The sequence below is a fragment of the Lissotriton helveticus genome, chromosome 4_1 (assembly GCF_964261635.1).
Source record: "Lissotriton helveticus chromosome 4_1, aLisHel1.1, whole genome shotgun sequence".
NCBI lineage: Eukaryota > Metazoa > Chordata > Amphibia > Caudata > Salamandridae > Lissotriton > Lissotriton helveticus.
In genome coordinates, this window is record NC_136063.1 from 369,307,370 (window position 1) to 369,379,458 (window position 72,089).

Sequence of the window (72,089 nt, forward strand, 5' to 3'; positions counted from 1 at the left end):
TGGCGTCCAGGTGCTGTCATCTTCTTCCTCCTCTTCTGAATCTTCAGGGGTCCCCACAGACCCACCACCCTCCTGGTGTGGGGCCCAGACCCTTTCCTCCCTGCGCTCACGATCCCAGTGACCATCGTGCCATCTGACCAGGCGGTCCCTAAGGTCGTACCAGTTTGACTCACCCCTCCCTAGGTCTCTCTCCTCACAGAACCTTACCAGCTCCCACGTACTGTAGGTATCTAGATCACTGAAATCAAAAACAAGATCCATTCTGGCAGACGTTCTAGAGAAGAGATCACACAGGGAACCTAGGGGTCTGAGCTAACACAGGAGTCTACAATTCACAAAGGTATCAGCAAGCTCTCTACCCCAGAGAACTCACACTCACTTGCCTAGTGCCACACACCATTCATCCACACACAACCCTCCCCTCGGACTGGTAAGGCAGTTTCTACCACCCCTGATTCCTCAACCTGACCACAAGTGACACAGGTACCGACTCTGGGCGCAGGGAGGGGGACAAATGTACTGGACACAATTGCACAATGATACCTTCAGGAGAAGAAAATATGAAACTTTCAAAAACAACAATCCCCTAAAATGTGGTCATCTAAAATGCAGAGTTTTGTGGTGCAGCCAGCTGCTACCAAGGTACAACGCAAACACAAATCCTTATCCCGCCGCTTGCCGCCAATGTTGGAAATGGGATCCCTGGCTGGCCAGGGCTTTCGCCAAAGTCAGTCAGAGACCACCACACCCAAGTCAGGGCAAGGGAGTTACACGCCAAGATAACCCCTACTCACCCTCTAGGTAACGTGGCGCGAGCAGCAAGGCTAAACTTGGAGGCGATGTAGGCTAAGTATTTGCGCACGCACCCCAGCAACAACAACCAAAGGCCCACCACAAAGGAAACTCCACACAAGGTTATATAAAAATAGCCTTTGTATTACACCAAAACACATTAGATAAAACACACACTTTACAATGTGCCAGAGGCACGGGCAGAATTTACAAGGGGATATTTACAAGACAGGGCCACCTGGACCACTGTCAGGAATCAGAAGTAGCACTTTCAGAAATAGCACTTAGAAGGTAAAATATAAATGTACTTTAGCACAAAATAGCACACAACCAGTAACTACTGGTAACAGGACCTCACTAGCACCACCTGTACTAGGGAGAAAACAACCACCTATGTATCACAATACCTGTAGGGGTGTAAGAACAAAACACATGATGCAATGCATAACATTCATTCAGAGGTGTAAGGGAGGAAAACACATGATGCATCAACAATACATTCAGAGGTGCATAACAATAACAATGGCGCCAAACTCACAAGTCACCACCTGTGACTGTCCATAGGCAGGAACACCAGAACTGTCCCAATGTCAGGGGGCCTAAACGTGGCAGTTGCCCACAAAGTGCTGGGCAACTGGTGCAATGCTGGTGGGGACAACGTTGGAGCCTCTCAGGCTCTGGACAAAGCACTTGTGTCCCCCAAGAGCCTCGTGGCTCTAAACAAACAGAATGGCCCCCTGAGCCTCTCTAGGTTCGAAATCAATAATGGCCGCCATTGGAGTCCCCCTCCTGTGGACTCGAAGCAAAATTGGGGCACCTAGAGCCTCTCTGGGGCTCTTAAAATAATAGTGGGCACTTTGGAGCCTCTCGGGCTCAACTAACAAATTATGCCCCCGGAGCCTCGGGGCTCGAACACACGATATGCCCCCTGAGCCTCTCGGGCTCACATACAGTAAATGCCCCCGCCTTTACGAGCCTCTCTGGGCTCTAAATCACAAAGCGCGAGGTCGCGCTACGGGGGAGGGGCGGACACCGACAATGTGTCCCGACGCCCCTCTCCCTTTCCAGGCACTCACCGGCTGTCTCGTGCGGCGGGCGGCTGCTCCACGAGAGCTCCCGCTCCTCGGGGCTCTCTGGACACTTCTCCCTGGGCTCTCCCTCGCTTAGGCAGCCCGGGGGGGAAAGGGAAGACGCCGGCTTCTCTCTTCTGCTGCAGGAGCGCGGGGTGGACTCCCGTCCGCTTCCTGTTGTCCCGCAGCAGCTTGCCTGACTTCCGGGTCAGACCTCGGGGGCCGCCAATGGCAGCGCGGCCCTGGAGGTGTGGAGGCGGGACTTCCGGGTCACACTTGGCAGCGGCCCGGCAACGTTTTCAAAACACTCCGGGCTGCGGCGGTGACCCTCTAATTTAAATATAAGACGAGGTGGGCTCTCGCTAACGGCGGCAATGTCCCTGGCAGGGTGGGCACCTGCCAGAGGACTTTAAAATCGGCACGGAGCGGGGCAAAACGCCGGGTGGGCTCCGGCTTCCACAAGGAAAGCGCTCCTAGCGCTGAAAGGCAATTTAGAGCGCTCCCTGCGCTAAATGCAAAATAAAGCGCTCTCAAGCGCTAGAAGGGGAAAGAAAAGCGCTCCCAGCGCTATCAATCTAATGCAGCACCCCCAGGCGCTATAGGACAACAAAGTCCAGCAAAAGTCCTTCCAGGGGGGGGCAAGGCTGGGCCCAGAGCCAGCACACTGGGTCTCTAGGCAGGGAGACACTCCAAGTGGCGGTCCTCTGGCCCAGCAGCAGCAGCAACAGCCCCCTCAGGATCCTAGAAGAGAACAACTTCTGTGGGGACACAGCCCCATTTTTATACAGTGTATTCCTTTGTTCAAGGGTGCAGAGTGGGGGCGGAACCAGTCGCAGCTGGTTCTTGAGTACTCTGTTTACCTCAACCACCCTCTCTATTCACTGGCAGGGCTTGGGTCATTAGACTCTCCACAGGGGGGCGGAGCCAGCATTGTGTGGGGAAAACCCAGCCCATCCAGGACACAGGTACACTCCTCCCACACATTACTCATGCAGATCTCCCACTCACCACCGGGCAGACCCAGCCAGACTTCCTGGAGCCTGGCATGCCAGCCAGCTCCAGCCAATCACACGCCAGCACCCTCACAGCACACGTACAGCCATGTCTAGAAATGGCGCTTCTCTACTAGACACATACATGCTGCATACACCGTTGCGCAGCATTCACTCACACGAGTTCACACATACCAGACTCAAGCCTGTACACCCCACGCATCAGGAACTACCAGGGACACATACATTCCCCATGCATTCCTATGGGCGGGCAGGCCTAGCTCAGCACATGCACTCAGAGTGCGGACGCACTTTCCACTGGGACCCAGTGAAAGTGCGCAGAATCCCAAAAATCACCATTGCCAGGTCACCATTTCAAGCAAAAAGTCTAGGGGTGAACCTGCCCTAAGGGCCCAAGTCCAACACTATGTCAGGCCCTGCCCCCTCCCTGCACCACTGTGCAAACGCACCCATTGGCGCGTTGTAAATTGGGGGATTAATTCCCCTTGAGTCCTGAGAGTCCCTGGGAGTCAACTAGCCCTCCAGGTACCTCCAGTAAGCGCCACAGAGCTGCGTTGCAGAGAGGTGTAAAAAGGGGAGTGGCCTCTGAACACCTCTCTGCAATGCAGCTCCCTGGTGCATACTGGAGGGACCTGGTGGGCTAGTTGGCCCCCAGGGACCCTCAGTATTCAAGGGGAATTCATTCCCCAACTTCCAACTCGCCAGGGGGCACATTTACTGATTGCTGCACGGAGGGCGCAGGTCCAAGCCATGATGCCAACTTTTTTCTATTTTACAAGGGGGGCTGTGTGGCCCACCTTCTTTTACATTAATTGGGGCCCTGGGTACTCCATCCCCCAGGGACTGCTGTGGCAAATTTTGGCCCTGGGACCCCTTACCCGGGGCATGGTCACATATATATATATATATATATTTTGATTTATATTTTAAGGAGGGGAGCTGCATGCCCCCCCCCCCCCTCCTGAGGCCTCTATTGGTCCCAGGGGACCCCAACCCCAGGGCAGTGCCTATTTCATCTTTTTATTGAGACACGGGGCCGAATGGCCCCCCTCCCTGGCCACTTCTAGCCCTGGGAACCCCATCCCCTGGGGCATGGCACTCCTTTGGGGACCGTGGTGTGAGAAGTTGGCCTGCTGTCCACTATCCTAGTGGGCAACTTACGCTAGTCAAAACAAACCTTATTGATGGTAGGTTAAAGACAAGCTTTATAGAAAGCTATCCTAGTGGTAGCTGTGGAGAGCAGCCTTCAGGCTAAGTCTTGGAGGAATGGAAAGCAGCTTGTTTTACAAGTCTATAATCTTGTGAATGACCAATGTTTGCACACTTGTCACATCAGGCTTCACCTCCTCCCTGCACCATTGTGCAAACGCACCTCCTAGTGTGTTGTAAATTGGGGGATTAAGTCCCCTTAAGTCCTGAGGGTCCCTGGGGGCCAATTAGCCTACCAGCTACCTCCTGTAAGCACCACAGAGCTGTGTTACAGAGAGGTGTAAAAAGGGACGTGGCCTCTGAACACCCCTCTGCAACGTAGCTCCCTGGCACATACTGAAGTTATCTGGTGGGATAGTTCACCACTAGGGACCCTCAGGATTCAAGGGAACTCCATCCCCCAATTTACAATGTGCCAGGGGGTGCGTTTGCACACTTGCTATGTCAGGCCCGCCCCCTCCCTGCACCACTGTGCAAACGCACTCATTGGCGCGTTGTACATTGGGGGATTAATTCCCCTTGAGTCCTGAGAGTCCCTGGGAGTCAACTAGCCCTCCAGGTACCTCCAGTAAGCGCCACAGAGCTGCGTTGCAGAGAGGTGTAAAAAGGGGCATGGCCTCTGAACACCTCTCTGCAACGCAGCTCCCTGGTGCATACTGGAGGGGCCTGGTGGGCTAGTTGGCCCCCAGGGACCCTCAGTATTCAAGGGGAATTAATTCCCCAACTTACAACTCGCCAGGGGGCACATTTACTGAGTGCTGCACGGAGGGCGCAGGTCCAAGCCATGATGCCAGCTTTTTTTTATTTTACAAGGGGGGCTGTGTGGCCCACCTTCTTTTACATTAATTGGGGCCCTGGGTACTCCATCCCCCAGGGACTGCTGTGGCAAATTTCGGCCCGGGGACCCCATACCCGGGGCATGGTCACATATATATATATATATTTTTTGATTTATATTTTAAGGAGGGGAGCTGCATGCCCCCCCCTCCTGAGGCCTCTATTGGTCCCAGGGGACCCCATCCCCCGGGCAGTGCCTATTTCATTTTTTTATTGAGAGAGGGGGCTGAATGGCCCCCCTCCCAGGCCACTTCTAGCCCTGGGAACCCCATCCCCTGGGGCATGGCACTCCGTTGGGGACCGTGGTGTGAGAAGTTGGCCTGCTGTCCACTATCCTAGTGGGCAACTTACGCTAGTCAAAACAAACCTTATTGATGGTAGGTTAAAGACAACCTTTATAGAAAGCTATCCTAGTGGTAGCTGTGGAGAGCAGACTTCAGGCTAAGTCTTGGAGGAATGTAAAGCAGCTTGTTTTACCAGTCTATAATCTTGTGAATGACCAAATGAAAGGAGAACCACATCAGGTGCATATATAAAATATATGTATTTATTCTAAACACATCCCATTAGTCTCTTTATGAGGCTTGAAGCAAAAGTACATTCAGTAAACTTAATAACACACAGTAAATTAGCATAATATACGTTGAGCCCTAGGGGCATACCAAACCATATATTAAGTAAGTAGTATAAGATACACGACTTGCATAGATACAAGACCTACAGCCTGTAGAACCACTGCGGACACCAAGAACCACCTAAGGTAGTGACACAGGGGCCCGGCGGGGGATGCGTGCAGTATCTAAACACAGCTGCGAATCACCATTAACTTCTACTGGAAAAGTCATGGTTGGATATTTAAAGATTAAGGACACTTAGAGGAGGACTATGAGGAAACCCCTTTAGACTTAAGGGGTTCTAGAGTCAACACCCACGGTAGCACCGGAGTACTCAAGTTACCTTACCCATGGAAGCCCGGTGCATAGGTGTCTTTTGGTGTTGGGTTTGGTCATCGATTTCAATGGCGATCTGCTTTAAAGTGTTGCTGCCGACGAAGTGGAAAGTGTCCGGGGTGATCCAAGCCTGGATCGAAAATGTGAAGAACATGAAAGCAGAGGGGACAGAGTAAGGGTTGCTAGCCAGTGACCAGGGACACGATACTTGAATGCCCACAGATGTCGGGTGATTTCAGATGAAAGAGGTGAAGCTTGACTCTTCAGCCACGAGGTCCAGGAGGCGTCGATGATAACCAGGTGCTGGATTCGAGCTTACCCACAAAGGATGTCGAGTGCTGCAGTGTTGGTGCCCAGATTGGACCCAACAAGCCTTGGCAACAGCAACCCATGCAGGAATCAAAGAAATGCTTCAGTGCAGACCTGCAAAGTCTGAGGGACTCACCACTCAGTGCGTAGTCAGGGCACGTCTGGAGCAACCGGGAAGCTCAAGGAAAATCAGAGTTGCCTTCACAGGGACCCACTAGTCAACAGACCAGGGATCGCAAAGGAGCCTCAAGCAGAAATGCAAGAAGCAGGCCCACGGAACACTCTTGGAGTGTAGGCCCACAATCTTCGGTGCAGATGGTGCTCGGGGCTTGGGCTACAAGTATCCCAAAGCACAACTTCAGGAGACATAGAAAATGTGATGCACTAGCAAATGTGCCCGGTGTCCAGGAGTTCCGGTTCCATGTCACTCACGAGGGCTGCGGGTCTTAGCGTTGTTGTGGACTCGGGTCGGCCTCTGAGAAGTCTGGAAATCCTCTTTCTGTGTCACAAATACTTCAGAGTCTGGCGGGAGCTTCGGAAATGCAGAGTGGCAAGATGCTTCTTTGGTGCCTGCTTGAGCAGGGGAGTCACTCCTTGACCTCAAGGGAGATTATTCTGGCCTATAGTGTTTAGTAGTACGTCAAAGTTTCAGGATTCTGTTTCAGAGTTTTGTCCAGGTGTAATCTAAACTCCTGTTGCCAGGTGTCCCTTACTTATACTAAGAAAAGGGGTTGGACATACTCTGGGCACCCTCCTGCTTCAACACCCTCCGCATGCTCCGCAAGATCTACAGATGGATACTGACAGATACAAGAAAGACAGTCACCCAAGCCCTCATCAGCAGCAGCAGACTCGACTTCGGAAACGCCCTCTATGCGGGAGACCCGACCAAGCTCATCAAACGACTACAACGCATCCAAAACGCCTCGGCATGACTGATTCTCAACGTACCATTCCACAGCCACATCACCCCCACCTGAGAAACCTGCACTGGCTCCCTGTCAACAAGAGGATATCCTTCAAGCTCCTCACCCACACACACAAGGCTCTCCACAAGACCGGCCCAGCTTACCTCAACAGACGTCTCTCCTTCTACATCCTCAACCGCCAGCTACGCTCCAGCAACCTCTCATTAGCCACAGTCCTGCGCATCCGAAGAACAACCACCGATGGGAGATCCTTCTCCCACCTCGCCTCCAAGACATGGAACACCCTCCCACTGAGCCTACGACAGACCCAATTCAATTCAAAAATGCTTTATTCGGTATGTATAAATACAACCATATAGCAACAATCAAAATAAAAACAATACATCTGGTTTATATCAACTCTAATTTGCTAAGTAACATCAGTGCTATGTATATTAGACTTTAAATAACACGTGTGCAAATAAGCATTTCTTAAAGTGCATCCTGACACAGTCGCTTACTCATACATGTGCAAACTAGCAATAAAGTGCGAAAAGTGCTAAAGATTCTCGTTTTCTTGTGCGTGCAAATTAGCAAAGTTAAAATGCATATATGTACACACTGACATTATTCATATACAAACTAACAGTGATAAAGTGCGTAGGAGTCAGGGTTAAGTATTGAGTTCATATAGTGATTGATTTACGTATAAAAATACATTTTAAAATATAAGTAGCCACATAAAAACATATATCTGGGCTCTCTAAATTAAACATCAGTTGCATCGCTTTCTTGGTGCTGCAAATGTTATATTTTAAAAAGATGGGTTTCAAATAAAATGTTCTATAAAAAGACAGACCCAAGTCCTGCTGACCTTCAGGAGGATACTTAAGACCTGGCTGTTTGATCAGTAGCGCCACCACCTCCCAGCACCTTGAGACCCTCCCGGGTATGTAGTGCGCTTTACAAATGATTGATTGATTGACCTATGGGAGGGTCTGGAAAGAGGGGTGGCTAGACCCATTTCCTTTGCCAGAGCATGGACTGGGAGCCCTTGCAACCGGTTTGAACTGGGCTATGCATAGGGACATCAAATGTGCCCCCAGTGCAGACTTCAAAACACTTTCAGACTGCACCCACCTAGCCCAAATACACTAACGCCTGTGTGTGAGGTGGTTACACCTCCCTGTAACAGGAAACCTATTGTCCAGGCTGTCCCTGCTGGAGTTTCGTCCAGCAGCAGGAGGTCAGACTTGTGTTTGTGGCTGCAGCATCCATTTTGTGATGCCAGGGCTCTTTTAAACTGGTTTTGGTTAAAAAAATGTTTTGGTGCGGCCATTCCAAAGTTAGTATTTACTACAAGGTTATAATGCACTTAAGAGTATATGGTCTGGCTGCATCACAGAACAGCCTCGGAGAATAGGCTCCGAAAGCTGCAGAGTGGTCCAGCTCATGCATGGGGACCCTCTCACACAAAAGCAAGCACTCAGCCTTCAGGATTGATCAGGTTTGCCATAGGAGTGATGGTTTATATGTGTCAGTGATTAAAGGTAGATGTAGGTAACCTATATCTTAGCAAGGGTTGCACCTTACCCAGGCTGCAGTAGCAGTCCTGTGATGTCATTTTGGAAGGCTTCCCAGGGGAGGCATAATACATGCTTCAGCCCCTGGTAGGCCGCTGGGGTACCTATGCCTTGAGTACCTGTGTACCATATACTAGGGACTCACAAGGTTACCCCAGTAACTAAACTGGAGTGTACCTATAGTACATGGACTCAATTTAGAGAGGAAGCAGGTAAGCTGGGGTCCTGGATAGCAGGGCCCCAGCCAGACTAAAGTCAAAAAACTGTGAAACACCAGCAAAAAGTGGATGTAACCATAGTAAGCAGATCCTACTCTCCTACACATGGGGGAAGCCCCAATTCTCCCACTGTCCCACCGGCTCCCCGCCTCCTGCGGGAACAGGCATTGCTATTCCACACGGGGGGCTGCTGACATGCAGCTCTCCTTATAGAAAAGCAATCTGCTTTAGATTTTGGCAGCGAGAGCAGGAAATCTGCTTTCGCTTCCAAAATCCAAAGCAGAGTTTGCTATGACAGTGCGGAAGCCACACCGCTCCCACCCTGTAATAGCAAACAGAAGTGTTCCGGGTTGGGCACCCCAGGACACTGCAGGAAGCGGCCCTGGGGGGTGGCTGTCCCTGGGGCCATTCTGGGCCCTTATTAAGTGCCCTGGGGAGGTGGTGGTCCCCGGGCAGTGCGTGGGGCTTGAGCCCCACAATACTAATTATTTCTCTAGCCTGGGGAGGTGGTGGCTCCTGCCAATTTTCTTAATTGCTCCGGGGAGGTGGCGGTCCCCAGAGCAGCGCGGGCAGTTGGGACCCCCGCGTATTTCTTTAGGAAGCCCTAGGGAGGTAGCGGTCCCTGGGGCAATAGTGGGTGGCATGCCCCCCACATTTTATTTAATAAGCCCCGGGGCTGCGGGGCCCTTACTGTCCCCCCCAACATAATTTACAAGTGCCCCCGGGACCTGGCCCACCCGAGGGCTTTTTGAATATGAATCGTGGGCTTTGTTTATTGTTTTATTCGGTCCGGATTCGCGCTCCCAGCGCGAATTCGGCGATTACAAAAAATGCTTTTATTTGGCCTGGGGGTCCTTGTGGGACCCCCTGAGCATGCCTAGGGGGTCAGGGTGTTTTACCCTGCCCCCTTTTCCTGTTTTTCATGCTTAATTCTCTGTTTTCTTATGACTCGGTACTACCAAGTCACAAGATGGCTGCTAACACTTCCTGGTTTGTAGTGTTGACATCCAATTAGAATAAAGCTCGTGGTCTGGAGGGTTTGCGAATCCACTGTGGTCACAGATATCAAAACTTTTATTTTTTTCAGTTTCACCAGCTACCGAACGGATTTACACCATTTAAAAAAAAGGTTGCTTTCTGAACCAAGCACTACCTTTTGCCAAATTTGGAGTAACTTAGTTCAGCAGTTCAGGCTGTAGCCTTGCCTAAAGTTTCCTAGGGGAAATTGATTTTTTTTACTCTTATTTTTTGAATTTCTCAGCAACTACGGAACTAATTTTCACCATTTTAAAAAAAGGTCGCTTTCTGAACCAAGCACTACCTTTTTTGCCAAATTAGGGGTAATTCCGTTCAGCAGTTCGGGCTGTAGCCTGTCTCAAAATTTCCTATGGACCCCCTTTTTGGACGATTCGTCAAACCATGCTAAAGTTATTAGCAAATCAAAAAATGCTTTTCCGATGGAAACTAGGTTCTAACTATAACTAGTGATGTCATCAGTGATGTCATTTGAGATGTCATCAGTGATGTCATCAGTGATGTCACTGACCATGTCATGGGTTGGCCAACTCCACTCCGCCCTGGAGTGTGCGGAGATTTGCCTATTCCGCGTTCTGTACAGAACACAGAGTAGGCAAATCTCTACACACTCCGTGGGCGGAGCGGAGTTTTCTGCCCACTGTTAATGGACAATAGGAGCCTCTACCAATGAGGCTCTAACGGACACTGGTGTGGTGTTGGGTTCAAATCAGGCCTACATACTCTACTGAACTCTCGAACGCCTTAGCATAGAAGTTGGCACGGACACTGGAAAAGGTAAAAGACAAGTTTATTAAGACCCCATGGGGTGGTGATACATTCCTACAGCACCCTTCGGCAATGTAAGAAGTAGCACACCGAACATTGGTGCGCGACCTCTTTTATACAGTTTAATAGTAATAAAAAGATAGGCGGTTACAAGTTACACATTTTAGGTACATATAAGGTCATTTTTGGAACACAGCCAACATGTGGGAGGAGTTTCAACAGCACTGGTCAGTTAGCATGAACATTCCTGAAGAGTGACCAATTGGTGCGTAATGCGCATGTGCGCTTGACCAGTACTAAAAATAGCCTGTTGCCGAGCAGACTAGTGACCATGAGTATCGAGAAAGGACGAAAGGGCACACTGACCACGAGGCAGCGTGTTCATAGGAAACGGAAGTCAGAGGGATTCAAAATGGCCCCCGTTCGTTTTGGTCAAGTTAACAGAAAAGACCGTGTAGCTGTGCTAAACGCTAACTCAGGAGCTGCCAAAACACGACAGACGGCCCTTTTAGCGTTTAGCAAAAGCTACCTCATAGTGGACATAGTCAGAATGTTCATCCTCAATGTTAATCGCCATTATTTTCAATACTTCATCATTGATCAATTTCTCTTGTTTAACAATAGCTCGTTTGGACGGAATACAGGCTGTGATACATACAGAACATAATGTAGGGCCACATTGAATACATAGACAAAGAAAAAATAGTACTCCAATAAAAACACAGAGAATCGTTAATAATTTCCAACCCCAAGTACTAAGCAGGGTCCAGAACCAACCAGAAAAGGTCCATGTTCCATTTTCTGGGTGGATCTCAGCAGCTATCTTATGTAATTTTGTAATTGAATCATATACAGAAGGTGAGTTATCTGGTACGTACACGCAACAACTACTTCCGATGACGCGGCATGCTCCACCCCTATCAGCTAGTATCACATCTAGAACCATTCGATTCTGGAGTGCTACAATTCTGGTAATTTGTAATTCTTCAGTAATATTCCCTAAAGCAGAGGCAGTTTCATTGGCGACGGCTTCCACCACACGTGTAAGCCGCCTTATCTTCCTGCTATTCAGTGCAGCTCCTACAAATGAAAATAACCCCAAATTAAAATCTACATATTGTTGTAAAGTGGTATCAGTCTGGTCTATTTCATCAAGATCTATTGTTCGTTTCACTCTATTCAATATGAAATCATGGTACAAAACATAATCATTGTGATACATGGGAGGAGCAATAAACACAGGTGGTAATACAAACGCTATATAACACGTTCCCAACCATCCCAATGGTAGACGATGGTATCCCTTATTTCCACAAATGAAATATGTGTTATGTGAAGCTACAAATGCAATTCCAGTCGGTGTATCAAAGGTAAGCGTAATATTACATTCACTGCGGCCTACAGGGATTGTACCTTTATTTCTAATACACAAATCTGCTTTTGTATCGATAACGGTTATTATATGCATGCTCGTCACATTTATAAGTCTTTGATTCGTATATACACGAGGTGTAGAAACATTGTCCGGACGATATTCTTCCCATTCGAATTTAGTTCCTTCAGCGTGTGGATAGCCATCTTTATCGTTATAGCATATTTTATTCAATCGAAAAAGTAGTCCACCTTTCGTTGGCCATCGTAGAGTAAAAAGAAGAGTGTACCAAGCATGACAAGAACCATTATGAGAAAACGGGAGAGGAATGAGTGGTGTTCCTCCTTTCTTCTGATGTCCGGGCAACATTCCACACACCCAACAATTGGACGTATTGGTCATATTATGAGTATGATGCAAAATCTTAATAAAGCTGTTGTTCAAATAAGTCTGCCTATGTCTTTCTTCGTGAAAAGGCAGAGTGAAATGAAAATGTTCAGACGGGCTTGGAGTGGTGGGCAGTAAATGTTCTCGTACAGGAAACAACAGTTCTATAGTCCAAGCTAATACTGCGATCACCACTACAGTCAAAACAAACAAAACAGCACCAAGAATTCTCCTCTTTCGTGTCGAAGGAGAGGCCATAGTTCATAAAACAATACTTCTTCAAAAACAACACTACGCGGGAAAAAATAAAACGATGGTTCTGAACCGAGGCTGCCGTTGATTTGTTCTCCGGGATTCAAGACGGGTGTCGCTACACTGGGCAGAACTGATCCCCCCCCCTTGATATTCCCGGCTTCCGTTTCACAAACCTCAGAGCGGTCACCAACCAGTTTCAAAAAGAGCACAAGAGAAATCTTATTTCCTGGGGCGTAGATTATATTTCACTTTATCAGAAACAACGTGGTCCGGGAAGGCTCCCTCCAAATCATCAGGCGTGACAGCTGGGCTCTTTTCTGTATCCAAAATCTTTCTGTAGTCAGATAGCACCACAGGGCTCACCAGATCCGGAGAGACACGTCGGCAGTGCGTTGAATGTATCCACCGTTTCTTATTGGTGACTCTCACGGCAGTTCGCGTAGCCAGCAGCACTTGCTCAGGGCCATGCCATCTCGGTTCCAAACTGCTGGATCGCTCAAAGACTTTGACCATCACGTGGTCCCCAGGGCGGAGATCGTGAGCCTCACCAGCAGATTTATCAGGGAGCGCCTCTCGAACCTGTTGATGAATAGAAAGCAAATCATTTGTTAATCGTGCCAGATAATCGTTCATCATTATACAAGGCATATCATGTATCAAACGAGGTTTTGGAACTCCCCAGATATTCATAGGCCTTCCAAACACCACTTCATAGGGTGTGAGGCCAGACCGAGAATGGGGCACTGATCGAATGGACAGCAATGCCAGAGGCAAAGCATCCGGCCATTTCAGAGATGTCGATGCCACTATCTTTGCTAGCTTCAGCTTCAGAGTTGCATTGTATCGTTCTACTAAACCTGCTGATTGCGGATGAAAGACAGCATGGAATCGTTGTTTGATTCCCAATCCTTTCAGGACATATTCCACTACTTTTCCAATGAAATGAGGGCCATTATCACTCCACATAAGTTTACAAACACCGTAGCGCGGGAAGTACTCCTTGAGTAGCACCTTAGCTGTTGTCAATGCTGTATTGTCTTTCGTAGGGTAAGCCTCAATCCATTTGCTGAAGGCACACACCACTACTAGGACATACTTGAGATTATTACAGCGTTCCAGCTGGATGTAATCCATTTGTAGTACTTCGAATGGTGCAGTAGGTGGAACAAACCCACCTTTAGGAGTATGAGTCCCTTGTCCAGGATTGTGCTGCAAACATATCAGACAGGTCTGTACTACTCTCTTAGCAGTGCTAGCAATGTCAGCATTTTCCCAAACTCGTGTAAGCAATTTAGTAATTGCAAGAGCTCCAATGTGTGCCAGTCCATGTGTCATTTGCACCATTGTTTGTAAATAGGCCATGGGTAGTTTCCATCTCTCCATATCTTTACTACGCCAGCAACCCTCATCATCCAGTACTCCCTCGGTGGCCCATTTCACAAGTTCTGCCTCTGATGCTGACTTCTGTATATCGAGTATTTCTTCTCTAGCATCATGCCACCGCTCAGCTTGTGACTTCACCACATACATGGGGAAATTATTGTGCAGCATAGCGGTCTCTCTCGCAATGCGGTCTGCAAAAGCATTGCCCTGTCCTATTTTGTCCGTCACCTTTTTATGTGCACTGCACTTGATTATTGCAACTTTCTTTGGGCATAACAGTGCATTCAGGAGATCGCGTACCAATTCTCCATGCATGATGTGTACTCCGTGTGAAGTCAGGAATCCTCGTTCCTTCCAAAGTAGGCCAAAATCATGCACTACTCCAAAAGCGTAACGACTATCCGTGTAAATGTTCACACATAGTCCAGCACTTAACTCACATGCCTTCGTTAAGGCTATTAACTCAGCCGCTTGAGCTGATTTTTGGGGTATCCGTGCTGCTTCTACCACAGTCTTAAGTGTCGTGATCGCATAAGCTGCGGAAGTCGTACCATCTGGTAACCTCACACATGACCCATCAACCCACAGTTCCCCATCTACATCTGGAAATGGCGTATCCTGTAAATCGATACGACCCTTTGTCTGTTCCTCAGTCAGAAAAACACAATCATGTTGTTCTTCCTTCTGGGTCTCAGCAACAGGATCCGGCAATAAAGTAGCAGGATTTAGTGTTGCACATCGTTTTAGTGTGATGTGCGGCGCCAACAACGTTAGCTCATATCCTGTCAGACGGGCACTAGTTAGATGCTGTGTTTTCGTTTGATTCAGTAACGCATCTACCGCATGGGGGACTAGCACCAACAATTTGTGTGACAAAACTATTCCCTCACTTTGTCGTATCGCTACTGCTGTTGCTGCAACTGCTCGAAAACATCCAGGCAATCCTCGGGCCACAGGGTCGAGTACCGCCGAGAAGTATGCACAAGGCCTTTGTTTGTCTCCGTGTGTCTGCACTAACATTGACAATGCGCACCCATCCTTCTCGTGTACATATAATGTAAAGATCTTCGTGTAATCAGGTGTACCCAACACTGGTGCAGAACAAAGAGCTTGTCTCAATTGCTCAAAAGCATTCTGACATTCATCCGTCCATTCAATGGAAATCAGTGTATCTTTAGACAACAATGCCAACAATGGTTTAACAATATGCGAAAAACCCAATATCCATTGCCTACAAAAAGACGTCAAACCTATAAAAGCGCGAACATCTTTCTGAGTGCGAGGGACTGGGGTATCTAATATTGCTTGAATTCGATCTGGTGTCAATGCACGGCCCTCCTTAGACAAAAGATGACCGAGGTAGGTCACCTTTGGTCTACAATATTGTAGCTTTTTCTTCGAAACTTTATGATTATGTTTGGCCAGGAAGGAAAGCAAGGAAAAGGTAGTCTTTTCACATTGTTCTGGCGTGTCTGCAGCAAGTAAGATATCGTCCACATATTGAATGAGAACCACTCCCTCTTGTAAGTCAAAGGAATCAAGCTGTCTTTTTAATGCTTGACTATAAATGCTAGGACTTTCAGTATAGCCTTGAGGAACTCGACAGAATCTGTACGATTTATTATTTAATGTAAAGCCGAATAGATATCGACTGTCAGGATGTACAGGGATCGAAAAGAAGGCATTCTTCAAATCAATGACTGTAAAAGTAGTTGCCGTCGGTGGAACCAACGTAAGCAATGTGGTGATGTCAGACACCACCGGGTACTGAGGCACTACTATCTTGTTTATTTCCCTCAAATCAATAATGAAACGGTAAACCTTAGCATCTGTATCTCTCTTAAGGATCGGTAAAATTGGACTATTGCAAACATTGTAAGGAACTTCCTCGACTACTCCTGCCAAAATCAAATCATTTACAATGTGTATTAAAGCAAGTTCACCTTCTCTAGAAATCTTATATTGCGGGACACGTGGCAGAGATACTCCCTCCTTTACAGTAATACGCACTGGAGGAATTATCATTCGCCCTACATCCGTGTCAGAAGTGGCCCACAACGTTTTTGGTAAGGAGGCCAATACTTCAGATTCATGGAGAAAACACACTCGCTCAAAGTCTGGGTAATTCTCATTCAACACAACTCGCACTCCTTCTGGGGCACAGCGAATAGTAGCTCGAAAGTGTTTTAACATATCGAGTCCAATAATATTATCTGGTGTAGTTGGAGACAACAAAAAGGGACAAGGGGCAGCAAATTTATCGACATGAAATGCAACTGGTTGAGACAATGGGCTAGAAGTAGGTGTTCCATCGAACCCTATTGCTGTAATTACCTCGCCAGACAGGGGAGCCCTTGGAACCAAGTATTTGGACAAAGCGCTACGAGTAGCTCCTGTATCGACCAGAAATTGATCAGTGGAACCCAGAACATGTGCTTCTATGTATGGACCCCTCTGATCAACTGGTACCTCAACCGATTCCACACCCCATCCTACGCAATCCTATGCGTAATGCTCATCCCGTAGTTCAGCAGGACCACCCTCATTTATCTGATATTGATTGCGATTATCAAACGTATTATAATCTGACTGACCACGACCCCTCGCTCCATATCCCCCACGATCATTCGTGCCATAACCTCCTCTTGACCCTCCATAATAACTTCTAGACCTTCCACTTCCTCGCCCCCTCAAATTACGCTGCTCTCGAAACACCGGACAGTCTGCAATCCAATGCCCAAACTGTTTGCAGTATGCACATTGATTCACAGAAATGTCAGAACGAGGGGGAGGAGCATTACTGTACGATCCTCGTCCCCCTCTAGTGTTCCCTCTCGTAGCCTGAACCTGAGCTAACATTACCTTCGTTTTCAATTCCTTCGCCTTCTTTTCACTACTTTCTTTCGCCTCCAATTCCTGTCTTTCATAATATTGAGCCATAGTCAATAAAGAAACTGGGGTCGCTGTGGTCCATGAACTTTCACTCGTTTTCAATCGTTTCGCAATCTCCGGTAGGAGATTAGCCACATACTTATCAACAAATAAATGCCTGCCAGTATCTTCTGTCAATAATTGACCACTGTAATCATGGAACGCTTCCTCGAAGCGAGAGAAAAAATCGGAAACTGATTCATCCGCTTTCTGCTTACAAGAGGCTAATATAGTCCAATCAATCTTTTTAGCGGGAGCAAGAGTCTTTAGTTTTGTTAGTATGGCCCCTGGAAGGTCTAATATTAATTGACACGGCTTACATGCTGGTTCTCTATCTAAATCAGCCTGAACAAGATCTTTCCAAGTGGCCCCGAGAGTCGTGAGGTCATCAAACCTACGAATCGCTCTCCACATGTCAGGGGGCAATATCAACCCGAAAAATAGATCAATATCAACTAACGTCATGATACACGAAGAAATTGCACTTTCAACATTTTCATAGAAAGCCGCAGGATTTTTACGGGGATCAGGTAACGCATTCTTCAGTGCCATAACATCTGCTCTATTCCAAGGCGTATAAACCCAGTTATATACAAAATACCCTTTCGCGTCTTTTGATCTCTTATCATCATCTGTGCCATCCCCTTTATGAGGGACATATAAAGGCGCAGCTTCTCGCATAGGTCTAACATTAATCGCAGCGATCTTATCTGTTTCAAAGATAGGGCATTCTTTGGATATCCCCGTCGCTCCGGACGTAGACGAATTCTTCGACTTTTCCAACTCCCGTAGTTGTGTCGCCTCATTACGCAGTTCAATCAAACGTTTGAAGAAGTCGTCCGCATCTGAAAGAACAAAAAGACCTTTACGAAAATTCTCACGACCCTTGGATATCTCCTTTGGTTCTAACTCGAGAGAATATTTTCTATACCGCTCAACAACTTCATCTCCAAAATGATCTAAAAAATACAGTCGTTCTTTATCAGGCCACTGTTCCATTTGTTCAGTAACGTCAGAAACAGTAACAGCATTAGTATTTAATTTTCGTGCAAATGAACGTAATTCCGCAGCTCGTTCCGCATGTAACCTGGTACGCTGTGTTCGATCACTATCCTCGTCCGAGTCCTCGTTCGGAGCCGTAGGTACGACATACGGAGGCGGACACCGATCTAGTAATGAAAAATCATCCGTTTCATTAGTAAGGACTGGATAAAAAGGACGCCTGATAGGGAATTGACCATTAACCTGTAAATTTCGTTCTCGTCTCTCCCTCTCTTTCTTTTCCTGTAATTCCTTCTCCTGTAGCTGTAAAGCTTTGTCACGTGCAGCCTTCCGCTGCACTTTCTCCGCCAAGGCTTCCTCACGCTTCGCTCGTTCACGCACCTCTTTCTCCCACATACGCACACAATCAAACATATCTTGTCTAGACCTTCGCTGAAACAAACACTGTTCTACATACTGTACCTTTCGAAGGTCAAACGACCCATATAGTGGCCACTGTAATTCACGATCAGTTTTAGTATACTTATGCCATAATGTACTATACATTATTGGTGGAATACCGAATTTTACATACATGTCACGATTTGGAGTCCCCTCTGGGGGAGCCGGCTGTTTTGCACTTAATCGATAATTGGTACCATTTTCAGAACAGCACATCCTACGGAGTGTGCTAAAAACAGGCATGTTTCAAAAAGTACCACAAAGCGTGATACTACAAAATGTCACCTAACACGGTGCACTGTTCAAATCAAATAAATCAGAGAAATATCCCTACATGCCTGCCTATGTGAGGTGCACTTCACATATTCAAATTCAAATTCAAAGATTCAAAACGTTAGCTAACAAATTCAAATTCAAAGTTTCAAAAAGCCACAGTAAGTGTATAAGGCCCACCACTTAAAAGCTTACCAAATATTTTCAAACGTCCAAAGTCCAACTGCCAAGTTCTGTGGTCAAATCAGCCAAAACGGCACATCACGACAATCCAAGATCAGAATCTCAGTCGAGGACCGGCGCCACCTGGAAGGTCAGATCGGAAGGAAGGGAAAACACACCGTGGGTGCCGAGACTCGGGTCACTCAATGGCAGCGATCGCGTCCATGGCGAGTTTCCTAACCTTCGTCACGACCTCTCCTTCGGGCATCCGAGTCGCCGATGAGTCCCTTCGTGGTCGCCAATTGTGGTGTTGGGTTCAAATCAGGCCTACATACTCTACTGAACTCTCGAACGCCTTAGCATAGAAGTTGGCACGGACACTGGAAAAGGTAAAAGACAAGTTTATTAAGACCCCATGGGGTGGTGATACATTCCTACAGCACCCTTCGGCAATGTAAGAAGTAGCACACCGAACATTGGTGCGCGACCTCTTTTATACAGTTTAATAGTAATAAAAAGATAGGCGGTTACAAGTAAGCATGAGCGCAAAATCCGCTCCGATCGCGGATTTTGCGGATTTTCGGTAAATCCGCGATCCGCGAACTCTCGCGGATTTACCGAGAATCCGCAATCCGCGATCGGAGCGGATTTTGCGGTCAAAAGTTCAAGCCTGCATAATTTACGATGGCGCCGGCAAGCTGCCAGCGCCATCCTCAAATGGTTACTTAATTAGCTTCGACAGGAAGCTCTAACAGATAAGATAAAGCAGGGGCTCGAGCGCCTGCTTTATTTTATCAGTTGGAGCTTCCTGGTGAAGCTAATTAAGTACCTTTTGCAGGATGGCGCTGGCAGCTTGCCGGCGCCATCGTAAATTATTTACATGGTGTCTGAAGGGCAGGGTTCATTCTGGCACGACGCATGTGCCCTAGTTGCAGCTTAAATTCAGTGACTCATTCATCAGCCAAAAAATAATCGTGAGCGTTGTGGAGGCTGGGCAGGTGTGCCTTGTGCGCTCGCATGGAATCCCCATCCGTTTGGCCCCGCCCACACACTCGAGGTGTGCACCGTCTTCCCGCCATTTACCCACTATGATGGACATTTCAATCAAGGGACCCCTGCGCACTTCGGCGCGATTGCATAGCAACACACACTTGGTCGCTGGAACTAGTTGAAGCGCAAATGCAGTGACTCATTCATCAGGTCAAAAAAAATCGTGATGCTGGCCAGAGGCATTTGCATCTTTGACTTTCACGAGCGCAATCCCCGTGCCTTTCCTGTGACCAGGGGCTTCTGTCTCTTAATCTGCTGCTCTGATCGGTCTCTGACCTTTTGTATACACAAGAGGCATGCGCGCTCGCATGGAAGCCCCGTCCGTTTGGCCCCGCCCACACACTCGAGGAAGCCCCGCCCCCAAATCCGCCGATCCGCAAAATCCGCGGATTTTGCGGATCCACGATCCGTGAATCCGCAAATTCGTGAATCGTGGATCCGCAAAATCCGCCCATACTTAGTTACAAGTTACACATTTTAGGTACATATAAGGTCATTTTTGGAACACAGCCAACATGTGGGAGGAGTTTCAACAGCACTGGTCAGTTAGCATGAACATTCCTGAAGAGTGACCAATTGGTGCGTAATGCGCATGTGCGCTTGACCAGTACTAAAAATAGCCTGTTGCCGAGCAGACTAGTGACCATGAGTATCGAGAAAGGACGAAAGGGCACACTGACCACGAGGCAGCGTGTTCATAGGAAACGGAAGTCAGAGGGATTCAAAATGGCCCCCGTTCGTTTTGGTCAAGTTAACAGAAAAGACCGTGTAGCTGTGCTAAACGCTAACTCAGGAGCTGCCAAAACACGACACTGGGAACTTGTATAATCCCCTTGCTGGCATTTTCTTCCCCATGGTTTCACTATTGGTTATGCACCTCTTTGGCAGAATGGTTGCTGACAAAGAGCAGCCAGTGATTTCCCTTGTTCCTATACGTATATTTTGGTCTGTTAAGAAAAAGATAGTATGCATTATTTTTGTGATTATGCTGCTAATAATTCTGGGTGGGGTGTCCTGGTTCTTGGAATGTGATCAGGATACACAGACATGTACTAAGAATAAGGTTGCTTCACAGGTCCGCACGAAAAGGACAGCTCTGAGTAATGTATTTCTAGACACACATAAAAATTTCTTTGGAGAAGGTATTGCCTGCTACCCTACTGAGGCTGTTACTAGTTTGTGGACAGCATATCTATTGTCAATTGTTAATTACATTTATACTCAACCTCCTGATTTTGTAGAAGTACAAGGAGTGTTTGGGTTTGGTTTTCAAGGTCCTTGTCTACATTACAGAGAGCCACAAGGCACGGGTTATCCAAGGTGTAACAACAGCACTTACTGTGACAGTTTTTACATGGAAAAACAGAATGTAAAATTGGTGGATTGGCATTACAAGGAGATGACAATTCCCTGAGAGGCTGGGTATTATCCTGCATGTTGGCCAATTGACAATTTTACTCACCTTATGTTATTTGTCAATTGTTCAGGTATAATATTGTCAAAGGGTACATATTCTATAGTAGATCCAAAGGACTCCAGAACAGTTGAGTAGAATTCTAGGTATGCTGCTGTAGATTACAATAGGCTTATTTATGCACACCCTGTTTTTTTTCTTTCTATCTAACGGGACTTATTCTCATATGCATAATAGTACACATGGCATGGCCATTGGGATGGTGTTATCTTTAGATGTGCCTTGTAAAAATGCGAAGCTCAAGGTAAAATGGATTAAAAGAATGCTGACGAAGGAACTCTGCGAATGAGTGACAGACCTCGAAGTCAATAATCACAGTAATGGTATCACTTTTGGGTATATTCTCTCCTCCAGAAAATGTTAAAGGAATGGAGAGGGAGAACTGGAGTTGGACACTTTTTGGTAGTTGGTGTTGAATCCTGAGAAGCTGATTTATTTTGTTATGATTTTAGTTTCCTGTTGTGTTCTGGTCCTGTGCCTCCTCTTTTGTTGCTTTTATTGCACCACTCGTCTTGGTCCTAAGAAAATATCAACTCATGGTAGTTATGCAACAATTATGATACAGAAAGAGGTGGCTGACCTCATGCACATAGATGAGGGTATTTTCAAGACTTCTTCCCTCCTTACTGTTTCCGTTCCTGAAGCTGAAGACATGGAGTGCTCTTAAAATGGGTTCATTTATGATTTTCAACACTTTATGTATTCTGCAATTATATGAAAATGTTTAGCTCATGCTAAAAGGGTCTGTTAAAATAGAAAAATATGATTTTGCATTGTTTATGAACAGTTAGCATTCGCTGCACCATTTTATGTATAGCTGCAATTTTAAATCGTAGTCGAAACTAATCCTTTGCAGATTCCGAGAAACAGCCTTCCCTAGGTTATGTTGTTTTGGAGCTGAGTTCTGCTACACTAATTTTTAGAGCATACCTTTCCTGGTAGATGTAGGCCTTCTCCCACTTGTCTAGAAGAGGGCACAAGCAGAATGACCTTGAAAAGCAGATAATGTGTGCCCGGCCCAAGTATCGAAACATACTCCTTTGTAATTTCCTGTCCAGTTGCATCTGTTTGAAAAATTCCATGATGGGCGTGCTTTCATTGGTTTCAAAGTGTACATAATGTATCATTATGCTTGTTTATATCAGTCCCTCTGCAGCACTCCCAAGTGGCTGGGCAGACCGGGCTCCACTCCCAGTGTATTTGAATAAACAAGTATTAGTTTGTTTTCTCCACTGTCTGACCGACTCTTCCTTTAGTATGGAAGGCTGAGAGTTGGTCGTGAGTGACCCGGGTGACCCTATTTGCGCCATTTCTTTCAGTTGTAGATGCAGAGAATCAAGTTAAGTGAGAGATGCACTACCGGAATTGTACAGTCTCACTAGATTGTCAGTGGTAACAGGGCATTCAATCGACATATATGAGGTTAAGTAATACTTGATAGGTGTAGAGTTGTCGGGAATAGTAGGGTCCATAGTGAATAAAATAGGTACACCCACGGTGTGAAAGAAGTCTGGCCGATTTGTTATCTAACCCAATTACATTTAATGGAGACACTAACAGAAAATTGGAGATTCTTTAAAGCAAATGACATTTACAAATACAATTAGAGGTAGAATGGAGCAAACTAACAATATAAAAATACAATGTCAATTAAACATTGTGTATGTATTTTGTGGGACTAGACTTCACCTACCAGGTTATATTTGTCTGTGCTGTATAAACAAAGAAGCCTAAGAAACAGGACTGATTAGCATAGGAAATTCCAGGACTTAATTGAATTTGGTCATTTGAAATGTTATCAGTTAATCTTAAAGTTTTCAGAGGCAAGCTCTCTGATAGCAAAAAGGGGGCTCTGATTAAGAATTTGATTTGATTTTAAGTTTTATAAAGTGCAAACAAATACCCTAAGGCGTCTTGGCACTAGGTAACAAGGTAACAGAGAGGTCACAGGTATTATTTAATAAAAAGGCAGGTTTTTAAAGACTTGCAAAAGTTCGGAAGGGGAAAGCTGATTTTATTTCCAGAGGAAGCAAGTTCCGGTTCTGAATTGTGCAAACCACAAAACTCCTATTTCCCCAAGAGGAACGTTTGTAGGATGGCAACATCAAATTCCTAGCTGCACTGAAACGAAGAGTTCTATCAGGGACGTACCTTCTAAAGTTTTACTCTTAGAAAAGCAGGACCCAGACACTGAAGCGCTTTGTAAGTGATAAAAAAAGCTTTGAAAATTATCTTCTTGTGAACAGGAGACTCACCAATGCATGAGAGGCAGAATGGAATCTTGGGATTTTCACTCAACATTCTAGCCGCTGAGTATTGAACAATCTGAAGAACCACTGTTATTGATACAGAACACTTTACATTTTAGACTTTGACCAAGTAGGAGCCTGTTCAGAGCAGCAGTGTCTGGAACTAAGAATTATGTATACAAGGTAAGCTTTAACAGTGAGCTACAGAGTTGTGGACTCTCTCCACAAACGCTCTCTTGGGGAGGGGTATGTGAACATCACTCTAAAAAGTAAGTAAATTTGAAATGAAGGCCTTTCAATGCAATTTAAAAGGAAAGAACATTAATAAAAACAATTTTATGACATCAAGAAAGTGATAATTGTTGTTGACCTGAGATATTTAAGTTCCAAACAAACGATGTTGGGTTCAAGTTTAACCTCATGAAGGCCGATAGTATTCCGGCAGTGGCCAGTATGGTATTATGAAAAGTTAGGAGAATCTGTGGAATTTCAGGTTTTAGATTCACAAAGTTGGTTGACAATCTCAAACAAATCAACTTGAGAAGAATTTTTGTGTCCAGAGCATGAATGTGGTATCTCGGTTTGTAGGTAAGCATTCAGACTTCTGATGATGGTACACAGCTAATAAAGGAGGTATGGCCGGTGGAATGATCCACTATCTATTAAATATTCCATTGCAAGCTACTTGACAAGATATAAACCATGTGTGAAACCACGATATGGCACACTCTCTGTGTGCCATGCCACAGTCATACAATATAATGTATTTAAGTCACCCCTACAGCAGACCTTGTAGCCCTAAGGCAGGGTGCATTATATTACATGTGAGGGCATATCTGCATGATTGACTATGCTCCTGTTAAGCCTAGTTCTATTACTTAATGGTGTAAATAACAGGATTGCCATCTTAAGTGTATCTACTGGGTACCGGTCGTTACAAGTTCCCCAGCTACATGATTGCTTTGCTAACACTTATGGTGTTTGGTATCAAGAACAAGCACCTTGTCTTAATAAATCTGTGCTATTACCAGTACTAAATTAACGGTGACATGCACCCAGAGGGTACCCTCTCAAAAACCTACCAGTATCTAACGTGTTGGCTGACTGGCATCATCCAGCCTGCCACCACAGACAGGTTTCTGAACCCCTGCAGGTGAGAGCCCAGGTCAGAAAAAAATGCCTGACCTGGGAAGGCATTCATACCTCCTTCAAAGCACCTGCCACCTTTAATATTTTACCCCAGCTTCACCCTGCCCAAGAGATGCCACCCCCTGCTCTGAGGCCCTTTTGGCACCACCAGGAGAGGTGGGAAATGAGTCATGCAGTAGGTGTGCTTCATCTCCAGGCTAGTCGTTCCCCTAAGGTGGGCTACCTGATGAGCTCCACGAAAAAATGGTTCCACCATCTTGTTATTGGTAGAATTTGAAACTCTGGGATAAGGTTATGGTCACTTCCCACAGGGAGTGGTCGTACAGGGGGTGTAGTTACCCCAGGTTTTAAGTAGCTCAATGGCTATTCCCTTCAATCCCCTTAGAGCCTCTAAATTTTGTATTTACATGGCCACCTGACACCAGGAACTCAGACTCGTCTGCCTTAAAGAAGAATAAGGATGAAGGAGAGATGAAGAAGTGAAAACTGTGGACCAGCACCTAACTTGGCACAAAACCCTGCCTGGCTGCTGCTCTCCTGACAATCACTGACACCGACTCATCCACAGTGGAACAGCTTTCCCAAACCCTTATAGGTCTGTTCTGCACTTCTTCAACCCAGCAACATTTCCCTTTGAGTGGAGGATCCATTTCCCAGCACCAGCAGGCACCAACGGCATCTGCCTGGTACAGCGTTCTGTAGTCAGCTTCCTACAGCAAACGATGGAAGGATTAATGGGTTCCATTGAAATAGTTTATGGGTTTGGTGGAGGAGACTTTAGTAACTACAACAATTGGAAGAAAAAAAGTAAACACTTAATAATGAGTCATTTCATGGTAACCACACAACAGTTACATTAGACGCTAGGCCCAAAACCAATTACTTGATCCCCCCACCTCCACCTCTGTGTCAGGTGCAAGCAGTGTCTGTGCAAAGGTTCAATGTAATTCAACAAAGAAACCTCCCCTTTAGATTTGCACCTTGCCTCAAAATCCCACCATACAAAATAAAATCATAGGTAGCACATCGTTCTCTGTTCAAGCAACCAAACTATGGAATTCTTTACCCCCAAACTTAAGATCCACAATTACTACCTTATCTACAGGAGACTACTCAAGATGTGTCTCTTCCCCACATAACCACCACACTCAAACAAAAATATCCAGCATAACCCTCTGTATATTAGCATTTATTTGGACTACAGATGTTTACGTACATATGTGTATTGCTTTGTATAAACGTGTATAACAAATATGTTTTTAAATATATAGATGTTTGTTAGCTCTGATTAACAAATGTACATATTACTTATGGTTATATTATTCTATGTTTCACATGTATATAGGTGACTGCATAAATAAATACATCTTTTATCATATCATACCTATTTATCTGCAATAGCTTTACTATTGAATTACAAAACAAATTAATTAAAACAAATAAAATAACTTTGAATACACCAACACTTGAAAATCTGCGTTTTTTAAATACAACTTGAATCTTCATATATTACCTTCCTTATACTTATTGTATCTTTATATTTATTACTTTGCTTCTAATTCAGCATCTCCAATTCATTACCCTATATCTCACCCAATAGCTCTAGCAATATATTCTCTATCTCCACTCTACCTCATCTTAACCCTCTTTCTACTACTCTCTCCAATGCACTACCCTATTTCTCACCCTAAATCTCTCACAATATATCCTCTACCCCCACTCTCTCACTCATCCCAAACCCTATTCTACTACCATGATCTCCAAAATAACCTTCACTAGACTCTTCCCTCCTCTACCACTCCTTACCTCATTGCATACCTCTTATACTATTCATATCTCCCAAACAAGCCTTACTAAACCCTTCCCTCTAACTCTTCCCCCCTACACCTCCCTTTTACTCATCCCAAACCTCCTCCAATTGCTATAAGCTACAAAATCAAAAATTCTGAATCCTTCCCTCTTCTATCCCTCCATAAACCATTTCAATCCAAAAAACAGACTAACACGTTAACCACTCAAATTAATTACATATTTCCCTGCACTAATTCCCCACTAATCCTGTCTGGGTTCCGTAGTAGCGCACTGATGTCCCCCGCAAGTATTTCATGGTGCAGAAGTTCTTTACTTGAGTGGTAAATCGGGTGGGATAGCGAAGGGATGATTTTAAAAATGTTATTGTCATTTCTGAGTTCCACAATGATTATTAGAATGGACTTACGTACAATAGCATGGAGCATTCAGATTCAAATGTCCTTGCTAAGGTTTTGGAAACAGCGGGACCCAGGTGGGGTGCAGAAGGTCTCACAATGGTGCAGAGTGGAGATTAAATTTAGTAGCCTAAAAAGGGCTAAGGAAATTAGAAGGAAACTCCAGTTAATTGGCACGCCCCTTAAGTTGAGACTATCACAGCAGTACATTGAAGTAGATTTTACTACGAGCATTCCCAGGTACCAAGGTCAGGAATATTGAAGAATGATGGACCTGGAATACCTGAGTGTGAAAAAATCAGTTCAATGTATAAGGAATTCATGGGCAAACAAAGCATGGATACCCTAATCAAGGGCTAAGGCATGAAGGCATAAGAGTACGAGTTGGTATTAATCCTTGGCTGATGGAAGAAAAAATAAAAGCGGCAATGATACAGACAGATGGATTCTGTAAATGTGGGTTAGGAAATAGAAATTACATTTTACACATATTGCTTGATTGTATCTCAGTTTTAGCCTTACGGAAACTGTTTTTATGCCCCATATTTTTAAAATATGAGATAAGACTACACACCCAAGCAGTACTCCTACTTGCAGAAATGCCATATCTTGATATTGCAATTGCTCTGGAAAAATTTATGAAAGCCATAAAAAGCTTTGTAAGGGAGAAAGTGAAGGAGGGGCAGCAATTTTAACTTGTTGTAGTCTTCCTTTTCCCATTAATAAAAACGCTTTAGGTGAATTTATATAAAAATGTTAAATGCTTGTATTGAATTATGACTGCATGTAGATGCTATCTTTGCCAAGTGTATTATTGGTAACTTATTTGCTAAAGAATTTAAATTGTCACGATTATTCTGGGTTTCCATTGTGTTTAAAGACTATGGTCTAAATAAACAGGGTTTCTCTCTCTCACTACCCTATATCTCACCCAATACCTCTAGCAATATATTCTCTATCTCCACTCTACCTCATCTCAACCCTCATTCTACTACTCTCTCCGATGCACTACCCTATTTCTCAACCTATACATCTCTCAATATATCTTCTACCTCTACTCTCCGACTCATCTCAAATCTCATTCTACTACTCTTTCCAATGCACTACTCTTTTTCTCTCCATATACCACTCACAATATATCCTCTACCTCTATTCTCTCACTCATCCCAAACCATATTCAACGGCCATGATCTCCAAAATAACCCTTACTAGACTCTTTCCACCTCTACCACTCCTTGCATCATTTCATACCTCTTATACTATTCATATCTCCCAAACAAGCCTTTCTAAACCCTTCCCTCTAGCTCTTTCCCCTCCACATCCTCTTTACTCATCCCAAACCTCCTCCTACTGCTATAAGGTAACAAAAACTACATTCTGAATCTATCCCTCCTTTAACCCTTTCAATCCAAAAACAGACTTACATGTTAACCACTCAAATTAATTTCATATTTCCCTACACTAATTCCCCACTAATCCTGTCTGGGGTCCGAAGTAGCGCACTACTCAACGATAAATCACTTAGATGGCTCATCATGGGTAGTAACAGCTATGTAAATGCAATCACAATTACAATTATAATCCTAAAACCGGGTTTAACCTTGCCTTAGTTTTTGGCCCTGCCCCATCCTTGTAAAAATGGGCCAGCGTAAAAAAGCAATAGGTGCTGTGGCGGAACGCCCACTGCAACATCCATTGCATGCCCCTTTCACACTAAGGGCATGATTCCTATGTGGTTAGGAAGGTCTCTTAATGGCATGTGCTCCATCCAAATCAGATCGGGAATGTGTCTTTCCGACTGACTCAGAAAGGTTTCCAACCGACCAAGTACGATGTGAGTTAGGCATTAGGAATATCCAAATCTGAACCCGACGGCATTTGGAATGACCGAGCCGTACGGAGCAGAATCGCACGTCTGTACGGGTCGAGTTTCAGAAAGACAGAGACAGAGTACGATGCAGGATTTGGACAGCATTTCCTAATCGTGCTGTCTGACTCGAATCGGCAGTTAGAATAATACTTTGGGGTCCCGTAGCAAACCCCCCTGCACCCAGAGCCTTCCAATAGAGCCCGTGAGGGTATCCATGGGTCCCTCCTTACCAGCCATGCACAGTGTGGCAGGCACCAAGTGGTGCCGGTCACATGGTGCCCGATTTTCCCCAGCCACTCCTTTCTTTCTTTTATGGGAGCCTATACATTCGGTCCGAACATTGGTTCCCATTGAAGTCAACGGGAGACTGACCGAATCATATCCTGAAACATCCGGATGCATCGTACTCGGTCGGTCGGACTCTCTTGATCGAGTCAGTCAGAAACCATTCCCAAACCCACTTGGTCGGGAAGCTTCCAACCCGCATCAGAATCGGACCCTAAGTGAAGTGTGAAAAAGGTCCTTATTTACAAGGCAGCGTTAGACCACATTAAGTGGCTAAACACTTCTTTGCAAATAAGGAGAATAGGATATCTCTCCCAGAATGTCACTAGAAGTGACATTCTGGGGGCGATATTCCCTTGTAAATATGTCCCCTAGTGAGAAACAAGGTTGCTTGATACCACTGTTTCACAACAAATGTTTTAATTATTTGTTCTATAAATTCTCCTTTTGTTGGTGGAAGCAAAAAATAGGAAATTTGAAAGGCATTCAAAACTAATGAACTGAAAATGCATTTGACAATATAGGGCCATATGTAGGTGGCCAAATACCGATCGCTAACACCGAAAAAGGGTCATTTCCGGTGTTACCGACAAAAATGTAGCCATGTGAGATGTAGGTAATACCGAATAGGTTCGATAATAACGAATCGGTAATAAACATAAGTTACCGACTCGGATTTGCCGAAACAATGAATACCGAATCGGTATAAACGATTCGGTAATAACCCCAAATATGCTATGTAGCAAACCCGGGTAATACCGATTTTGACCAAAATCGGTAATACCGATTCGTTAATTACCACGTTTCAGGAGCATGTGGTAAACAGGAGGAGTCTATATAAACAGACCCAAAATGCATCACTGTGGACACTATGGCAGGCCTCTATCTCATAGCAAGGCGGATACGCCTGAGAGCAGCAGGAATGAGGATCTGGAGACGTGAGGAGCAGGTGTACAGAGTACGCATCACTCTGTTCCAGTTGACAGAGGCAGAAATACACGAGAGATACAGATTGCACCCACAAACCATCCTGGATCTAATACGGGACCTAAGACCCTATCTGGAGCACCAGACGCCAAGGGCCCACGCAATCCCCACCCATGTCCAGGTACTCTGCTGCCTGCACCTCCTTGCATCAGGAAGTTTCCAGGGCGTGATAGCAGTAGTGGGTGGAGTATCACAGAGCTGCCTATCCCGGTTCTTCAACACCTTCCTAGACGCCATGATGGACAGAATGGAACACCACATATCCTTCCCCAGTACGCAGGCGGAGCTGCAGAGAACCAAGCTGGAGTTCTATCAACTTGCCCACTTCCCCCACGTGATCGGCTGCATCGATGGGACCCACATTCCCATCTGCCCACCTGCAGCAAGTGAATATATTTACAGGAACCACAAATCCACCCACTCAATCAATGTGCAGGTGATCTGCAATGCTAAACACATAATACCAGACATCGTGGCAAAATACCCCGGGAGTACCCACGATGCCTACATCTTCAGGAACAGTGGCATACATACACGTCTGCTTGCTGGTGAATTTGCCGACGGATACATACTTGGTAAGTAAATGTCACACACCCTGATGTACACCCTGGCACAAGCTGTTGGTCACACCAATCAATGCAACTTACTTCTCATCATAGGTGACAGCGCATATGCCCTCCGGCCTTTTCTCCTCACACCATATCTGAACCCAACCACCCGAAGGGAGAGGAGATACAATGTGGCACATAGGAGCACACGCAACGTGGTGGAGCGCACTTTTGGTTTGCTCAAAAGCAGATTCCGTTGCCTCCACAAAACAGGAGGTGCGCGTCTGTACAGCCCCATCAAATGTTGCAAGATCATTGCTACGTGTGCAATGCTACACAATCTGGCCACTAAAAAAGGAACAGCAGTGGAACTAACTGAGTCAGAGGACGAGGACGAGGACAACCCTCAGCCAGAGCCCAGCGCGGCTGGTGCTGCAATTGAACATGATGGGAGACATAGACGGGAAGAGATTACATCACACTATTTCTGAGTGAGTAACGACACTGAGGCATTTCAAATTACATGTAGAGGTGTTTATTTGGCACACCTCCAGCATTGTGAGCATAGTCCAATTGGACATGGGTTACATCACCCATCACATGCATGTGGACAGCCAGTGTCCTTCACTTCTTGCGTCCCCGTGCTGTACGTGCTTGTTCCCCATCGACACAGACTGGTGAGTCGGACCGTTCCTGTGCTGGGGCATTACGTCCACTACGCCTCCTGCACTCGGTGGGTGAGGGTGTAATGCTACCACGGCTGGTAGCCTCCTCACTGTCCCCCCCCTTCCATATTAGAGGCCTTGGCATTCTGCATGAGCTCTAGCACTGAGGTCATGGACACCATCCCCCTGGCCACATCCCTGCTGCAATGCGCCATCTCCTCCTGCATGGCGATGGACCGGCGACACATCAGTGATGTCGTAGTGGCCAGCCGGTTCACCGACTTGGTATAGTCCTGGAGTCTCTGTCTCTCCCGGCGCATGCCAACACGGTCCTGCTCCAGCTGGCTGCAGAGGTTGTCCACTGAGGTTGCTACCCTCTCCATCCCTGCAGACATATTCTCCCCCATGGCACTGATACCCTTCTCCATCTTGTGCATATGTCTGTTAATGTTTGCCACCTCCCTGTGTAATGACTTCATCTCCCTCCATTGCAGGCGCTGGACCTTCAGCATGTTGCCTTCCAGTCCATCGAACACACTGTCACCCTGCTGAACTGCCACTGGACTGTCTGGCCTTGCCCTGCGGCGTCGTGATGAGATGTTCGCACCCTCGGATGCAGAACCAGCCCGCGCCCTGTTGGATCTCTCTACGATAGGACTTTGTGCGCGCTGGCTGCCCTCCTCCGACGACGACTCCATCTGCTGGAGGGTGTTCACGGCATGCCTCCTGCCTGACTGTGGTGGTGGTGGTGGTGGTGGTGGTGGTGGTGTTGGTGAACGTCGCAGTGGTGACTGAGTGAGAGGGGATTGCGGACCTCCCTGGCGCTGTGGTGATGGCTGTGGTGGAGGATTGGCTGGCTGCGATGGCGCAGAGCTGGTGTTCCCTGCAGGCATGCTGTCTTCATCCCGTCCACTCCCCTCTGGCCTGGCTGACCTGCCTCTGCTGCCCTCAGCTGCACTGCGAGATGACTCGCCTGCAAAGACACAAATGTAAATATTCTCAATGCTCTGTCTGCATTGCCATTGCATTAAAGTACATGCCAACAGTGCACAGTGGTTATCCTGACCTATCGAATTCTATTACCATGCTATTGTGTTAGCTGCCCTGACAGTCCTGATCATGATTTCACACTGACTACATCACCCAGAATGCATTGCAGGTAAGCAGTAAGACATGGTGTGGAGTGGGAGCACATTTACCACTATGGGGGTTGGGGTGGGGGAGGGGGTAGGGCAGCATGCTGGGCATGCTTCTTACCTTGTTTTCTAGCTGCTCTGGCGGAGCTGTCTGCGTCTCCTATGCCACTCACACTCTCCCGCTGGATGGTGGACTCTACCATCTGTTCCAGTGGTGTAGGTACTGGGGCTCGATTTTTTCCTCCTCCAGTTTTCCCTGCCAGCCTATGTCTCTCTGCCATCCTCTGTTTTGCCGTTTTTCTGAGGTCATACCACCTCTTTCTGATGTCCTCTATGGTGCGCAGGGTCACACCTATGGCATTGATCTTGTCCTGAATGCCACTCCATATTTGCCTCTTCTGTGCGTCTGGCACTTGTTGGGACTGGGCTCCAAACAGCTTGTGGTACTCTTGGGTGACATCCTCGATCAGGATCTCAAGCTCCTTGTCACTGAACTTGAGTTTTCTTTTTCTTTCACCTGCCTCCTTCTCCTTGTCCTGGCTTGCCATTTCAATGCTTGTTCAGTGGTTTTCCTTTTTATTTTCTTGACTGTGTTGGTGCTGGCTCCTCAGCTCTCCTGCCTGCCTGCCTGCCTCACAGTGAGCTCCAGGCCCTGTGCACCTGGCTGGGTGTGGCAACTTCCTGTTTGGGAAGTAAATGGGTGTATCAGGATTGGCTGATTCACCAAAACGCTATTTTTTGAATTACCGAGTCGGTAATACCGAATTTGGGTGTGGAATCTGTATCACCGATTCGGTAATAGCCTTTCGGTATGTATTTTTATTACCGATCTGTTCACATTCGGTATTTAATACCGATTTGCTACGATTCGGTAATGTTTACCGATTTTTTACCTACATCACGTTTACCTCATTCTTAATACCGATTCGGTATGAATCGGTATTAAGGATTCGGTATTGGCAATTTACCTACATATGGCCCTTAGTGTTTCCAAATAATTACTTTACAAGAGGTTGCAAAATGTGATTGAAATGCACGCCAAGCACTCATCCAGTATGAACACATTTATCTGTGTGTGCCTTTGCCTTTCCTCTATCGGGTTAATAAAGTTAATCCTATGCCTAAGCCATCTTGGGGAAAGCCAATTTGACTTACCTCATGATGTGAAGGCTATTTCACACTGAAGAGAAAGGATAGGAGTCAGTTGTCTTCACTGACAGTAGGCCTGCAATAAATGGCTAACAGTTTAGGATGTGAGATTTCTTCCAGATAGTTTCTTCAGAACTGCTGTTTAAGCCCTTGTGCTCTCATTCTTGATGGTAGTACCACTCTACTCCACGACTTTCTAGATTCCACACTGGGATTGCTTTAAGGGCATCTTACAAACTGTATCATCTAGGACCTGAATGAATATGATCAATATCACCCCCATACTGATGGATACTATTGACTCCCCTTGCCAGAACGTACCATGCAGATAAGCTAACTCTCTGCCCCAAGCCTGCTTCAATTTGGGATAGCGTTGTGGCCTTCTTTAAAGAACACTACATCACACCGCATTACCTATCCAAAACCCAGCTACCAATCCTGTCACTCATTGACTTCATGCTTGTCTTTGAACAAGTACAGCGCCATATGCATACATCCACTGTGAGATAGTTGAATATTAGTTGGAATGGATGGGAGTGCACCACATGTAATAATGTCACTATCTTGTCAAGTCCAGCAAAGGTTTCAGTAATTTAATCTTCATTGCAACCTATGGTAGCAATGGTAGAGAGCAGATAAGCTTTACTTAAGAAAATATGTAACACAATTGAAAGTACCAAAACAATTAAAAAGGCAAAAACTCAACACAATGAAGACCCCACTTTAATTTATAAAAATAGGAACTAATGTAATGAACAATGTTACACAAAAATGACAACAATCCAAAAAGGAGAACCAGAGATAGGAGTAATTTTTTAAATAAAAAAATACCACCAAAAAGCACTACGTGCCAATGTGGGCAGATGGTTACCGTAAACTGGGATGTAGGCATGATTTGATTTTGAGACCTACCGTGATAGAGAGTGGGTTGGATACATTAACCAGATCTGATTCAGAGGCAAGTTTTAACTGTTTTACTTAGGCTTGCAAAGGAAAGCCAAAGTCCTTCAGTGGGGCAAGACAGCAGGCTGTATCCAAGATGGACTCTACAACGTAGGATAGGTATTGGATATGGTTTAGGCGGGAAATTTTATAATTCGTGCCCAGGGAAGTTCTCTTGCCAGCCAGATACTTTTCAATTTTTTGAGCTCTGATTCCTCCAGAGGGGCAAGGCTGTAGAAGAAGAGGGCTTTCTCTGTGATCAAATACCTTCTCTAAAAGGTCCCTCTGCAATAGGTTTGCTACTACATAAGAACCATAAGTGGGATATACCAGAACATTCAGCTCAGAACCAATTGAACTCAGTCAGCTTGATTTGCCAGGTTTCCCCAGTTCTCCAGGGGTCTTTGGAGCAAAAATGTTTCTAAGTGTCAGGTTTTTCAGGATGTCAGGAGGGATGCACTTTGACACAGCCCAGAGTCCTAGTACCCCAGAGAGTAGTTTGGCTGATATGACCACTGTCCCTTCATTGGTCAGGCTGGAGGGCCTGAGAATGATAATGGAGACCTCGGCTCAGTCGCCTCGTTTGGACCATTTTGACACTCCTTCCACCGAGGTGTTTGAATAAATTGCGCTTAGTGTGTCTTCTGGCTCACCTTTAGACCGTCTTCCACATAGGGTCTGGAAAGCGCTTAGTGCTGAACTGTTCCCCAGACAGCTCTGCAATCAATCCCTGAACAGTGGGGTAGTTCCCTCCTGCTGGAAGCAAGCAATTTTCTCTCCCTTATTGAAAAAGCCCTCATTAGATCCAGCCTGTCTTAAAAACTACAGGCCAATCTCACTTCTTCCTTACCCAGTGAAGATTGTATAACGCCTTGTGAGTAGGGGCACTCTCCCACTTTCTAGAGGGTAATGATCTACTGGATGAGGTCCAGTATGGTTTTCGTCCAGGACATGGCACAGAGACTGCATTGCTGACTGTGTTGGACGGTCTTCGTTTGCGTTCAGACACCGGTCAACATGCCATCTTGATCCTACTATATTTGTCTGCCGCTTTCGACACGGTCAACCATTCAGTCCTCTTGAAACGGCTGGAAGACATTGGGGTAGTTGGTCAGGCACTAAAATGGTTCCACGCCTACCCATCCGACAGACGTCAAGCCGTGGCTCTCCATCCCTTTCAATCTGAGTTTACTAAGGTCCATCATGGTGTGCTGCAGGGATCTGCGATAAGCCCCATTCTCTTTAACGTTTACATGCGTCCTTTGATGGACATTATTAGATCTTTTAGCTTAAGGGTAGTTAACTATGCAAATGATACTCAGCTGATTCTTTCACTGGAAGGTGAACAGTCAACCTCCTTGGAGAACTTTCACAACTGTATGCGGAATGTGGCTCAGTGTGTAAGAGATGATTTTCTGCAATTTAATGCAGACAAAACTGAAATCCTATGCATTAAGAATGGGAGAGTGCCACTGCATCTTTCGGCTGATTTCTGGTCTATTCATGCGGACCCCCCACTTTTACCGTCCAAGTCTGTTCGTAATTTGGGGGTCCTATTTAATGAAAAGTTGACTCTGGAGACACACGTCAACAAGACCTTGGAGTCTTGTTTTTCCCTTTTAGGGCTATGAGGAAGATTCTTCCTTTGCTCCCTCCTCAAACACGCCCTCTGGTAGTCAGGAGTGTGATTTGAGTAGATTAGACTACTGTAACTCCCTTTTGCTGGAATCACCTAAGTTCCTGACTGGTAGACTACAGAGAATCCAGAATATGGCAGCTAGGCTGGCCTTGTCACGTCCTCGACACTCTTCTCCTTCCCAGGCCCTTGTGGAGCTGCATTGGCTTTCTATAGTGCAGAGAATTCATTTTAAATCACTTTGTGTTGTGTTCAAAGCGCTTCATGGATTCGGCCCTATACCACTACAGAGTAAATTCAGTTGGTATGTTCCTCCCTGCTGTCTTCGATCCTCTTCAGCCTTCTTGTGAAAATTCCCCGGACCAGAAGAGTCAAGCTGGGGGGCCAGGCCTTCAGTGTTGCGGCTGCCAGACTCTGGAATAAGTTGCCCCCAGAGCTGCGACAGCTGAATGATCTTTTACCATTTCGTAAACAAATAAAAACTTGGCTCTTTCCTACAAGCTAATTTTTAGCTGTTCAGTTCCGAGTGTCTCTCCACTACCTCCCTCTTTTATTGACAGGATGCCTGTTGGGTTACAGTGCACTGTACAAGTTCTGCTTACAATTACAATCACAACTTCACTTGGAGGTTCAGAACTCACTCCAGTTTAATCCAACAGCAGGGTCCAGTGTAAGTCCAGTTGGAACTGGGCAGCTGACTCCTGCAAGAAAATGCTTATTGCTGCATTTTGTGGCTTAACAGGACTTCAGGCAACAGACCATTGGAGTCAACTTTTTTTTACAACAGGCACTAGCCCGTGATTGTGGTGGGTGACTCCTTCCCTCCCCATAACACTAGGGTAGATGTTCTCAGCATAACAGTACCCAGGTTTCCAGGGGTTCCTGTGCACCATTCCACAAACAATCACAGAGTTCCCCTCTTTGCCTAAATCCAAGGTGGTGAAACCCTTCTTTCCTTGTGCAGAACCTGCATGCCCACTCCAGAGGTGTGGCCAGGGAAAATAGCACTCCCTCCTCTGTGGTCACTTCAAAACAGTTCTGGGGCAGCTCCCTCCCCACTGGGATTGGGACCTGACTGCAAGAACAATGAAAGGGTCCTACCCAGGTATCAGCTAACATTTTCCTGTGACAGCAGAGGCCTGTTTAAAGCTAATCAAGTTACTGGGTACTGCTGAAATGGTCCTTCCTCCTACTAGAGGAACAGAAACACCTCCCTGTACCCAGGCTTTTGTCTCAGCTCTGGGAGCAGTTGCCACACATCACTCAGGGCTTGAGTACTAAGAGGGTTGCAGCTGGAATCAAATGCAAATTATCATTTAGAGGCTTTAGTCAGGGAAAATGTAACTTTATGAAAATTAATTTTTCATAATATTTAATAGCAATCCAAATTTATCTTTGATTTGGGCTTTTCGTAAATACTGTAATGAGTCCCAGAATTCATTTTCTATGTCTTTACAATTGTATTCCAGTGTTTCTGTATGGAACATCCAGGTGTGCTACCAGTGGTGGCCCCCACAAGAAAGAGGTGGTGCACGGGTAGGGCGGGTGTGGGGGTTTAAAATTATTTTTTTGTTTAAGAATTACTTACCTGGAGCTGCCGCCTGCCTCCAGCATTGTGACTCATCCTTCCTGTTCCCAGAAAGCACCAGGGTCTTGTTACGTACTCCTTGTAATCCCTGTGCTGCTTTCATGCGAGAGCAGCTTGGGGATTTGTCTGAGAAGGCTGGAAAGACTCTTCAGTCAGACCAGGTAGTCTGTGGGGGATTCTCCAGCCTGGCAGTTCATTGCAGCCGGGTTGGATGCACCTAAGTGTGCATGTGTGCGAGACGGCCAGACAAACACATATGCGCACTTAGGTAGTGCACATAGCACTCCTCCTCCCCATGCCCTGCACCTTACTGCGCAAGCCTGCTCAGAGCTGGCAAATGAAAAATAAATAAGTGACATCGCGATATTTCCAATTTGCTGGCTCTGAGCCAGGCAGTGGGGCGATGCTCCTCCACCATTGCGGATGAGCCGCCTATGCGTGCTGCAGTCAAATTAGCTTTTAGGTGCTTGTAACTGTAAGGACATGTTTAATTTTACCTTTCCACATGTCCTACTTTTAAATACCATGAACCCTATCTTATGGGCTATAAGGATTATGTAGGGGTGACATTATTATTTAAATGGAAAGTTTACAACTATCAAAAGGTTGTATTTTGACAGGTTGAATTGAAGATTTTAAAATACTATATCAGGGGATAAAGTTGTAGGCCTGTGCCATGTTTACACAGTCATTGTAGTGGATGTCACAATAAATGAAGCAGTAGTACCATACACTAGCGACTAATAGGTAAGTTTAACATTCCAATCAGGAGTATAGTCAATTTCAAAATGTTTGAGGGTCGGAACACATGCCCTAGTGCCATGTCAGCAGAGTCTCAGTGCACATAGTCAAAAAAGATAGCAGCATCAATCCACAAAATATGAGAGTTACTACTCAAAAAGTGCCTGAACCTGAGTGTCTCAACACCCTAAGGAGGTCCCCCCGGTGATCATAGCATAGGTTATGGTGACGCCTGAATCCCCACAAGCTTCTAACTCGTGCCTGCAGCCATTATCTGGGATGTCCCTTCCAACCGCGACCGAAGGCGACACCCTGACCATCTCTCTGATCAAAGCGGTCCAACCTCGACCACCTGACCTACTCCGTCTGTGAGCACTTGCTGCCACAAGTCTTCAACTCCCGAAGTCCCCATTCGCCGACCCAGTCGCTGACCGCCTTCAAGGAATCCCCGACCAAATCTGTTGCTTGGACCAAGACTGAAGGTCTCCACTGAGAAACCCTGGGATCCACAGCAACTGCATTCTACGCCTGGCTGACTCAGTGCCACTGGAGGTGTAATTTTTGTATTGGCCATTGGGGTCTTCAGTGCTAACCTTGTCACCATTTACTTTTTGATCCATCAACCAGGTGTAATGCTCGTCAGCAGTCTCCAAACCAACAACCTAACTTAGCCCTTTGGCTAAGGTGTGGTCCCTGAATTTTGCACACAACCGCCTCTGTACCCTTGTCGGTGCGGACCGAGTGTCCATCTGACCATGTCTTACTCATGGGCCGTAACCTCATTTTTGTCCTTTCAGGACAAAGAGTGTCTCATCTGTAACACTGCAAAACTCTAATTGTATTACAAAATGCATTAACTTCCTTCCCTTCTCTTAGGAAATGTACCAGAGTGGTATCTTTGGATACCTTGCTGAGTAAGAAAAGTAACCATGCACTAATTTCGATTGTTTATTGCCAAAGTTTACAAGCCTGTCACAAAACCAAGTTAATGTCAAATGCATATTCGTGATACTTTGCTCTTGAGAGTATGATTCACCTATGATTTGGTTCTAGTAATAAAATAACACTAAACAATATTTTTATACAAACAAATTAATCTGAGTTCAGTCTTCAATTTTGGGACATCATTTCTTGCCTGAGTGTGTACAATTAATGCTTAGCACTACATTTTGATAAGGCCTTACTGCTCGCCCACACTACCACAAATATAGAGTAAGGTGTTTTCTGTTTTTACCTGTGCCTACCTTTGGGGATACACTGGACTTTGTGCATAATATACCATAGTTTGGTACAGTATGTACAGATCCAGCTTTTGACAATGCCAAAGAAAATTTTGAACAAGATGAAAAGTCTCTGATCCCCACTACATAGATGTGTATCCATTACCTGGATGCTTTTTCTGTGGGCCATCCTCCATAATGGGGTGAAAATGTCATAGCTTCTGATGAGCACCTGATGTATTGATGCCCTTAAAAATTGCTCCCTAAATTTAGAGCAATAAGAATAGTAATTGTAGCTATATTATGCTCAATTAGATTGCCGATAAATTGATGTGCTTTTCGGCTAGTAGCACGCTATTCCAGAACCCAAAGTTAGTGGTTATAGATGGTTATTAGAATTAGTAATGTGTTCTCTAAACTCTTTCAATGCATTTACTCCAGTTTCCTTGAGGTAGAATAAAATTAGCACCAATTATGTGTGACTGTTAGTGGGGACAAAGTGATTTCCAATGGATGGCGAGATAAATAGGCTAGCAATGTTCTGTATTGTAGGGTTACAGAGTTTTTAAAAAAGGGGAGGTTCTGAGCTATGAATTGAGGTGTGAATCGTTTGCTGAAATACAATAACAGAGACTAAGGCAGACAAGCATGAGAGGAGGCTATGCTCAGAAATAGGAGACAATGAAGAAAGATAGCTGATGAATTAATTGGAAGTCAAGGTCAAGTTTTCATGAAGATTTAGGAATATAGTGGGATAAGGATTACTAAAATATCAAAAAATCTGAGGAAAAGAGCATTATAAAAACACCATTACATATAGGACTCCTTACAGACAGCTTGAGCGCGAAAGTCTGAGTATACAAATCATTTAAATATTAAGAGCCAAGCCTGCTGTGTGCCAAGATTAGAGCAGCCCCTTTAAACATAGACCGGAGTATACCAACGTTGTGACACGGTCTGTTTGCTGCATACATCAAGAGCAACCCTTAGACCCATGGGAACCTGGGTATACAATTAATTAATGCTATCATGGTTTTCGGAGGTAATTGTACATCTTTTATATTAGATATAATACAGAATCTAAGATATTAGACAAGGGGGGAAGTAGGTGAAGGGTCACTCATCTAACTAAATGAAAAATGTCACAGACAAGTTGCACACAGATGTGACCAAAAAATAATAATAATAATATTAAATAATAATCACAATGGACACACATGAAAGTGGTGAATTTTCTATTGTTTCTTACGTGTAACTCATAGTCAACCTAGATCACCAATTACCATCATCGGTAGGTCTGGAGTACAAAAGCAAGCATACAATATGTTCCACTTGTAAAGAAACACGAAAAATGAATAACGAACGAAGTATATACGGAGAGAAAGAAAGTTATTGCTAAAGCAACATATGACTATTGAAAATGTTTAATATTATCAACATTGTTCAGAAAATAGGCAAGTGTGTCCGTTTTAGGCTGTTGATGGCGTTTCAACCTAGAACTGGGCGTAGAGGTCTTATCAGGATTGACAATGGTGGGATATCCTAATGTGAGTATCAGTGCAGTTAAGAGTAAAGCACATGTGGTAGTGCCTGCAAAGCCGGAACTAATCTTATTAGAGCAGCTTAATAGCTCTGCTGTACCCCCCACCATCTTCTGGTGGCACGAACTTCTCGAGGTAATGTCGGGCTTGGGCATGGAACAATTGGTTATAGAGAGCACCCATGTCGCAGGACACACCCTTGATGGTATATTTACCTCCAATCCTAAGATTAACATTCACAAGGTACTTCCTGTGGTATGGTCAGACCATAGAGCAATCATATTTACGATCAAGGCCATATCCCAAGCAAAGGCAGGGACTGAACCGCCCGTGACTCTTTCATATTTCGAAATTGGGCAAAAATTGACCTTGACCATTTTCAGACACTACTTCAGGAAAATGAACTTAATCTGGGGGTAGACACCAACATGGCAGTACACAACCTAACTAAATGGATCACAAAGGCTGCTATTACAGCTACTCCTCTCATACCTTCCTCCTCGAGAAGGAAAAAACCTTCTGAACCTTTGTTCACTGACAAGCTAAGGAATCAAAAACAGTTATGCAGAAGAATTGAAAAACAGTGGAGGCTTAATTACAACAAGGATCTGAAAATAAAATATGCCCAGTCTTTGGCCACTTACAAAAAACTAATTAAGGAGGAAAAAAGCAGATACTATTCAATCAAAATTTCGGCAGCAAAGAACTCTAGCAGGGAGCTCTTCGCGATCATTAAAAAATTGGCCAAACTCCCTAGTAAAGCCATAACAGGCAACAACCCAGATTTCTGTAATGTACTAGGCCAGGCATTTGCCAATAAGGTGGACTCAGTTTACAACACCTTTTTAAACACCCCTAACGATCTGCCTTATGGAAGGATTGATCCCGTTCCAACTTCACCTAGCTTCTCTTTCTCCCCACCCAGTAGGGACCAGACAGTCCAAATTATAAAGGAAACAAAATCTGGAGCCCCAATAGACCTATGCCCCCATAAAATATTCCACCTTTTTCCTGAGATTCTCAGCGCACAGCTAAATGAGCTGTTATCTGGAAATATATTCCACGGGAAGTTCCCCAAGGCATGGAAGATAGCTTCTGTGTTACCCCTGCTGAAAAAACCTCACCTGGACCCTGATGATCCAAACAGTTACCGGCCAATTTCCAGAATTCCTTTCTTTTCAAAGGTTCTGGAGAAATTGCTTAATATACAGCTCACCGCCTTCATCACTACAAATAATCTGCTAGATCACTCGCAAAATGGGTTCAGAGGGGGTCACGGTATTGAAACGGCCTTAATCACCGCGAGCGAAGAGCTCAGGAAATCCTTGGATGGAGGCTGGAAGGCCGCCTTGATTATATTTGATCTATCGGCGGCCTTTGATCTCGTCAACCATAAACTGCTAATTACGAGACTGTCTGAGCTGGGCGTTCATGAATCCGCCACGACTCTACTGACATCATATCTCTCTGAGAGATCCTTTCGAGTTGAATTAGGCAGAACTAGTTCACAAACTTTCAATCTGCATTGTGGAGTGCCGCAGGTCTCGTCTCTGAGTCCTACGCTTTTCAATGTCTATGTAGTCCCACTGGCTGCATTGATCAGACAGTTCAGGTTTTCAGTAATCAGCTATGCAGATGACACACAAGTGGTTGTTTCAATAACCAACAATGAGGATGAGGTGGCCGACCGTTTTAACATCTGTATGTCCCATGTTAACAACTGGATGCAATCTAATTTCTTAAAACTAAATGGTGGCAAAACCGAAGTTCTGTTGTTGGGTGCCAATCCACCGGTCTGGTCTCCAAAATGGTGGCCCATCGAGCTGGGCACATGCCTTACACCGGTATCCAAGGTTAACAATATAGGGGTGATCTTTTATTGTCGGCTAACTTTTGACAGCCCGATCAACTGCCTTACGGCCAATTTCTAGGCCATCCTAAAATTGATTAGAAAGATCCGTTCTTTTATTCCACCTGAGGCCTTGAAAACCTTGGTGACTGCCCTCACCATCTCCAGGCTAGACTATGAAAACGCACTTTATTTAGGGATCCAAACACAATGTCTGAATAAGCTCCAACGCTTGCAGAACACAGCAGCAAGACTGATTTTGGACATTCCGAAACATGAGTCAGTATTCCAGCAGCTAGTAGCTCTCCACTGGCTGCCAGTTCAGAAAAGAATAATTTTTAAATCACTTTGCATCACGTTTAAGGCGCTCCAAGGAAGGGGCCCCTCTTACCTGACTTCAAGGATAAAATACTATGTGCCGTCTAGGAACCGTAGATCTGCTCAATTAAATCTGCTGCAAGTCCCCAGGTTCAAGCAGGCATGATGGGGAGGAAGGAGCTTTTTGCTTGGATCTGCAAAACTCTGGAATCTCCTACCATTAACAATTAAAAACAGCCCGATTCTCACTTCATTCAAAAAATCACTGAAAACGTTGCTGTTCCAAGTAGACCTTTAATTCTTCCCTTTCAACCCTTTTTTGGCACTACCCTCTCAGTCTTCAGCGCCAAGACGCCTCTGGGCATTTGTTGCGCTTTATAAATCTAAAAATCAAATCAATGCACTTGCGCTGTTCACCGTTTACCTCACCCTGCAGTCACACAAGCACACCACTCACCCTGTACTCATGTGGCACTTCATTCAGCTGTCCCCCCTCACTGCTCACTCTGCAATCTCACTCAAACAAGCTCATCACTAACCATACAATCATTCATCCCACTCTACACTGACATCCGTAATCAAATTCATATGGTCACCTGACTCACCCTGCAGTCACTCCTTTCACCCTACTCTCCCACTGTTGCATCGCTCACCGTGCACTTATATGTTATTCCTGTCATTCACACAGCGCAGCGGGTTAATGTGCCTGCTACAAAGAACGTATACCATGCAGATCACAGAAGTTAGTGTGAGTAAACTATGAGTAGCGCTATAAAATAATTAAATGTTTGTCAGAAAGGGGCTATGGAGAGATGAGGTGCATTGTTGGCGAATGGTAGTGGGGGAAATCATGGAAAAGGAGGAAATGGGGGAGGGGCGCCAAAAACAACTGTTGCACCGTGCACGACCAATGCTGTGGCCAGCCCTGGCTGGGAGTCTTACACCCCCCCGAAGTTCGGGTCTAGTTGTGCCCTTGCACCAATTAAAAGCAGAAGTCGAAGGGGCACATCAAAAAGAAAACGTTTTATTTAATAATCTTCCTTCACTATTCTGTATTAAATGTTGTTTTATTTACTCACTTAAAAATTAATTACTTGCCACAGGCCGCGAGCATCTCACCGATGTGTAGTATGATTTATACCTTGCTTTGTTTGTACGTCACAGCACAACAACTGTATATACGAAAGATATCAAGGTCTAAAACCTCTAGGGGCAGATTTACGAGCCCCTTGTGCCACTTTTAAGCCTCCGTTTCCTTACTTCTGTGACGCAGCAGCGGCGTAAACCATGCGCCGCCGTGGGCCTTATTTACAACATGACGCACCTCGGGAGATGCGTCACATTGCAAAGCCCTGTGCCACATGAAACCTGCGTCAGGTTTCATGTAGGCGTTCCGGTACAGGGGGGGTGTTCCGGCGCAGTAAAGCCTCAGTAAAGTGCCTGAGTGAAATCTACAAGATTCCACTCGGTCACTTTTCAAACACCCCTGCGTCAAAACCTTGCGCCTGCTTCAAGCAGGTGTAAGGCACCACGTTATGTCTGGGCAGGCCATGAGCATTGCTGGAGTTGCGTTGTGCTTGTGACACGACTCCAGCAATGCGCCACCCTTCCGACAGGAAATGCGTCACACGTCGCTTTATCCTTGTGCCACGATGCGCCGCATAGTAAATGCAGCGCATCTGTGGTGGAACAAGGGTAAACTTGTGTGATGCATCTTACCTGGTGCATCTCTGCTGATTTGCAGGGATGCTCCAGTCGTCATAAATATGCCCCCTAGTGTATATTGTACGTGTTTGTGGATGTGGACAGTGTCCTTCCTGCATTGCATGGCTATGTGAAGAAGGGTGACGGAGGCCTGAGGCTTTCATTTTGGAAGCCTCTAGCCTGTCCAGGTGCAGAAGATGGAGATGAGGTTGTTTTTGTGACTGTGGAAGTGTATTGCTGGCATTCCTGAAGGTGGAGGGAGGAGATATAGACACTGAAGGGACAGACAGAACAAGGCCCATAGAAATTCGATGAGGTCCTATTGTTGTGAGGGGCTTCTGATAGTCTTCCTGTAGCACAGATAGCTGAAAGATGGGACTGAAATCTCTATTGCTCAGTGGAAAGGCGAGTGTGGGCAGCGGATGAAAATTTAGTGTACCCCCATCCAGTAGCCAAAGCAAAGAATTCAATATGAAACCTGAAGGAAGACCGCATGCAGTGTTACCATATCCCTTGAAGCTGCAGTGAGCGCAGGGTTAAAAAATACAGAGTACTGTATGAAACATGTAGAGCCCGGGCTGCTCAGCATGAGTGAACTTTCTTGTTAGCATACTTCGTCCGAAGAGCTAGGGTCCATTGTGGTTTGGGAACCGCATTTAAGATAATAGTGGAGCTCAACAATTAAAAGAGCCATAGCCAAAACACGGAGATGGAATCAATACTGACGTCAAAGAATGCAGGAAATTGACTATTGATCCGCTCTCAACAATAATTAGCACGAGCATGGTTTTACTGCGAATTGGACCACAGAATTAACTAAGAATATATTTGTATTTCGATTCAAGAGAGTGGCTTTGAGGCGGTTCTGCTTAGTGTAAGGGAGGATGCATTATTTGATCAGGCTGTCTCATTAACCTAGAAAAATGCATTTCTACATATTTTTTCTGACCCCTGGGAGTTGTGAATCATAACTGGGTGTCTGACAAGGTCCTGATGAAGGTGGTCTAAGCCATCCTACACCACCGAAACGTGCGTCGGCCCTGTGCTGAGCCGTGTGCTCTGAACTTTAATATCAGTTTTTTTGCAGAGGTTTTGCTGGTCATTATAACAACTACTGTGTACAGATGGGAGTTGCAGGAGGTTTTGTGAGAGTTTGGATGGGTGTGAATGGGTATGGTATTTGTGTGTTTTTTTTAAGCTAACCCAGGGGTTTTCTGTTTATCTATTGTATAGATCTGTTATCAGAATATTGATTGTAATGATTGTGTACATTTTTGTTCTCATTATGATCTTTTAAGAAAATACTTTTTCTACTTTGAATGAATAAAAGAAAAAATATATATAAAAGAATATGAAAAATTGAAGTGATATAAAAGAAATGAAGTTATGCAAAAAATAAAGACAATGAGAAATCTTTCGGTTTTATGTCACTGTTGTGAATAAATGTATAAAATTAATTGAGAAGAATGAGGTTCTGGTGTAAAGTATTGATAGGCTATGAGGGAGGATACTTAGCTGAGAACTTTCTTGTCTCCCTTCACCCAGATCACACATTTTGTGAGTTAATCATGCAGAGAAAAGCACAGGTCTAACTCCGCCTGCTAAAAGCTGTTACACTTCTATCTGCGATAAAAGATGAAAAGGTAGTCAATTCCTCTAGAACAGCTGAGGAAGCGTAATGGTTCGTTATTTTCATAATTTAAGTATGCCAGAGTTGCCTTGTATGCTTTCGCCGCTTACTTGCTCGAGAGAAAGGCGGCCAAAAGTATGTTTTCCCTAAGCATGTCGCTTTGACATTTCAGAAGCGTAGAAGTCAAAGATATTTTACAGAAAAATGCTTCCTGGATCTCAGGGGACTGAATTATGAGAGAAATGTGCCAGTCTAGCACTAATCCAATGGGAGGAGGGGTTAGAAATGAAAAAGGATTGGCGGCTCAGTATTCAATAGCTAAAAATCTTCAAAACTGTTACAGTAAATTGTGCCCCGAGGTGCCTGATTTAAGTAACTGCGTCACTTCAATAGCGGAGAGAGCCATTTTCTGCTGCATGTCTGTCTTTTCTTTTTTAAGTGTCACTGCCATGTGACAAGCAATGCTTTAGTTCTTAGATGCAAAGCTTTTGAACACATTAAAGAAAGGAAGTGGTTTCCTTAGCAACAAGAACTGTATTAACCAGCAGAGCAGTTGGTCTGCTCAGCAGAGGGGCAGTGTCTGATTTCAGCAAGTGAGATAAGACCGTCTCTGGGTGTGATATTTAAAGCAGTGCCTGGTGAGGACCTTTCACGCGTGAATTGTTTGAGTCCATTCTGCAGCTATAATTCAGTCACTGTCACTCAAAGTAACATGTTCAGTTACACTTCCATTACAATTAAACCAGAAGGAGGTATAGTAACAAGAGTTGACAGGTGCAATTAGGTCCAGAAAATAAAGCCGTCCAGCAACCATGGCAGCACTGGCATACAGCACTGTCATTCTAAACTGGCATACAATACTGACATATGACACTAGCATTCAACACTGGCATACATCACTAGCATACAGCACTGTGATTCAACACTGGCGTACATCACTGACATATTGCAGTGGCATTCAACACTGGCAAACAACACTGGCGTACAGCACTGGCATTCAAAACTGGCATACAACACTGGCATATGGACTGGCAAACAACACTGGCATACAGCACTAGGATTCAACACTGGCATACAACACTGACATATAGCACTGGCGTTCAACACTGCCGAACAACACTGGCATACAGCACTGGCATTCAACACTGGCATACAACACTGACATATAGCACTGGTATTCAACACTTGCAAACAACACTAGCATACAGCACTGGTATTCAACACCCGCATACAACACTGACATATAGCACGGGCATTCAATTCTCTCAAACAAAACTGGCATACATCACTGGCATACGTTGGCATACAACACTGACTTATAGCACTGACATTCACCACTGACAAACAACACTGGCATACAGCACTGGGATTCAACACTGGCATACAACACTGACATATAGCATTGGCATTCAACGCTGACAAACAACACTGGCATACATTACTGGAATTCAACACTGGCAAACAACACTGGCGTACAGCACTGGCATTCAACACTGGCATACAACACTGGCATAAGGACTGGCAAACAACACTGGCATACAGCACTAGGATTCAACACTGGCATACAACACTGACATATGGCACTGGCGTTCAACACTGCCGAACAACACTGGCATACAGCACTGGCATACGTTGGCATACAACACTGACTTATAGCACTGACATTCACCACTGACAAACAACACTGGCATACAGCACTGGGATTCAACACTGGCATACAACACTGACATATAGCACTGGCATTCAACGCTGACAAACAACACTGGCATACATTACTGGAATTCAACACTGGCATACAACACTGACATATAGCACTGGCATTCAACACTGGCATACAGCACTGTCATACAGCACTTGCATTCATCACTGACATACAGCACTGTCATACAGCACTGGCATTTAACACTGGAATACAACACTAGCATGCAACACTGGCATTCAACACTGACATATAGCACTGGCATTCGACACTGGCATTCAACACTGGCATACAACACTGGCATTCAATACTGGCATGGAGCACTGGCATACAACAAAAGGGACAACTGGGAAAGGTGCTCTCTGTTGTAATGAATTGTGTAGATCTTTGGCCACACAGTTGCCTTGATGTTTCTCCCAATATTTGTACCAGTGATCTTTTTCCAGTTTGATTATTAACTTCATACTGTACTAGAATATCGCGATCAAAGTATTGTCTGACGGAAATACTGTGTCCCAAATATCATCTGCAAAAATATTGCCCTATTGGAGTTAACATAAATTATTCACCCAAGGGGACGATATTTTTGTGAATTATAATTAAGGCACACAATATTGCCGTCTGTCAATATTTTTACTAACAATATATAATAATCTTTATTCGGTTTTTTAGCAGCGAAAAACCATAAAAGTTATCGAAACATACAAAAATACGCAAGTATTAAAAAGCAGATATTACACACAATTTGTTTAAAACGTATGATCAGATTGTTTACAAATTGTGTATATAGTAAGACAGTCAAAGGTTGCTCCTATGCCTCATAATACTCTTTAAAAAATTCAGTACGTGATAACAGACACATTCAGATTCAAGCAACTGTTGTGCTAGCATGGCTGGGCGACATTGTCTATAGCCCCATCTTTTTAATAGCGGGGTTATCCAAATTTTTCGGTGGGTTTGAAAAAATTTACAAAACAAGATTGTGTGAATAGTAGACTGTTGGGACAGATCGTCACACGGACAGGGGGCCAAGTTAGAATTCCAATTGTTTTTATCAGGAAAAGTCACTAGTCTGTAAAAAAGATTCAGTCTGAACCTTGTTAAAAGCATTTTTTCATATGCTGAAAATTCCAATGTCAGATAAAGCTGGATTTTCGGGGAATGCTGTATCATGTTCCCATGTATCGCAGATTTTTTGGTCGTCAGAAAAGACAGTCTCAGGGACTCTAGGTGGCTCAGCGCGATTTGTTTCAGATCTTTCTTGGATATTTCATTTAGCTTGTCTGGAGTAAAATAATACTTTTGTAATCCTAAATCGTGGAAGAAATTTCTGATATAGGAGAGCCACACTATTTTGTGTGCATGATCCAATTCCATAGAGTCCTGCAAGATGTTTTTGGTCAGAAGATTCTCATCCGACAGCCACACGCGCCTCCAAAGTAGAAGTGGCTGGATCTTTATTAGGTCTTCTATGTATGGGATTCCCAGTTCCATGTGCGAGGCATAGATGGAAGTGCCTTTTGGTGTGGACAAAAGGAATCTCATGAAGATGTTTTCTTCTTTTTGCAGTGATCCAGTAGCTGTGTGTCCCCAAATCCCAGCCCCATATAGGGCGATGGCTTGGCATTTTGCAGCATAAATCTGTAGCAATTCTACTGATGGTCTTTTTCCAAGTTTGTTCGAGAAGTTCATCAGTGCTAGAATTGCGTGTTTAAAAAGGTGTCTCCTGGCCTCGACAGCTGGTTTCCAGTTTAAGCTGTCATCAATCATGATGCCTAAGTATGTGTATTGCGATGTCTTTTCAATTTTTTGGTCTTTTAAATAAATGTTCTTAGTGACTTTTCGTTTTCCTCCCGCTACCATAACAAATGTTTTTTTACATTGATATGTAAATCCAAAGCACCCATGAAGTCAGCATACTTAGATAGGGATTTCTGTAGCTCGATCGGTGTGCGTGCTAGAATAACTGCGTCATCCGCATAGAGCAGAGCGGGGATCAGGCGATGTTTCAGTCTGGGCAGATCCTGCCCCCCCCCCTCAACATGATCTCCTCAAGGCCGTTGGTATACAGAGAGAAGAGGAAGGGGGCCAGGACGCATCCTTGCCTTACTCCTCGCTCTACCCTAAACGGGGCCGTTAGCTCTCCTTTTGTCCCGTATCTCACTCTAGCTGAGGCTTCACCATATAGCTCCCTCAAGAAGTCCAGGAGGGGGAGAATCCACCCCCATTGTACTCAGCAATGACCAGAGCTTCGCGTGCGACACGCAGTCAAACGCGGAGGACAAATCCACGTAAACCATGTAAATTGTCCCTGGCTTTGCGTGGATGTATTTCGAAACCAACATGCTTAAATTCAGGGCCTGTTCAACTGTTCCAAAACCTTCCCTAAATCCAAACTGGAGATCCGAAAGGATATCTTTGTCTCTTGCCCAGTGCTGAAGTTTTTCTAGGACTACTTTACCTAGGGAGTCAAGCAGGGATATAGGACGGTAACATTTCGTATCCTGGCGGTCCCCCTTTTTGAAAATAGGGACCATGATGGAACATGACCATGACTCCAGCAGACCGAGATTCGCTGCAGCTGTGCAAACTCTTGTGAGTATTGGTGCACAAAGATCAGGAAGGTGTTTAAATAGATCCACTGGGACCCCGTCGGGGCCGGGAGCTTTGCCGCTCTTGCTCATTGACAGTGCCATTTCGACGTCTTGTAGTTCGAAGTCAATGGGTATTGGAAATGCTACGGGTGAAAGATTAAAGTTACATTCTTCAGTCAAAGATGATAGTTGAAATATTTTTGAAAAGTGGTTCACCCAGGTTTCCTCATCGATAGCCACATCGATCTGTGGGGTATTAGAGTCCGTAAACAAGGGTGACTTAACAATTCTCCAAAATGACTGACTATCTTTAGATAGTGCACTTTTGTGCAGAGCGTTCCACAAGGACAGTTTCAGCTCCTTTTTCCTTGCCTTTCTAGTGTTGTTATAGTTTCGTCGGAGTTGTTGGATCTCTATTGAGACTCTGTTTGGTTTTCCAAGTGCTTTTCTAAGGTTGGTCTGTGCCTTAGTACATTCATGGTTAAACCAGCCTGTGGTACTTGGTTTGTTTTGCTTGGGTACTCTGGTCAGAAGTGTTTTTACTTGTTCTAATATCGACTGGAAATTTTCCAAGATTAGCTTTGGTTCTGATTGGGAATCCAGGCATATCAATATGTTGTTGTAAGCGGTCTTTACCAAAGTATTAGTAAGCTTGTTCGGGTCAACTTTTTCCCATTTTATAGTATATCCGTTGTTTTTTCCTAAGTCAAGCCTGTTTTGTGATAGGGTGCTTGCTATTGTTGCCATAAGGGACCTTGGTTGTTTCATCTGTAGGTTAAAACTTAGAGCAGAGTGGTCACTTAGAATGTTTTCCAGAGTTGTAACGTTACTGATTTGGTCTCTTAGACCTTCTGTGATCATTATGTAGTCCACTGTGGTCTCGTGCCCTCTTCCTCGATAGGTAGGTTCTAATCGGTTATCTTGTGGTTGAGTAGGATTTATTATTAAAAGTTCCAGTTCTGAGAGGATCTCGTTCATAGCTGACCCCGTTCGCGAATGGAGGAAGTGGACGAGAGGGTTCTCATGTTCGTCCATCATTCCACAGGTCTGATTGTTCATGCAGGGGTGTAGGTTGAAATCCCCTCCCCAAATTATATGAACGGTGCCCTTTCTCTCATGACGGTGCCGATGATGAGTGATTTTTTCTTGAATTAGAAAAAGGGTGTTTATGCAGTTGTCATCATCTAAATTATTGTATAGGTTGATTAATATAGTGGTATGTTTTTTCCCTGTTGTGAGAATGAGCAACTGAAAGTTTGGAGAAGGATCTGCCTCTACTACACTCAGGTCTGTTATTGTGTTCGCTATATAGATTGCCAGCCCCCCCCTAGATCTGCCCGAACTACTTGGAAGGGCAGGAGATGAATATGTCTTATATCCCACAAGATGTATGGGCATCGTGACCCATGTCTCTTGTAAGCATATAATTTTAGCATCCTCCAGAAATCTGGCGGCGGAACCATCCTCTATTTTTGATCGGAGACCTGCAATGTTCCAGAAGATCACCAGGAGCTGAAAGATTTCCTTTTCTGTAACTGCCATTTTTGGTTCTAATAGAGCAGAGGAGTCATTTGAAGTGACCACGGTTGCATGTATGGGATTCGGAGATTTAACTCGTGGTCAATCGACCATTTCCAGACTGTTAAACCGGTTCATAGTCGGTATGCCTTGCCAATTTTGCCCATATGGCATGTCTCTATAATTGGATCTGTATGATCGATAGAGCGGTCTGTCCCATTGATCCCAGTTTCTAGCTCTATTTTGTGGTCCCACCATCTGCCACGGGGCCTCGTGTTGTTGATAATTCTGATTTATTGACCACCAAGTATTGTCCGAATCACTATATCGCTGAGATATTTTAGGCCCAGCGAGATCTAATTCCCATGGTTGAGGGATTGCTTTTCACCAGATGTTTTCGGATTCATTTGTGTAGTTATTATAATATCTTTTTGGGTAGAAATGAGAGAGGGATCTTGTAGCGATCCCTCCAGTTGTATTGTTTTGTTCCCAAGAACAGATATAGTCAGCTATACTCGAATCTTCGAAGGTGATCACTATACAGTCTCCCCGAATGCTTTTCTTCCTATGCCCCACCCAAGGGGTCCTACACACTGATGTTATCGTGCTTTTCCAGGTTGGCGGAGCAGGTCGATGTGTGTTCAGCCAATACTGTACTTTATTTTTTAGCGACCAATTGGGTTCCTTCACCTCTCCCGTTAATTCGGGCACCCCCGTCATCACTACCACATAAGGACATGCCTCAGGTGGCATGTTTAGAGGGTGCCTGTTATCATTGGTCCCTCTCAAAACTCCTTTGTTATTTGGAGTATTTGGCTTTTTGGTGGCAGGAGTTTTGGGGGCCGGTGTAGTTGTGGTTGGCGTGTTTACTTTAGATGTATTTAGTGTAATATTGGTCTGCGGGGGAATAGTTCGGACCTTGGGCGTGGGTTTCTGTGCAGGGGGAGCCTTTGGTGGAATAGGGGCCTTTACTGTGAGTTGCTGTTTAGGCGGTGGGCAAGCTGGGGTTACCGTTTTTTTATGTATCGACAGTATGGCCGAGATGTTTGTCCCTTCTTTTGGCGGTCCCTGTAGAGGGATTGTCTTGGGGCAACTAGCAATTTTAATCAATTGAGCCTCTATATTAAGCAGTCTGGTCTCTATTGGGCGAATAAAGGAATCTAGGAGGGAAGCTATCTCCTTTATTAGCCTTGATGATTCTCTTTCCTTGCTTGTTGTTACTGGTGGGGGGGATTCTGAGATGTTGTTATCGCGGAGGTTGTGTGGTGAGCAGTGGATCGATATCACATTATTGTATGGGTCAGCAGTGTGATGGGATGATGCTTCCGGGTTTATGGTATCTGTCAGTTCTATGTCGCCGCCCGTTCTTGTGTTTGAGGTGTTATCTAGTTTTTCCCTGTCCTTCCTTTTCTTTATCGCTCCCTCCCTCCTCCCTCTGGCTTGCCTTACTTCTTCCGGGGTGTTATCAGGAAACATAACTGGAGTTTTCTCTAGCTCATTTTCTGAAAATGATACTGAAAGTTGGGAGGCCGAAAGATCTACGTTATTTGGAAGACTAAGTCTGTTTGAGGGCACTAGTGTTTGTTTTGGCGCAGACTGTGTATCTGGGGTTCTTGCAGTTGCTATTAGTCCCATTGAGGATCGCCTTGCAATTGCAAGTTCAGTAGAAACTCTGCCCTCAATCAGGCTTATACTTTGGTCAATGAATGTATTTGCTTTAGAGATAAAGTCATCCATTGGTCCTAACAGTTTTTCGCCTATTCCAGTGTTTTTTTTGGATTTTTTTTGCTTACTTGCTCGCGTATTCATTTTCTGTAGGTGGGATATGCGAAGGTTTCTTGTTGGTAAAGGTAGATCGTAGCTAACTTCAGGGAGATGGTAAATACCTGTAATTTGAAGACCGCAAGAGCTTAGAGCAAGGGCCCGGACCGGACTCTCACGTTCTCGAACGGCCTCAAACGGCCCGCTCTTTGCCCGGTCTTCGCCCCGTGCTCCGTCCCGCGCACGTCCCGCGTCGCGGTGGAGCTGAGGCCAGCAAAGTAGAGGGAGGTTGGGGGCGTGGCCGCCGGGGGAAGAGGCACCAGCTGTGTGAAGCTGAGGCTGCTGGTCCTCGCAGTCCCCCGGTAGGCTCCACGCGCTGTGCACTTGCCTGTGGCCTCAACCTGGGAGCGCGCTTACTCTCCACCGACTGTGGAGCCGCTCACACCAGGGAGGACGGGGCAGAGTATCAGGTGAGCGGCACCCGCGGAGCGGGTGTCGCGAAAAGTAGTGGGCGAAGTAGCAGGGCAACAGGCAGCAGGAGTCTGTCTCACGTAACGCTGGTGAACGCTGGTGAACGCTGGTGAAATCCCAGGAGGCACCCACACAGCCAATGAACCCAGGCGATGTTATGCAGGGAGGCTGGGGGCGTGGCCGCCGGGGGAAGAGGCACCAGCTGTGTGAAGCTGAGGCTGCTGGTCCTCGCAGTCCCCCGGTAGGCTCCACGTGCTGTGCACTTGCCTGTGGCCTCAACCTGGGAGCGCGCTTACTCTCCACCGACTGTGGAGCCGCTCACACCAGGGAGGACGGGGCAGAGTATCAGGTGAGCGGCACCCGCGGAGCGGGTGTCGCGAAAAGTAGCGGGCGAAGTAGCAGGGCAACAGGCAGCAGGAGTCTGTCTCACGTAACGCTGGTGAACGCTGGTGAAATCCCAGGAGGCACCCACACAGCCAATGAACCCGGGTGATGTTATGCAGGGAGGCTGGGGGCGTGGCCGCCGGGGGAAGAGGCACCAGCTGTGTGAAGCTGAGGCTGCTGGTCCTCGCAGTCCCCCGGTAGGCTCCACGCGCTGTGCACTTGCCTGTGGCCTCAACCTGGGAGCGCGCTTACTCTCCACCGACTGTGGAGCCGCTCACACCAGGGAGGACGGGGCAGAGTATCAGGTGAGCGGCACCCGCGGAGCGGGTGTCGCGAAAAGTAGCGGGCGAAGTAGCAGGGCAACAGGCAGCAGGAGTCTGTCTCACGTAACGCTGGTGAACGCTGGTGAACGCTGGTGACTTCATACTGAGTTTTAATGGTTAATGTCTTTTATGAGCCCATTGAACAATTTGGTACTTCTAAATAAATAGTCATTGTGGTCCATTGGTTCCTTGCAAGCAATTGCAGTCTTCTCCCTTGTCTGACACCCTTCCAGTATGAATTTCCAGGGGGGCGCGATGGCATTCAAAGGGAGGCCAGCATCCTTTGGATGGGTTCTGGTGTGCTCTCGTCAGTTTCAGATGAAGTTATTGGGAGAACCAGCTTCTGCAGAAAGTATCTGTTGGAAATAAAATCAACCTCAGATTGGTTTTGAAGTGGCTTATAGAGTCATACTTCCATTGAAAATGTGTTCTGTAACGAGAAGTTCTTACATCTAGAAATAATCAGAGACGCCTTCAAGATTCTTCCATAATTAGCCCTTTAGTGAATTTTGACTTTTATAAGACAGCATGAAAAGGTCACTGCCACTACTCACTTCAAAACTTTCAAATATGGGCATCAGAGCATTATTCGCCCAGTTATTTAGGGTCCGAATGAAATGCCAAACGATCATTTCCGCAACTGGGATTGGGTTTAAGAAACATCAGTTGGTATAAGAGGGGCCACAGCCATGGGCGTCCGCAGGGGGGGGCAAGGGGGGGCACTTGCCCCCCCCCTGGATCTGGTGAGTCAGTGTGGCATTTATTTACAATAAATAAAATGGAAGAACCGAACTTCGGAAGTTTTTATTTTGTGAGCAGGCCTCTTCATTGTAGAATTTTAGGCCAGCAGCAGCACCAAAATCCCTATGACATCATGACGCCGGAGAGTGCTGCGCCACCTATCATACGCTGCAAAGTACCGCGCAGGGCGCGCCCGCGCGTTAGGTCACACACAGCCGGGCCCCACCACACACACACACAGTGGTTTTTGTTTCCAGGGCCAGCCCGGTGACACAACATTAGGAGCAGCCCGGCGCCGAGCAGGAATTCAGGAAAACGGCTGCTGCCTTGCCTGTTCCGAGTAGCATTTAGCGAAGGTCTGCAAGTAAGAGAAATCTGTTTCTCATAAAAAAATAATGGTTTGTCGTGTGTATAATATTATCTGAAGGCGGTAGTGGGTTCACGACGAATCACGACCTTTCCCTCGCATATCATCACAGCCCCCCCTTACGTCTGCTTGAGCCGCCGCCCAGGACCCATTAACTACAGAAAGCCTCACAGGTATTATTCATGCGCATAATTTAGTCAGCCCTGCCGCATAATTTGGCCCTCCCCTCCTCCCTTGATGCCTAATTCCAGTGGCCCCGGCCCGATCTATGGCTATCTACATCCCCAAAACGTTGTAAAGCGAGGTGACGCCAGCGCATAAGTAAAGGTTTTAGAATTGCCTTTTCTTGAATGAATGGAGAGGAATCCAGCTGTAAAAGTTTATTTTACATGGAACACCGGACATCTTTTCAGCATCCGTGCACGGCTACAAAATGGTCATGTAGAATATGTTGCGGAATGTTGAAATTCTGCTGCCTTTTCATGTGTCTTTTCTACGCTGACAGAGGCTGGATGGATCCAGCGAGTAAACCTTTTTATTGCTCGGTAAGCCAGGTACCCCCGGGTACCCCCGCTTCCAAAAAGGCCTGTTTCAAGACACCTTTCTGTCTGCAACAACCTAGTTAAAATCAAATTAGTAGCAGGCATTTGAGTGGTTATCGTGAGGAGGCGGAGGGGGAGTGGTGTCGGCGCTATAAAATCTCCAAAATGAGCCCCGGCCTCGGGATGGAAGGCCTGGCAGTCTCCGTTTAATTTTCGCAAATTACACGTTTTGATCTGCCTACGCAGAGTTAAGAACAACCTGAATGTACTAGTGCTCCTATATTGTCATAGAACTCCGTTCTCAAACACAATACCATTAAACTAGCTTTAATACATGCTATATTCGTGTGGGAAACTTTTAGTGTGTTGGTGGTTTTTGACAATTTTGCTGTCTTCAAAAGTGCAGAACAAAACACGTGAAATAAAGAAAACAGCTGCCAAAATGTAACTCGTGGTGGACTGAGTATTTCCACTCACAAAGATCCATTAGCACAGTGGGTTATTGCGTTTGTCACAGAGATCCTTTGGTCGCTTACAGTTCATAAGTTAAAGTCCTAGTGTAGCACAGTGAACTATTAACTGGCAACAAAGAGCTGCAGGCAGACTATAAGACATGGATTAGAAATGTATGTTTTTCCTCTGTCTTTCCTTATCTCAAGGTTTATATAAGTGTGTTTGGATGGAAGTAAATTATTATTGTAAAACCAATCCCAACCACTGTTGCATTTTAAATCTTGAGTTTGTACTTCTTCTGATGAAGCACTCTTAAAATATACTGCCTACCAGAATAGATGACATGTGACTCCTACACCGTGCAGTTCTTGTTTTTTGCAATATTTCTTATATGTTGATTTACACACACATGATTCATTGTCTGCATAATATGTATCTGATGGTAAATTGTTCTGACACCCTATATTGGTATGACTACTGCTATAAAAGAAATTAAATACATGTTAGAGAAGGGCTATGGTGAGCTGAGGGTACCTTTGGAGGGTGATAGCGGGGAAATAGAAGGAGGTCATTGGCGTCACCGACAAAGATTGTTGCACTGGGCACAACCAGACCTAAAGCTGGCCCTGGTCTCACTACCCAACCTCCCACCACGCAATTCTGATCAGGTGGCAACTAGGATTGCCACCTGACCATGGGCGTCCGCAGGGGGGGGGACAAGGGGGGCTAACATTCCTCTGATCATCAGCCTTTAGCTCCTACCTAGTGCCGTGGTTCTGAGCCCGCCCGTGTTTCTAAATTCCTAACATCATAAATTATGGCCACAAGCAGGAGCTCCATTGGGGTGGGCATCCATGTTTGAAAAGAAAGCAAACACAAAGGCACTTGCCTTTGAGGCATTTCTCTTGGAGACCGTCTATTAGTATTTAAAGCCTCGGGCTCCCACAATACTTTTAGATACCTGAAATTTTGCATAGTGTCTCCTCATAGTGCCTGGGAGAGTGCATGAGCATCACAAGTCATTGAAAGGTATTTTGGGGAACTGGTCTGCAGCAGCTTCCAACCAAAGCACAGTCTACTGTTTGCTACATGCAGCTGAATTGTGACCTGCGGCCCTTTTTCCTTTTCAAGCACTCATGGAGCTTGGGTGTATATTTATATGTGTTTATATTATGCTGGTGTTGTTTTTTTGTTTTATTGTAGCTGTGAGTATGTTGGTAGGTGGCTATAATAGTTATTTAGCTATTATTTCCAGGTAGACTACTCCGTTGTTATTTTACAAAGAGTTTGACTTTGAATTGTAGCATTTCGTAAAACTTCATTTAGTAAGGTTCCACAGTGGGTGAATGCGTGTGCTGCTAAGGTCAGTGTGTATTCTGTATATCACAATTCAATTCCTAATAGGATAACTCAGTAGGTTAATATGCTTGCTTTGTGCAACTGCAGATGTAGACTGTGGCATGGGGACCTATGTGGAATAACATGGGGTTTGCATACAGGACTGAAGTGCACAGAGATCTATCGATGCTACTAGTGCTGGGACTTCATGGTATCGACTGAGATGCAATGGCAGTACTTTGTGCATATTCCAGCATTGGAATTTCTGGTAGTTCAACTGCGGTGTTATTGCAGAGCGGTGTGTAGGAAACAGGATTATCGTGTAACAAAGTGACAGCAATTACTTGGTACGAGGTCTGAGATGCACTAGCAGGGCTGTGAGTTCCAGTAATGTGCAGGTTTGTGGTGCAATGGGAACTGTGTTTGGCATCAATTAGCAATTTTGAAGTTGCATCCAGGAAGAATCGAAGTGCCTGCCTACCTGGGTAAAGTACAACTTATGCCATAATAGGGTGCTCTGCTACAGTCTGTCAGTTATGAAGCACAGCGAGGCCAATAGCAGTGGTGGTATAGGGCATAATTAAGGTGCAGAGTAGGGTATGTGTTCTAGTATTTGAATACTAGTAGTACGACACGATTGTGAGCCAGGTAAGAGAAGGGAGCTAATTTGGGCTACAGTGTTGACATTGCTCTACACTGTTGCAGCCTCCCCACTTTTTCAGTCTTGTGCAATCTTCCCTGGCAGTCTGACCCCACATGTTGTGTTTCCTTACCTTGTGTGCACTGTGGTCAAAGGGAGAGCAACCAATGCTGCTGTGTGCGCTTATCCAATGTTTAACACTATTACCTTGAGTGTAGGTACAAGGGTTGCTGTTGAATTTGTGTAACATTGACTGAGCCTTTTCTACCTTTTAAAATCAGCACTTAATTTAAATGACTGCTATGTACTGTTGTTGTTTTTATTTTGTAACTATCTTTCTATGCAATTCTACTTTAGTCCAAAAATAAAATTAAATAGAACGTGGCAAATGCACCCAACACAGCTCAGACATACTGCAGTGGGCCTCACAAGGACTCCTCATTAATACAACCTCCCACAGCACACAGTAGACAGGATTCTTCACTAGCAAGCACAGCATATATTTGAGGTTTAACCTACTACCTACAAAACTACTAATAATGACACACAAGTACTACCAAGCCCAACACACTAGACGGAACAATTCAAAATAAATTGATTTTATTGTATGGTTAATAAACACAGTACAAATTAAATAAATATGAACAACTCGTAAACATTCAAAAGTACTCAGCCTCAGAACTTAAATGAATATCAATGTGCCCAAAGCAGAGTTCCTACATACCATCAAAGCACATCATCAAACAGTGCATATCACCCATCCAACACAGTACTAATATACTAGCAGATGGACATCAGGTTTCTGCAATAACACTCTATACTCAGAGTTAATTGACACTCATACAAACCTGGCGAGCTGGTAATGAGGTCAACCTTTTGCCCCCCCCCCTGGAAAAAATTCTGCGGACGCCAACACTTACTGACTTCTAGCTGGTGATAGGAGGCTCATCGATGTGTTACTCAAAGCGTTGTCTTTCAGCTTCAACCAACGCGATCTCACTCTCTTCACAATACGTCCAGTCAGGAGCCAAGGGCCTCTGATCCTCTGACATATATATGGCTTAGTTCTTGTTGCAGAGCAGAAAACAATCCAAAGTGAATGAGTTCGTGCCCAGGCTGCGTTGGGGTGCCATGCTAATCGGGCCAGTGTGTCAGATGATATGGAGTTGGCATTGCAGAATGTGTGTAGCAGCGTGCTGTTATACTCTGTATATCATTGTGTCAAAATGCGTACTTCAGTATCTCAGACGATGTGCTTTTTTGTGCCTGAGTGGGTAATTGCACATATAACACTCAGGGCCTGAGTCATAAAATCATTTACTGATCTAGTTCATAAAAACGTTGGCTCATCGAAAAAGAAAATGCATTTTGTATGTGTTCTAATTTTCGAAGACACTTAGGGGCTTATTCACTAAGGGCTTGCGCTGCCCTTGTGTGATGCAAATCATTTCAAGGCAACACATGTCCTAAAATGGCATTTACTAAGTTACGTAAACTCACATCTCATGGCTCTGCGTTCAGTAAATCCAAAGTAGTGCAAGGCAGTACTTATTGCTGCTTTGTGATACTTCATTGCAGGGAGGCATAGGTGGAGAATGGCTGCTCCAAAACATCTACCCATGGTTTCAGACACAAACCCAGATTTACTAAGGTCATTACACCTGGGGTTGCGTCAAAATTCTCCGCCTTCCTGACCAAGGCGTAACAAGGAGAAATGTCTTCATTTCTCCTTGTTATTTTCTCTTTGTACTTGTGCTGCTTGAAATGCCTCAAAGGATAGTTTTGTGCAGGAAGGCGTCCCTTCCTTAACAAAAACAATCCTGCTCCTAACGCAGGCCCCCTTGCAACATGGTGCTAGGGTCCCTGGGTTGGTTCTAGGCTGCCACAAGTGCACCTGCGCTAGAAGAAAGAAGAATTGCACCATATCTTAGTAAATATGACACATTTTTGCTGTTTCCCTATCACACAACGCAAGACAGCAAGGTGTGTTGCTGCATTGCGTGAAATATTGGTAAATATACCCCTTTGTTAGTGCGTAAAATGTGCTGCAGGTGTTTACAAAAAAGTGCTATGTGTGGGCAACTTGACGCACATGCAAACATTTGCCAGCATAACATTTGCTCTGGACGGCATGCAAGACTCAAGAGGCCCCCTATCAGAGAGGCCCTAATCGGCCAAAGGCAGGGTTTCCTTGTGGGTGCATCCTAACAACCTGGCTGCCCTGTTCCTTGTGGAGCAGGACCATGGATAGTCCGCATATGGATGCTTCCTGTCTGAAGGGTTGTAGTGAGCCAAAAAAACGACGGGCCTCTTTACAGCAGAGTAATTACTAGTTGCTGTGATGTTATGTTATGACATATTTATAGAGCGCGCAGCTACTCAAAAGAGTGTCCCGGCGCTAACAGATCCCGCACATATGAAACTGAAAGGGCATTTCTAGATATATAGAAGGAATCATTGCAGAAACAGCCATGTTTTGAGCTGTTTCCTAAAGAGCCAGATGTCAGATAATTCCCTTAAAGTGTTTGGAAGTTTATTCCATAATAGGGCAACTTAAACTTGAAAGGTCCGGCCACCTTTGTGAGAGTGTGCAAATTTGGGTCTACTCATCAAGTGAAGATTGGATGATGTAAGGACTCTGCCAGGTGTGTAAAAGCTCACTCTTCTCTTGATATAATGAGCACCAGAGCCATGTAGAGCTTTAAAGGCCAGGGTCAGGGCCTTAAACTGAATCCTGCGGCAAATGGGAAGCCAGTGCAAATTCCTCAGATGGGTAGAAATGTGAGCCTGGCGACCCAAGCTGAGGATGGCTCTGGCTGCCGCATTCTGCACCACCTGGAGTCTATTCAATAGATACTCCGGGAGGCCCAAATAGAGGACATTAGCGTAGTCCAGTCGAGATGTAATAAGGGCCTGGACTACTGTCCTTCTGTGGTCAAGAGACAGTAGGGGTAGACATTTACGGATGGTCTTCAAGGTTCCGTAGCATGTCCTTACCACTGATTGAGCCTGCTTCTTCATGTCCAGGGAGTCATCGATTTGTACCCCAAGATTTCTGGCTACTCCTACTGAGGACTGGGGAGGGGACATATCAGATGCCACCACTGCCTCCATTCATCAGGATTAAAAGCCCCAAAGAGAATCACCTCTGATTTTGCTGAATTACATTGCAGCTGATTAAAGCTAAACCACGAAAAGATTTTCTTCAGGCAGTTATTAATTTTCTCACTGTCAAATGCTTCTACTGTTGTACAAGTGAACAATAGCTGCGTGTTGTCAGCATAGGATATAATCTTGGCTCCTGCCTCTTTAGCCAGAGGGGCAACAGGGGTCATGTATATATTGAACAGTAGAGGACTAAGCATAGACCCTTGGGGTACCCCCACTTTCATGGGAGGCATACATGAGGAGAAGGGCTGAATCCAGAATTCCTGCCTTCTGTTCTCCAAAAAGGAGGAGAACCACTTCAACACCGTGCCCCCTACTCCACAATCCTTCAATCTATGGAGAAGTCTTTCATGGATCACAGTATCAAATACAGCTGACAAATCCAGCAGTATTAAAACTGCTCTTCCGCCAGAGTCGAGTCGGAGATTTCTAGGAGAGCCGTTTCCGTGCTAAAATTAGTGCGGAAACCAGATTGGCTCACATGAAAGAGGTTATTTGATTCGATATATTCGGTGGTGACTTGATTCACATATTTTTCAATAGATTTTGCGAAGAAAGGCAGCAGTGAGATGGGTCTGTAATTTGAGGCCTCTGATGGATCTGCTGAGGGTTTTTTCAACAGTGGTATCATTTTGGCCTGCTTCCAAGTAGAGGGAACCTTCCCGCTGCTTAGAGATAGATTAGGCACTCTGTTTACCTCCATGTTAATAATGTCTGCCACTTTAGACAGAATTTTGGCAGGGCAGGGGTCTGATGGGGAGCCTGTTCTTATACTTTTCATAATCAATAGGGATTGTTCCAGAGTGATCGGAGGGAAGTGAAGAAAGGAAGAGTTGCATGCTGGTATCTTAGCAAAAAATTGGGAATTTGTCAGCGTACTAGAAGATGATTTCAAGAGATTTTGAATACTGGCTATTTTTTTGTAGAAGTACGAGGCTAATTGATGGGTCCGCACTTCTGATACTTCACATTTGGAGGTGATTGCCGTGGGTGACGTGAACTGTTTTACAATTTTAAAAATTTCTTTGCTCTTGTTGGATGATTCCTCAATCTGTGACACAAAGAACTTTTTTTTTTTCCTCTAAAATTTTGCCATGATAGAGTTTTAGTTATTTTTTATATGATGCCTTGCAATTAGGACTAAAATTCCTCCTCCATGCCCTCTCTAGCCACTTACAGGCGCTTTTGCCTTTGCGCATGTTTTCGTTAAACCAAGGGGCAGATCTATTCATTGTCCGTAGTGGGCATAGGGATTCCGGTGCCAAAAGCTCTGCGCCTTGTTTTATCCAATTTTCCAGGTTCATTGCATCTTCCTCTACCACATTACTTCAAGAGAGGGGTTGAGCTGAAAGCAGTGTATTCAGTGTTCCAGGGAGGATTTTATGGAAGGGTCTTGATTTAAGCGGGGGATGATTGGTAATAATGGGTCCCGCCTTTCTGATTTTGGCAATTTTCAAACATTAAGAAGTGATCGCTCCATACTAGCGGAATTGGTTCATCAGTTTGGGCCGGAGTGTTTGAGAATACTTGGTCCAGTAGGTGTCCTTTCTCGTGTGTAGGGCTAGTAATAAGGGGCAGCATATTCAGAGACGCTAGGGCCTCATAGAGTGCAAGGCCTTCCGAGCTATCGGGTCTGTCCATATGGATATTAAAGTCTCCTAGGGCTAGGCAATGATTAAATCTGAGGGCAAGAGGTGTCAGTACATCAACTAGATCCTTTAAGAAGGGACCTGCATACCCCGGGGGTCTATAGATCAGGATTCCTGCCATAGACTGATGGGCAGATATAACACAATGAAAGCCTAGAGTTTCGGCCCCTTGAATTTCATCTATAGGGATAAATTTGGTAGAAATATCTTTTTTGGTGATCATAGCAATGCCCCTGCCCTTTCCTGTTGTGTGGTCCTTCCTCACAATGGAGTAGCCTGGTGGAACTGCTATTGCCAGAGTGGGGTTAGAGCTTTCTGAGAGCCAGGTTTCTGTTAGGAAAATTATATCTGGGTTAGATTCTGAGATCAAGTCCGAGATATGCTGGGCGTTTTTATTTAGGGAGCGAACATTGAGTAGGTAGATTCTAATGCTCTCCAAACTCCCTGTATCCCCATGTTTCCTCTTTGTGGTAAGATTATGCTCATCAGATCTGCATGTGGTATGAGTCCAGTTACACTTGCTGCAACTGATGGTATTATTGACTCCGTCAAGGTCAATGCAGTTTCTACAATTATCTGGGGGCTGGTATCCTCTGAGTTCTGTTCCATCATACCTGATTACTTTCTGATTTTAAAAGGCAGCGTTTCCCGCCTCGTCCGCCTCCGGGACGCTGACGGGCGCAGACGGGCTTGCCTTTGGCGCGCCACCGGCGGGCCCGCTGCGCGCGTCTGCTGGGCGGTCTAAAACACATCTGGTTTTAAGGGGTCAGGCCGCTCGAACTCTGACCTCCCGCCGGAAGTGGGGCGTATCCTCCCTCCACTCAAATGACGATGTCGCGGTGGACCGGGGAGGATAGGCGAGGACAAGTGGAGACTGTTAAAGTGCAAAATGTATTTTTAAAATGTCCACAGTGCCCCAAGTTTGTTGCTAAGAAGCGCAAGATCGCTTCAGTTTTTAAAAGTTTAAAAAAGTGCAGTATACACCTACGTTGCCTAGAGCCTCTGATGAATTAAAGTACCGGCATATCTCAGTTTGTTATCCTCGTGTGTAGTTTATAGCACATCTCTGACGGGAAGGGCGTTGCACTGAAATGAGCAACAGCCACACCTCTCCTTGCCCTACTGCAGTCCTGGACTGGCAGGGGTAGCAGCAGGCACCTCGGGACTGGCCATTGTGCATGCAGGCAAAACAAGGTGGAGGATAGCAGTGGGGGTTGGTTTTGGCCCCTTTAGGCCTCTTTCGGGTCCCAAGGGACTGGGAGCACATAAATATAAGTAAATAGAAGAAATTGTGCAGCACAACGCTCTTTACAAGTCTGCCCTTCCTGCTGATTTTAATGGCAGCTACGTTTATGCGCCATATGCATAGATACATATCAGCACGCGAGCCCCAAAATCAGCTGCATTGTTGCTCCTTTAATGTGTTCAAAAGGGCCCACACGGGAGAAGGAAGGCCCATCCCTGCTGATTTTCGAAGCTCAATGTGCATTTCAAGAGAGACGACCAGCTGCCTGGAAGGCAGTCAGCACCTAGTGTCACCGGCGGCGCTCATGGCACTGAGAGCAGCAATCACAAACACGTTGTAGTACTGTAACGTTCTAGTCGATGCACGTACATGCATCCCTACATCCGCAGGCCAGGCGTGGCCTGCGGGGTTAAATAAAAGGAGGACGGGCGCTCGTGCTCGTCACTTCCGACTATGACGCTGTGTGTGCCTGAGTAGCTCGATTGCTGCGCGACCTGCCCCTGCGCAAGCGACCAGGCTCTAATACGGCCTTCTCAAGGCCCCAGCACACACCAGACTACATTGGTGACGAGCGGAGGGGGCCCAACCCTCGCCCGTACACCGGAGGTCTGACGGAGCCGTCCGCTCCCGTCCGCGGTGCCTGCCGCGTGTCTCCTGGCCGTGGTGCCTGCCTCCACGAAGCCGGCCCACCCTCCCCTGCTCTCCTTGCCTGGGACTGGGTATCCTCCCCACTGCTGCACTGGGGGGAAGAGGAAGAGACGCCGCTGTTGCTGCCTCGGCTGCCCCGCTACGTGCGACTGGTTGCCATTTGTCACGCTTCCTGCGTGGTCCGCGGCCGGTGCCGCACCCTGCTTTTTCTCACGCATCTCGCGTGAGCTGCGGAAACGCCCTGCAATATCTCACGCATCACGCGTGTGCTGCGCTTTTCCGACCGAAGGAAGGCCTGGAGGTCCCTGCTGCGTTTTGGATACTGTCGGCGGGCAGGCGTTTGGAAAGAGACCCCAGAGGGGACCACGACCCTCACACCACCGGCAGCCTGCTGAACTCGCGGCGGGACCGAGGTAAGCCGCACAGCTGCCACGTGGTGCCGCAAAGGGGCGAAAAGGGGAGGAACGCAGGCAAGAACACACGCCATCTCGACCAGTGAGGGGGCAGAACAGACTCCGGGTACACCTTATCTACCCACAGAGACACCATCATCATGGGGGACGGTGATCCACCAGCACCTGTCATCAACATCCCTTTTCAGCACGCCGCAGCAGGGGTGCTGTCACCATTCAGTGAGGCGATAGACCCGTCCACGGCCTCGCCGCGGTGGAAGATCTGGCTCGAGAGGCTGGAGAATTACTTCGTGGTCACGAGGGAAACGGACAATGCTGTGAAGAGGTCACTGTTACTTCATTACGTGGGGGATGAGATCTTTAGACTATTCAAACACCTACCCAATACCGGGGCAGCAGACAGCTACGATGCGGCTGTTGCTGCCCTCAACGGCCATTTTGACCCCCAGTTGAACGTGGACTTTGAAGTGTTCAAATTGGGGCAAGCACGTCAACGGAAGGGTGAGTCGATGGATCAATTCCACACTCGCGTCCGAGAGCTAGCCAGCTCAACCAAGGGCCATAAGAAGACAGATTATTCAGGGGTGCCGAGATAAGACATTGAGAGGGCTAATCCTACGCAAACCAGGGATTTCACTGGAAGACATCCTTATTCTGGCCAGATCCCATGAGCTCTCGAACGTCAGAGCAACGGCCATGGAACAGGCCCTACACAAAGCCCCAGTCAAAACTGAAACCATCAAGGTGGAATGTGCAGATGCCGTGCGGCCCCGACCACGTGGTCCGCCACAGAAAGGATCCCGGAGAGATCCGCCTCAAGCCCGTTGTGGATACTGCGGCCATGAGCCCCACGCGGCCATGGACTGCCCGGCCCAGGGGCAAACATGTGCGAGCTGTGGAATCCCAAACCACTTCGCATCGGTCTGCCGCAGGAAGAACCAGTCCAAGAATTCTAAGAGGTCATGGACGCCCACCAAAGCCGTTCGTCAACTATCACTGACCGACCCACCCCTGGTGAAGGCAGAAAAACACCTACCCACGGTGTACGACGACTCGGATTCCGAGGATGAGCAGGCATATGTCATTTCTTTCGCTCGGGAGCTCAAGCGACGACGACGGCCGCAACCAACATGCATTGTACAGATGGGGAAGAACGAAGTGAAGGCAGTCATTGATACGGGCGCCACCGTTAATGTCATGGGACTGCAACAATTCAACAAACTACGCCCACGGCCCGAGGTACTACCATCCAAGACAAGGATCTTCGCCTATGGAGCGGACACACCGCTACCCCTCAAGGGAAAAATTATAATACCCATCCAGGCTGACGAGTCAGAAATAATGGCGACGGTCCTCATAATTGACCGAGAAGCTGACACTCTGCTAAGTAGTCACACAGCGGAGGACTTGAAACTGATAGCTTTTGCCAATCGCATCAGAGCACACCAAGTGGATGAGCTGTTGGAACGATTCCCTGAACTGTTCAGAGGCCTGGGGTGCATAAAATGTGAACCTATCAAACTCCACATTGACAAGTCTGTCACTCCCACGGCGTTATGCCACCGCCGGATACCATTCCACCTTCGCCCGCTGGTGGAAAAAGAACTTGAGAAACTAGAGAGCCTAGGCGTCATAGAGAAAGTAACGGGACCCCCCCCGTGGGTCTCGCCCATGGTCATTGTAGAGAAGCCTAAGCAGCCGGGCGAAATTCGCCTGTGTATCGATATGCAGCTACCAAATACAGCCATCCGGAGGGAGAGACATCTGACCCCCACAATGGACGACATAGTGGCCGATGTGAATGGGTCAAAGTGGTTTTCGAAAATTGACCTCAACGCTGGATATCATCAATTACCACTAGCAGAGGAGAGCCGGTTCATCACCACCTTTAGCACCCATCTTGGCCTCCGGCGCTACAAGCGCCTAAATTTTGCCATCTCTTCAGCGGCAGAGGTGTTCCAGAACACGATCAGAGAACTCCTGTCTGGATTGCCGGGGGTAATAAATGTCAGCGATGACATTTTGATACACTCTGCCACCGCGTCAGAGCACCACAAGCACCTTCGGGATGTCCTGAAGAGACTGAGCACCTATGGAGCGACACTCCACAGAGACAAATGTCAGTTTTTCCAACCTTCTATTGAGTTCTTTGGCTATGTCTTCAACCAGGAGGGAATCCAGATTGACCCGAGGAAGTCCAAATCCATAAAGGACGCCCCAGCGCCAAAGTCCCCGACGGAAGTGAGGAGTTTCCTCGGGATGGCCACTTACTGTGGCCGATTCATACCGGGCCTAGCCACTCGAAGCGAACCTTTACGAGCACTGACCAAAACGGATGCCACGTGGCAGTGGGGCCCGAAAGAAAATGAAGCATTCCAGGGAATCAAAGATGCCCTCCTGGAGAAGGCAACACTCTCTTATTTTGACCCTGCGAAACGCACCGAGGTAATCGTCGATGCCAGTCCGGTAGGCCTTGGCGCTGTCCTGACCCAAGAACATGAACCCGGACAATGGACAGCATTGGCGTTCGCCAGCAAGGCCCTGACCCCAACTGAAACCTGATACGCCCAGATAGAGAGAGAGGCCCTCGCTATCAAGTGGGCCTGTAACCATTTCCACTTATATCTACAAGGTCACTCTTTTGTCATGGTCACGGACCACCAGCCCCTATTGCCCCTCTTCAAGGGAACTGCCCCACACCCACCACCGCGCATTGAACGATGGGTGATTCAACTTCAACCGTACGAGATGGAGGTGGTATATCGCCCAGGGGCCAAAAACCCCGCTGATTACCTGTCGCGTCACCCCTCACCACAGGAACCAGAACCAGTGGATGACGACTGCGAGGAGTACGCCCGATGGGTAGCCCTCACCTCCTGTCCACAATGCATGACGATCGAGGAAATCAAGGAAGCAGCTGCTGCTGACAACATCTACACGAGATCGCTTCAGGCAGTTCGAGAAGGTTCCTGGGCTAACTTCCTACACCCACCCAACTCCTGGACTGCCGAGGATAAAGAGGCCCTCACGAAGATCTGGCGCATCCGACATGAGCTCAGTGCCACGGAAGAAGGAGTGTTACTAAGAGGGTCACGACTGGTGATACCACAGAGCCTAAGATACCGGGCCACGCAACTTGCCCATGGTGGCCACCAAGGCACGACGAAAATGAAGGCGCGCATGAGGGAGAAGGTGTGGTTCCCTGAGCTGGAAACGATGGTGGAGGAGTACGTGAAGAACTGCATGTCCTGCCAGCTGACAAGCGATCCTGAGAGACCTGCCCCAATAATCACGGAAGAAGCATGCACAGCTCCATGGACCAAGGTCAGCATAGATTTTGGAAGTTTCCCGGGGGAAGGACATACGCTGGTGGCCATCGATTCTTACTCCAAGTACCCCTTAGTAGAGAGGGTTATCTCCACGGCATTCACACATGTAGGGCCGGCAATAGAAAATATATTCTCCATGTTCGGATACCCTGCTGAAATACGGAGCGATAATGGACCGCCATTCCAGGGGGCTGAGTTTGCCACGTTCCTCAAGGCCAAGGGCATCCTACACCGACGTATCACACCTCAGTGGCCCCAGGCTAATGGAGAAGTAGAGAGATTTATGCGGACCCTCAATAAGGTGTTCCGGATAGCGGTGGTAGAACAAGCTGATCCCGAACAGAGACTACACGACTTTCTACAGGAATACCGGGGAACCCCTCACTGCAACACACAGAGGAGCCCCTGGACCCTCATGTTCCAAGGACAACGCAGCGATATCCTTCCCACTGTCCCGGGGGCGACGCCGGACAGGACCAACACAAACGACACCCAGGAACGGAGACGACAAAACAACCAGCGAGCAAGCCAACACCGGAGAGCCGCGCCAAGGCAACTAAGCCAGGGGGCCCGAGTGATTCTACGAAACAGACGCCCTGGAGGAAAATTCCAAACTCGCTATGAACCGGGCACCTGGACCATAACAGCCACAAAAGGCACTATGATCACTGCAAGAAAGGGTGAAGAGGAAGTATCGAGAAACACCTCCTGGTTCAAAGTGATACCCCCTGGGCCGAGACAACATCCGGAAACTACGGACTAAAGCAGTGAACCACCCGTAGCCACAGCACATGGGGATGACGGCAACCCTTCAGCAGGGAGCCAGATGGAGAGATCTGAGCCGGAGTGTGTATCCCCCACAACATTGAATACCATCAGAGACATACCCCAAAGCATTGAAGGTGGCCGGGGCAACGTCCAGAGGTACAACCTGCGGCCTAATCCACCACCAAGTCAGAAGTTGAAGGACTATGCCTGTTTGCTGAGGCCCTGAAGCTGCCACCAAGGGACATGCGAGTACAGAGGCATTTTTGTTTGAACTCTAAGTCTATATATACCCAATGTCCAGCCGCTGTGAAATCTTTACATAGTTGGATAGGGATGTAGTACTGTAACGTTCTAGTCGATGCACGTACACGCATCCCTACATCCTCAGGCCAGGCGTGGCCTGCGGGGTTAAATAAAAGGAGGACGGGCGCTCGTGCTCGTCACTTCCGACTATGACCCTGTGTGTGCCTGAGTAGCTCGATTGCTGCGCGACTTGCCCCTGCGCAAGCGACCAGGCTCTAATACGGCCTTCTCAAGGCCCCAGCACACACCAGACTACATACGTCAGTCGGAGGGTTTGAAGTTGGGTAGGGCTAACAAAATAATAGCATGTAATTATGTCTGAATACCAGCATGAAAACATGAAGCACTCCCTTTTGTTTAGCGTGAGGCTAGTCAACGCAGGTGGTGCTAATGGAAACACGGGCTCTGCGTTATTGTGAAATAACAGTAGGTATAAAACATATTTTGAAACAAGGACTGCACAATGCTGGTAGCATGACAGGGTTCTGACATACCTGGGGTCTGTAATTGTATAAACAAATATCTTTGGGATAGGAAATTTAAAAAATAAATTCCAAATAATCTAGAGACATATGTTTGTAAATCAGACGTTCACCCCAGCACAGGGGGAAGATGGAGAGAGCGGCGAAATGTATGGATTAGAAAAAAAGAGGGGCCAGAGAAGTACTCACAGATGTTATGTCAGAGGAAGCTGGTGGAGAGGTGTTTAGAAAAAAAATTAGAAACCAGATGAAATGAGGAAGGGAAGGAAAGGAGGTGAGGGGGAAAGATAGTATAAGATTACGTGCTATAAAATGCACCATTTCCACCAAGTTTCCTCAGTTTTTAAAAATTCTTAGGGGAAGAATCCCACCAATCAGTGCTTCATTTGTAAAACAGTAAGTGCTGGGGCTCTCGT